This window comes from Hakea prostrata, unplaced genomic scaffold, assembly GCF_041222555.1.
Source record: "Hakea prostrata isolate BN-2017 unplaced genomic scaffold, UWA_Hpros_2 contig_52, whole genome shotgun sequence".
Classification (NCBI taxonomy): Eukaryota; Viridiplantae; Streptophyta; class Magnoliopsida; order Proteales; family Proteaceae; genus Hakea; species Hakea prostrata.
The window spans coordinates 224,103-287,607 of NW_028291171.1; the positions used below are offsets into that span (position 1 = coordinate 224,103).

Consider the following 63,505-nt stretch of genomic DNA (forward strand, 5'->3'; position numbering starts at 1 on the left):
GTAGTCCATAGCAGCCTCTTGAATCTTAGGCCAATATAACCCAAGTCTTAGAATTTTGTGGGCCGGGGCTCGCCACCCATGTGAGCTCCACAAATTCCTTCATGAACCTCAGCCAAAGCTGATTTTGCTCCTTCGGGGCCTATACATCTCATAAGGGGTCCAGCATAAGATCTTTTGTATAGTCTCCCATTTTGAATGACAAATCTAGCTGATCGAATCTTGATCAACCTTGCCTCTACCGGATCCTCGGGTAATTTGTCATCCCTTAGATATTCGATTATTGGATCCATCCAAAGCAACGTTTCGCTTCAATATAAGAAATTTCTTTCTCATGATAACTTGGAAAAGTTATCTCTTCAATGTAAACCGAAGGGTCTAGATTCTTTTCCTTGGCATTGGCTAGTCGGGATAGCTCATCTGCCACTGAATTTTCATTCCTCGAAATCTGAGATATCTTCAAATTCCGAAATTGGTTTTGAAATGCCCGCACTATCTCCCGATATTTTTGCAAGCGTGGTTCTTTAATGCCATACTCCCCCGGACTTGGTTGACTATAAGCCGAGAGTCACTATAAATAGTAACATCTGTAATAGCTAATGCTTTTGACAACCGAAGTCCTGCTATCAGGGCCTCATATTCCGCTTCGTTATTACTTGCATCAAATGCGAATCTCAAAGCATATCGAATAATAAATCCTGCTGGACTTTTTAATAGAATTCCAGCGCCTACTCCATCTTTATTACTCGAACCATCCACATATACCTCCCAAGTGGTTGGTATAATGGGATCCTCAATGGTGGGCTCCACCGGTGCAGTAGTTTCTACTACAAAGTCGGCTAATGCCCGAGCCTTGATTGCGCTTCGGGCTTAAAGCTCACTTGGAACTCACCGAGCTCAACCGACCGAGGATACCATCCTTCCGGACAAATCAGGTTTGTTAAGAACTTTACTAAGAGGAAAAGTTGTAAATACCTCAATTGGATGAGCTCGAAAATATGGCCTTAGCTTCCCGGCGGCCATCATGAGAGCCGAGCTCGCTTCTCAATCTGCGAATATCTCGTCTCCGCATCTAGCAACACGTGGCTTACCTAGTAAATCGGCCATTGTTTCTTATCTTTCTCCCGAACAAGTACTGCACCGACCGCCGAAAGGGATGTCGCTAGATATAGCTGTAATATTTCCCCCTTCTCTCGTCCGGACAGGATCGGTGGTTGTCCAAGTGCTTCTTTTAATTCCTTGAAAGCTTTCGGCACTCTTCAGTCCACTTTGCTTCCTTACTACCCTTCAGGTCTTTAAGTGCCTTGAAAAAAGGCAAACATTTTTCTTCGGTACTTGGAGATAAATCGATTTAAAGCAAGAACTCTCCCCGTCAAACATTGTACATCCCGAACGGTTTTGGGAGCCTCCATATCAATCGAGCTTGTATTTTGGCAAGATTAGCCTCAATTCCCCTCTCGTGATACCATGAAACCCAAAAATTTGCCCGAGGAGATTCCAAAGGCATATTTTTCTGGGTTTAACTTCATTTGATGCTTCCTCAGTACTGAGAAAACCTCAGTCAAATCTGCAATATGATTTGCTTTTGTAAAGCTTTTCACTAGCATATCGTCAACATACGCTTCAACATTCATTCCTATCAGCTCTTTGAAAATCTTGTTGACGCCCCCTCGATATGTTGCTCCCGCATTCTTCGGGCCAAAAGGCATGACCTTGTAATAATAGCTCTCACGATCAGTCATGAAAGCCGTATACTTCTCATCCTCCTTATTCATAAGGATCTGATTATACCTCGAGTAGGCATCCATGAAACTTAAAGTTTCATATCCTGCAGTCGCATCAATCAAGAGGTCAATCCGAGGCAACGGGTAGCAATCTTTTGGGCAAGTTTTGTTTAGATATGTGTAGTCTGTACACATCCTCCACTTCCCATTCGCCTTTTTCACCATCACCACGTTGGCCAACCAAGTTGGGCACTCGATTGGTTCTATGAAACCAGAATTCTTAAGTTTTTCAACTTCGCTCCGAACGGCTTCATACTTTTCAATAGAGAAATTTCTTCTTTTTCGTATCACTGGTTTCGCCTTAGGGTCTCTCCCGAGTTTGTGCTCGCAATGGCCCGATCGATCCCGTGCATGTCCTCAGCAGACCATGCGAATACATCCTTATTCCGTTGAAGAAATAACTTCAACTCATCTTTAAACTCTTCCACTGTTCGGACCCGATATAAGTAATCTTTTTCTCATCCTCGGTACACAGCTGGATTTGCTCCAGCTTTCTCCACCGGTTCGGGCCTTTGCATCTCTGTCTCTTCCCGATCATCTCGAACTTCTATGGGGAGGGCAGTAACCTTCCTCGGACCCTCCTTGTCTTTTAAGTAGGCAACATAACACTGCCGAGAGATCTTCTGGTCAGAGGAGACTTGACCAATTCCCATATCAGTCGGGAATTTTATCTTCAGGTGTTTTGTCGAAACAATAGCACCTATCTTAGATAAAGATGGTCGCCCGAGAATCATATTATAGGCTGGTAGTTCTCGAACCACCAAAAAATTGATTCGAACAGTTGTTTCCTTAGGAAAACTTCCAATGGAAAGATCCAACTGAACCGATCCTTCCGCTATTGCAGATGACCCTGCAAAGCCATATAGGTGTGTAGATGAAGGTTTCATCAAGTCCTGATCCACCTTCAATTTTTGATACACTTCGTAGGAAATTAGGTCAGTTGCAGACCCTGTATCAATCAAAACTCTATGCACTTCCCGCCGTGCAATCTCTACCTTGATGACTATAGCATCATCATGAGGTAAACAAACGTCTCTTTCGTCTTCTTCGCTAAAGGTGATAGAATCTTCACCATTCAGCTTCTTCCGCTTCTGTGCCTCTCCTGCTCCAACAAATTTGGATTTGGTTTTTACACTCCGGAATGATTCGAGCTCTGGTCCCTCGAAGATGGTAAGGATCGGTGACCGAGGAGCAACTTCAATCACTTCCTTACCTTTTTTAGACTTCGAGGCCTCCCTCGATCGTTCTGAACTAACCGAACGATCCCTTTTTGGAGCAGCCGCACGTGGGCCACGTGGCTCCTCCCTTCTCCTGCTAACAAAACTGGACAGATGTCCCCGAGATATCAATCTCTCAATATCTGCGCTTCGGATGACGACAGTCATTAGTATAATGACCATAGTCCTTGTGGAATCGGCAATACTTTCCCGATCCTGCTGCTCTCCGGGTTTCAAAAGAATTTTAGGCGGCCACTTCAAAATATTTTTTCTTTTGAGGATATTCAAAATATCAGCCCGAGGAGCATTCAATGGAGTGTACTCACTTCTACCGGGGGATCTTTGGCGCCAAGGCTGGGATTTTCCAACCCGATCGCGAACATTCTTCTTTGGCTTTCGCTTCGCTCAGAGCCTTTTGTTCCTTATTGGAGACTTTATTATCTCCTTGGCGCGCATCTAGAATCTCCATGACTTCAGCCTCTTCGGCATCTCTGTACCAACTCAAAGCATAAGTCGTAGGTATATCCCGTAGTAATAACTCCAGGAGTTTCCGGTTAGTGAGTCCTGTGAATAGAGCGGTTCTGGCTACTTGTTCATCCAAGTTTTCTATCTCCATCGTTACTTTGTTGAATCTTTTCGTAAACTCTCTCGATCGATTCGTTCTTTCCTTGTTTGACAATAAACAAGGTTTTTTCCGTTTTCTTGACTCGTATCCCACTGGAATCGCCCTATGAATTGGCGCGCCAATTCGTCAAAGTTTACGATCCTTCCGGAGGGGAGGTTAGAAAACCACTTTTGTGCTGCTCAGATTAGAGATGAACCAAAACCCCGCATAAAATTTCATCGGAATTACCCGAAACCGCCATGGTCTCTGTTGGTAATAGCCGATGTGAGCAGTTGGATCTCCGGAGCCATCGAATGTTGAGAAGGTAGGCAAACGGAAGTTATGGGGAAACCGATATCCCGCAATTGGCTCAGCAAAAGGAGTCTTCCGAATGACTGAGTAAATATCCTCAGTTATTCTTCCCTTAGCCAACTGCCCTAACTTCTCATTGATGTTGGCCAATTCTTGACCAATCTAGGTCGGGTGATCTTCAGCAATATGATCACGACCTCGATTAACACGATCATCTCGTGCTACTCGATCATCACGAACAACCCGTCCTTCCCGAGCATTCCTCTCGTCACGAACTGCTCGATCATCACGAACGGTTCTTCGACGGTGGGTGAGTGAGTTCTTACCCCCGTATCCAACCTTGTATTTGAATCAGTTGTACTCTCTTGCGGTTCTGTCGAACCGATCGCCTCGCCTCGGTTGATCATCGATCCTCCGAAGTCCTCGGTCTCCTTCACGGAAATTCTGATCAACATTCCGGTCTTCAGCCATTCTCTGGTCACGTGGCAATGCACGCCTCCCTGAATCACGTTGATCAGGCTCTTGTGGTAAAACCACTCGTCTGGTGAGCACAAGGAGTGCTTGGCTCACCTCCAAGAGTTGAATCTTTACCTGATCCAATTGATCTTGGATTGTATCAGGAGGAGGATTACGTCCTCCCTGGCCGTCATCCACCTCGATAGGATTTTGGCTTTCCTGGGGAATATCTGGATTATTCACTCCCGTGTATCCGAACACCGGAATTGCGTTGTGCAGCGGCTGCTGATCTAGTCACCATGGCTTTTCAAGTCTTTCCCACGAGACGGCGCCAAATGATGCGTCCAAAATCTGCTCAGCCCTTGGATCTCCACGTGATGTCCTGTAAAACGAAAGTGTCAGATGTGGCCCGACCGCTGGGGTCGGGAGTCCACCTCCGAAGGCTAAGTCGATTGATGAACTTAATCACAAACGGCTCGCTAGAAGCACGGAGCTAATGAATGAAGAAACGGGAAAGGTGATCTAGATAGCAGATCGCCGATAGCTTAGGTCTATCGCATGTATCCGAACTCGAGTCTCGTATAGTATTCTCCTTGATCGATTGATCCGTCCCTCACCTTGTATGGTAGTGAGGTTTATATAGAGTGTACCTTCGAATCTCCTTCGTTGGATGCACTTGAGCCTTCTTCGGGTAGTCGTTGGATTTCATCAGTGAGATCCGTTGAGCGATAGACTTCTACTAGTTTGGGCTAGTAGAGGACTCCTGAGATAACCGTTAGGTTATGCGATAGTTATCCCTTTGATAATGATTATCCGCAGCCGTCAGTTTGAGTCTGCCATCATCAGGGTGATTACCCTAATCCATAAGTAAGATTAGGGCACGCTTGTAGCCGAATAAGCTTTCTTCTTCAGCAAGCCATCTTCTGGATCCGGTTCGCTCGGGAGCGATTCGGTTTTTTCTCTCTCGACCTGGGTCGAGGGTCGGACCAGGTATGAACCCGGTCTGATCATAAACTCTCCATATCACTTAGCATATATCTCAATCAAGGACTCACCTTGTATCTTTCAAGTACACCTCTCCTTTAAGCAAAGCCACTCATAAAGTAAGGGGACCAAGGACTTAGGTTTTGAAGTATTTTTGACCAAACAATTTTACCAAGGCATTGATGACACTTGTATTTATTTCTCTTTTTTTTCTTTTGAGTAGTGAACTCTACATTACTCCACTACTGTTGGCTTGAATGACATGGTGGAGCAGACACCAGAAACCCAAGTTACTTTGTAGCTTTGCTTTGCATATGCCCACATAGACAGTGATGCGAGAGTTCTTTTCAATAATCTCCTTCCTAAGAGTTTCGATCAAGTCACCTCGATTCCTGAGTCGGAGTGCCCTCTCTAGTTCCAAGGAATTCAACTTTTACTTTCTACTCTTTTTTTTTTCTTCTTCTTCTTTTTTCTTCTTTTGTCATGCCCTACACAAAATTGATCTCAACTTCTAGCCAAAGAAACAAGGACCCACAAAACTCATAGATGGTTCGACGCCTTAAGTTAAGGGCCTTTTATTTTTCTAAGGAAAGTCTCATCTCAACATATATACAAGTTACCTTCCTCTCAACAGGGTTTTTATGTGTTCATGATGGGTACCAAAATCACTCTCATTTCACACATCATAGCAATTGAAAGAATATGTATAATAACCAAAAGTCAAAGTTAAAATCTACAACGCAGCTATACCCCCCCCCCCCCACACACTTAAGTAATGCAATGTCCTCAATGGATGTATGCTAAACAAAGAAGACAAATGAGGGGTATACCTTTTAGTCAAGATGTGCTTTTCATGGGAAGCTTTAGTCTTATCTTCAATATCAATGTATGATGGGGAAGGCACTCCAAATAAGAAAAACCGTGAATCGAAAAATCATCTCTAAAGATCTCAAGAAAAACATTCACAATGTTAAAAAAAATTCTCATCATACGTTGAGGTTCTCTAGAAGGTTTTGCATCTTTCATAAGATGAATATGATGTTGTTCAATGGAAGAGCTTAGACCTTTGATATGAGTGACAAACCAACCCAATGCTTCTCTATTATCATTCAACAGTGTGATCAACTCTTCTGCTTTGTCAGAAGTTAAATCAGAGACAACAATAACAGGAAGATGATTATCTTGTCTCAGGAAAGCATACTTTAAATTAGAAAGCAACTCTTTCAATTCTAGCTTGGGGGGTTCAATTATTGAGGGCTTGGGAATGGAGATGGAGATGTATAGAGGATTAATAGGCTCCAAAGGTGTGTGAAAATTTAAGACTTCAGAAAAAAAAGTTTCACTATCATCATCCAACATATCCATACATTCTTGAAATTTAGAATCAAAATCAATCTCAAAGTTGGTAATCACATCATTAGGAAAATCAAAATATTCCTCAAGCATATTGATCTGTTCTTCTATTTGTGATTGTTTCCCTATCCTGAACATATTAAACTCTACAGTTTGATTTCCAAAAGATAATCGTAAGAGGCCATTTCGACAATTGATTAATGCATTACTAGTAGCGAAAAATGGTCTTCCTAAAATTATTGGGATTTCATCCTTGATTGAAAAAGGTTTAGTATCTAGCACAATGAAATCAACTGGAAAAATAAATTCTCCCACTTTCAGTAAAACATCTTCAACCATCCCTTTAGGAATCTTAATTGACCTATCTGCCAAGTGAAGAGTAGTTCTAGTTGCTTTCAATTCTCCCAATCCTAGTTGCTTATAAACATGGTAAGGCAACAGATTTACACTTGCACCAAGATCAAGTAAAGCATGTTCAATGTGTGTATTGCCTATGACACAAGCTATGGTGGGGCTCCCTGGATCCTTATACTTGGCTGCTACAGGTTAAGTAATTATGGAACTAATGTTACCTGCCAAGAACGCCTTTTTGGGAATGCTAGTGATTCTTTTATGAATGCATAAATCTTTCAACACTTTTGCATAGGTGGGGATCTGAGATATGACATCCAAAAGAGGGATATTCACTTCTACCTTTTTGAAGACATAAAAAAATTTCTCCATAGTTGCAGTCTTCTTCTTATTCACTAGACGACTAGGATAAAGAGCCTTAGGAACATAAGAACTCTCATTTGAAATTTGCTCTTTTTTCATAGTTTCTGATAGTGGTTCTCCAAACTTAGGTACTGCTAAAGCAACTGGCTCATCCTCAACTTCTATGGGTTTCTCAGACAAACCCTTATTAGGAGATACTTGAACATTCTCCTCATCACAGTGGTCACTAATCTCGCTCTTTTCATTAATATGTGACTCACCTGTTAAATACCCTTTCCCACTTCTCAGTGCAGACACAGAATTAATTGAAGCTAAAGAAGAATGGGAGGATTCAACTTGGTTGACTTGATTTGGTGGTCTTTGATGAATCTGAATCCTAGGATTTAACTCAGGTTGGCTAGGCATTTTACTTTTTTCTAGCTTAGATAAAGCACTTGCAAGAGTGAAAATTTGTTTTTCCATATTATGCATAGAAGTCATGAAGGTGTTGGAAAGTACTTCCATATTCTTCTCTAAGGAAGAGAGACGAGAAAACTCTGGATTGTTAGCTCTGTTGAAACTAGGTGATGATTGATTTTGTGCAATGTAAGGCATACGAGGCACAATAGGTGGATTGATAGGTCTAGCTAAATTGGCATTCTAGAAATTTGGGGCTTGAGGGAATTGGATATTTGGATTATAAGAAAATTGGGCATTTTGCTTTTGAGGGACACCAAAGTGATTTTGTGTGGAATAATTGCTTAATCCATTTTGGTTTTGCCCTTGAGACCATGAAAAGTTAGGATGATTCTTCCACCCAGGATTGTACGTGTTACTGTACGGGTTTGGAAACATTGCACTGACATTTTCATGTTGGCCTCCAGAATAGCTAGGGCATTCATCAATTACATGTGTAGGAGACTGACACCATGCACACATAGCAATAGATTTGTCAATAAAATGTGCTTGACTTGGTGGTGCAGCTTTAACTACCAAAGTCTCTAACTTTTTCAAAATGTTATCTATTTGTACTTCCTTATGAACTTGGCTATCAACAAAATATCCCCTACTAGTCCTTTCAGACTCTTGGGTTGACTCCCATTCTCTAGTTCTATCTGCTAGGTCTAAAAGAAAATTCCAAGCTTCGGAATCATCAGTGAATGATGTAAATCCTGTGGGGCACATTGATTCCAAAAGTTGCTTTGTTTGGTAATCGATACCCTCATAAATTATTTGGCATAAATGCCATAATTCTATACCATGGTGAGGGCATTCTTGGAGTAGGCTTTGAAACCTCTCCATTACCTTAGCAAAGGACTCATTGGGTTTCTGACGAAATTGAAGAATATCATTTCTTATTTTGTTTGTCTTAGAGAAAGGGAAGAATTTCTTCAAGAATAGAACAGTAAATTGTTCCCATATGATAATGCTATCCCTAGGTAAGCTATAAAGCCACTTTTTGGCTTGGTCCTTTAATGCAAAGGTAATAAACCGTAGTCTTACGGCATCATCAGTAAGTTGTTGTACCTTCATAAGGACACAAACCTCCTCAAACTCCCTAAGGAACAAATATGCATCTTGATCAAGTAGCCCATGAAATTGGGGTAACATAGATAGATAATGAGATTTGAGCTCAAAATTATTACCCCTCACTTCAGGTAAATGTATACAGGAAGGTTGTGCAGATCGGGTAGGATAAAATCTATCCCTAAGACTCTTAGGTGGAGGTGGTGGAGGTAGACCTTCCATGGTCAAGGTAGACACTCGGACAATTCTATTTGTAGAATCACGAGTCCAGATACACATGCACTAACCACTTAATGCAATTAATGGCTCTTATGAAAGAATGAGAAATTTTTTTTTTAAATAAAAAAAAAAATTTTAAAAAAAAAGTACTAAAGAGTAAAAGAAAATAAAATAACAAAAACGAAGGGAAAGTAATGAATTTCCCATTACAAAGATTGAAACAATGATTACAAAGCTGTAAGGTTGCCGTATAGTTGAGCGCTTATAGGTTTGACAGCAAGGGAATCCGTATAGTCTTCGGAGCCACCTACAATCGAATCCTGGGGATTCTGCAGTAGACTGGGGACTACTATACGTTTTTGTTTCTACTCAAGTTAAGAGTAATATCTATGAATTTTTTTTTTAAATACTTTTTTTTAAAAAAAAAAAAAAAAAAAAAACTCCAAATAAACCCCACCGGCGCCCCAACCAAAAAACTTGTTTGTGAAATTTAAAAGTAACCGCAAGCGCACGGTATCGTGTAGCTAACGGGTCGATCTCAGGGAGATATGCCACATAGAATTTGAACTTCTTAATAGTAATGCGAGAGTGGAATGATTCAATTTTTTTTGTTAACTAAATAACTAAAATAAACGATCCTAATCTATATGTCTAATTCAATCGAATTGAAACGAAAAATAAATTAAACACAATCAATGCATAAATAAAAGACAGGAAAAAAATGCGAACAATAACAAAGCAATAAACAAAGAAATAAACAAAGCAATAAAAGGAAAAGGAAATAGCTAAAATGCAGATGCAACACCATCAGTCACCAGAAGCAGAGGCACGATTGTAGGCTTGCTCCGGTTATGTGGTCCGAGATAATGAATGAATAGGCAGAAAGTAAATAACAGAAAGTAAATAAACAAAGAAATAAACAAAGCAATAAAAGGAAAAGGAAATAGCTAAAATGCAGATGCAACACCACCATTCACCAGAAGCAGAGGCAAGACTGTAGGCTTGCTCCGGTTATGTGGTCCGAGATAATGAATGAATAGGCAGAAAGTAAATAACAGAAAGTAAATAAACAAAGCAATTAAAGGAAAAGGAAGCCTTAAACAAAAAAAGGCACGACTGTAGGCATCTCTGATCAAGGATCCAGGGGAAGGGAGAACAATAAATAATGCTGAAAGTAAATCCTAAATTAAGAATATGGAGGGGTAGATAGAAGCGGGAATGGAGGGAGGAGAGAAGATTAATAAAGAAGGTTACTTACTTGCGAATTGAACAAACGATTCGAATCTCAACCAACCCTAACAACCAGATCTAGATCTAGAATGATCTAAATCTGCAATTGCTTGACCCAGAGAAAAACGAATCTAAAAAAAATTGAAACTTAAACTTGAAGCTTGAACTTGAATTGCATTACATAAAAAGATTAAACTTAAACATTGAATCTAGAAATTTAAATCTCACTAATGCAAGCAAAGAAAACTAGAGAAAACCTTAATAAACTAAAGAGAGAAGAAAGAATGCTTCTACTAAGCTCTAGAACATGTTCTCCTTTGATGGAGTATGCTCTCCTTTTATAGAGTTTAAATGAGATATGAAGTACGGCTGAATTTGAATAAAACTCAGGGTTTCTATCTGACTCAACCAATTAGGGTTTTGACGTAGTAATCGCGCTAACTTAGAGTGATCAGATGCATAATTCCACCGTTGGATTTGAGGTTTAAGTAGTCCTGAAGCTCTCCTCCAAAAATCAGCATGATCGGACATCGGATGACCGTTCGATGAAGGGTTTGATCAAAACTGGACAGAGGCATTCAAAAACGGGATTTTTCCTCTTTTTCTTTCTGAATATAATTATTTTTCCTCTTTTTCTTTCTTTAATTAAATCCAAGATATGAGATAAGATATTGAGGTATGCAAGGACTCTTTTCCATTTGGACTCTCTCAATAATATCTCTGTAGATTTGATTTAAAATCTCAGCCGTAGATCAAATTTGCCTTCTTTATCTCTTCAATATTTCGGAGTTGGCCCATAGTCACACATCTCTAGCCCATCATGCTCCAGATCAGGCCCATTTTCGCATTTGAGAATTTGAAAGGACTTCTTGACGTGTAAAATAGCATGATTCAAGCCCAAAATCCAAATATTTGCTTAAATCTTAAAAAGTCCTAAAATCGGAAAAAAAAAAAAAAAACCCAAACCACCCCCCCACTAAATGAAAAAAAAGGTTCTTTTCCCCCCTAATTTTACCCACATAAATGTTCTCCCTATGTTTCCGCGGGGGGGGGGTGGGGGGTGGTCGTTCTTTTCGGAGGTTGTGGGTGGGTGGGGGGGGGGGGGGGGGGGGGGGGGGGTGTTAAAGAAGAAGAAAAAAAAAAAAAAAAAAAAAAAAAAAAATAAACTACCATCCACCACCTATTAATAATTTTTATATATAATTATTTATTAACTAAATTGGTGAGGAGGAAGGAAAGAAGGAAGGAAAATGAAAAAAACCCGAGACAAAGTGAACTTCTCCGAGCCTTTGTGAGATGACTAGGAAACCACATGTGAGAATTGGACAAAAAAAAAAAAAAGGATAGATTTTGCGGCTATTCCAACCACTGAATGAAGTGAAACATTGTACGGTTAGTCATGTGTCAAATTTCACGCTCTAATTCAATCAGATACTCTACCCCGTATATTGTGCATCTCTATGTATGCCAAATTGTCATTACATGTATTCCAACAAAAATAAAGGTATATTGGCTTAAATTCGAAAAATATTTTGCATGAGGACTAATTGTAAGTTCTCAATTATACACTGTTGGAATTTGAAACTGGTTTTTAAGGCATGAAATTATTAATATTTTATAATTTTCATAATGAAGGTTAGTGTTGATGTTATTCTTTAATAAGCACTTAAATGGCGAATAAATGTCGTTTGGAAAATGAGTTTGAGTGGATAACAAATAAGCTTGAAGGGAAAAGACATGGTTAGCTAAGCCATATCCTTTGGATATAACCCATAGTAGGTGCCCCTTCTTCTTCTATATAAACAGAAGACTTGATCCTTAATTGCTCAAGCAACAATCCTATACCAATCTTAGTGTTTTGCTTTTGGATCAAAAAAATTTTGTTTATTAAAAAATAATTTGAAAAACTTATGTTAAAGAACTACCTATATTTTGGCATCAAGGTTGAGTACCTTGTCACACGTGGACCTCGTTTAACATTAACATATTCCACGGGCTTAAGTTCTATGGTGTTTATGTTGTCCATCGTTGGGCATTAGCTGGATTGAATGTATAGGACAGTGGATTTAAGCATAGCTTTTGTAGAATTATTTATGTTAACATAGGCCGTGTCGTTCTAACGTACACATATGCTCCCACAACTTACTAGGGAGTCAGCTAATCTAGCGACTTCTCTAGAAATATTAAGAAATTCCACTCCTTCCTTAAATTGTTAACCATATATTAATGGAAAGAACTGTAAAGCCCATAATGGATCAAATTACATGGGAGAAATGGATGATAAAGGCTTCAACACAAGGCGAATTTGTGAGGCGCTTATAGTCTTACCTCAACGATTTTTTCTCAAAAGTTTTTTCGATACTTGGATCTCAAGTTACAATTTAAACTCATAACCAGCCCATGAATTCAAGCCATACAACTACGATTACATTTTTACCCCTCTTCTTGTAATTATATAGTTTCTCATCATGAAAAGTATGATTTCGAGGTCAACTTACAAAATTGGTGCTCTAAATTCAGGATTTATAATTAGATCAATAACAGAGGTTGGCATGTAAATAGATGCCTTCATGACACTGATATTTTTTTGGTCTAGAGGAAAATTATATTAAGTTCTTTAGAGTAATTCTAGAGGAGTTAAAAAGAGTCATGTACAATAAAGTTGGGTAGAGACTACCACCAAAACTAAGATAAAGAGCACTACTTTGAACCCTTTGCAAGATAATTCAGAAACCATCAGATGCAATTAGTCTCGTTAGTCATGACCAAGAATTAAAACCTATGAGCCAAGTTACTGGTTTATTTAAATCTAAATGCAATCACAATTTGATTTTTAGAGCTCTAGAGTGTATAGGACAATGCAATCACAATTTGATTTAAATCCTTCATATCAATGTATAGGACAATGAATTTAAGCATAGCTTTTGTAGAATTATTTATGTTAACATAGGCCGTGTCATTCTAACATATACATATGCTCCCATAACTTACTAGGTGATATGGAGAAATTATGATCAAACCGGGTTCATACCTGGTTCGACCCCGACCCCGGTCGAGACAGAGGGAACCGACTCGCTCCCGAGCAAACCGGATCCAGAAGATGGCTTGCTGAGGAAGAAAACTGATTCAGCTACAAGCACGCCCTAATCCTACTTATGGATTAGGGTAATTACCCTAATGATGGCAGACTCGAATTGACGGCTGCGGCTAATCATTATCGAAGGGATAATCATCGCATAACCTAAAGCGTTATCTCAGGAGTCCTCTACTAGTCCAAACTAGTAGAAGTCTATTGCTCAACGGATCTAACTGTTAAGATCCAACGACTACCCGAAGAAAGCTCAAGTGCATCCAACGAATGAGATTCGAAGGTACACTCTATATAAACCTCACTACCATACGAGGTGGAGGGATCGAAAACACACAATCTAAGACTCAGGTTCAGATACATACTGATAGACGTAAACTATTAGTGGCTTACGATCTAGGTCACCTTTCCCAGTTCTTCATTCGTTAGCTCTGTGCTTCTAGCTGAGCCATTTGTGATTAAGTTCATCAACTGACTTAGCCTTCAGAGGTGGACTCCCGACCCCTGCGGTCGGGCCACATCTGACGCTTTCGTTTTGCAGGTCATCACGTGGAGATCTAAGGGCTGAGCGGATTTTGGACGCATCATTTAGCGCCGTCTGTGGGAAAACGACTTGAAAATCCATGGTGACTAGATCAGCAGCAGCCGCAGCAGCCGCTGCACAGCGCAATTCCGGTGTTCAGATCCCTGGAGCTAATAATCCAGTTATTCCCAGGGAAGCCAAAATCCTATCGAGGTAGATGGTGGTCAGAGAGGACGTAATCCTCCTGACACATTCCAAGATGAAATGGATCAGGTAAAGATTCAACTTTTGGAGGTGAGCCAAGCACTCCGCCTGCTCACCAGACGAGTGGTTTTACCACGAGAACCTGATCAACGTGATTCAGGGAGACGTGCGTTACCATGTGATCAAAGATTGGCTGAAGACCGAAATATCGGTCAGAATTTTCGTGAAGGAGACCGAGGACCTAGGAGGAATGACGATCAACCTAGGCTAGACGATCGGTTCGACAAACCGCAAGAGAGTACATCTGATTCAAATACAAGGTCGGATACAGGGGTAAGAACTCACTCACCAACTGTCAGAAGAACCGTTCGCGATGATCAAGAAGTTCGCGACGAGCGGAATGTTCGGGAAGGACGGGCTATTCGTGATGATCGGATAGCACGGGATGATCGTGTTAATCGAGGCCGTGATCATATTGCTGAAGATCACCCGACCCAGTTGGTCCAGGAATTGGCCAACATCAATGAGAAATTAGGGCAGCTGGCTAAGGGCAGGATAGCTGAGGATATTTACTCAGTCATTCGGAAGACCCCCTTTGCCGAGCCAATTGCGGGATATCAGTTTCCCCATAACTTTCGTTTGCCTACCTTTTCTACATTGGATGGTTCCGGAGATCCAACAGCTCACATAGGCTATTACCAACAGACCATGGCAATTTCAGGTAATTCTGATGAAATTTTATGCAGGGTTTTTGGTTCATCTCTAACTGGAGCAGCACAAAAATGGTTTTCGTGCCTCCCCTCTGGAAGGATCGTAAACTTTGATGAATTGGCTCGCAAATTCATAGGGCGATTCCAGAGTGGAATACGAGGTCAAGAAAACGGAAGAAACCTTGTTCTTGTCGGACAAGGAAAGAACGAATCAATCGAGAGAGTTTACGAAAAGATTCAACAAAGTAACGATGGAGATAGAAAATTTGGATGAGCAAGTAGCCAAAAGCTGCTCTATTCACGGGACTCACTAATCGGAAACTCATGGAGTTATTACTACGGGATATGCCTGCGACTTATCGTCGAGTTGGTACGGAGGTGCCGAAAGCGAGCTGAAGTCATGGAGATTCTAGACGCGCGCCAAGGAGATAATAAAGTCTCCAATAAGGAACAAAAGGCTCCTGAGCAAAAGCAAAAGCCAGAGAAAAATGTCCGTGATCGGGTTGGAAAATCTCAGGCTTGGTGCCAAAGGTCTCCCGGTAAAAGTGAGTACACTCCATTGAATGTTCCTCGGGCTGATATTTTAAATATCATCAAAAGAAAAAATATCTTGAAGTGGCCGCCCAAAATTCTTTTGAAACCTGGAGAGCAACAGGATCGAGAAAAGTATTGCCGATTCCACAAGGACTGTGGTCATTATACAAATGACTGTCGTCATCTGAAAGTAGATATTGAGAGATTAATATCTCAGGGATATTTGTCCAGTTTTGTTAGCAGAAGGAGGGAGGAGCCACGTGAGCCACGCGCGGCTGCTCCTAAAAGGGATTGTTCGGTTAGTTCAGAACGATCAAGGGAGGCCCCGAAGTCTAAGAAGGGCAAGGAGGTGATTGAAGCTACTCGGTCACCGATCCTTACCATCTTCGGGGGACCAGAGCCCGAATCACTCCGGATTTTGAAAACAAAATCCAAATTTGTCGGAACCGGAGAGATGCAGAAGCGAAAAAAGCTAAATGGTGAAGATTCTATCACCTTTAGCGAGGAAGACGAAAGAGACGTTTGTTTACCTCATGATGATGCCATAGTCATGAAGGTAGAGATTGCACGTCGGGAAGTGCATAGAGTTTTGGTTGATACGGGTCTGCACGGTGACCTAATTTCTTACGAAGTGTATCAAAAATTGAAGGTGGACCAGGACTTGATGAAACCTTCATCCACACATCTATATGGTTTTGCAGGGTCATCTGCGGTGGCGGAAGGATCGGTCCAGTTGGACTTATCTATTGGAAGTTTTCCTAAGGAAACAACCGTCCGAATCAATTTTTTGGTGGTTCGGGAACTGCTAGCTTACAATATTATCCTCTGGAGACCATCTTTATCCAAGATAGGTGCTATTGTTTCGACAAAACACCTGAAGATAAAATTCCCGACTGATATGGGAATTGGTCAAGTCTCCTCTGACCAGAGGATCTCTCGGCAATGCTACATTGCCTATTTAAAAGACAAGGGGGCCCGAGGAAGGTAACTGCCCTACCTATAGAAGTTCGAGACAATCGGGAAAAAGCAGAGATGCAAAGACCCGAACCAGTGGAGAAGCTGGAACAAATCCAGTTGTGTACCGAGGATGAGAAAAAGATTACTTATATCGGGTCTAAACAGCTGGAGGAATTTAAAGATGAGTTGAAGTTATTTCTTCAACAGAATAAAGACGTATTTGCATGGTCTGCTGAAGACATGCCAGGAATCGATCGGGCTGTCGCAGAGCATAAACTCTGGATACATCCTAAGGTGAAACCAGTGATACAAAAAAGGAGAAATTTCTCCATTGAAAAGTATGAAGCCGTTCGTAGCGAAGTTGAAAAACTCAAGAATTCCGGCTTCATAGAACCAATTAAATGCCCAACATGGTTGGCCAACGTGGTAATGGTAAAAAAGGCGAATGGGAAGTGGAGGATGTGTACATACTACACAGATCTTAACAAGGCTTGCCCTAAAGATTGTTATCCGTTGCCTCGGATTGACCTCTTGATAGATGCGACTGCAGGATATGAAACTCTAAGTTTCATGGATGCCTACTCAGGGTATAATCAGATCCTTATGAATAAGGAGGATGAGAAGTTTACAGCTTTCATGACTGATCGTGAAAGCTATTATTATAAGGTCATGCCTTTTGGCCTGAAGAACGCAGGAGCAACATATCAGAGGGCCGTCAACAAGATTTTCAAAGAGCTGATAGGAAAGAATGTTGAAGCTTATGTTGACGACATGCTAGTGAAGAGCTTTACAAAAGCAAATCATATTGCAGATTTGACTGAGGTATTCTCAGTACTGCGAAAGTATCAAATGAAGCTGAACCCAGAAAAGTGCGCCTTTGGAGTCTCCTCGGGCAAAATTTTGGGCTTCATGGTATCACAGAGAGGAATTGAGGCTAATCCTGCCAAAATACAAGCTCTGGTTGATATGGAGGCTCCCAAAACTGTTCGTGATGTGCATTGTTTAACAGGGAGAGTTGCTGCTTTGAATCGATTCATCTCCAAGTCTGGAGAAAAATGTTTGCCTTTCTTCAAGGCACTCAAAGACTTGAGGGGCAGCAAGGAAGAAAAATGGACCGAAGAGTGTCAGAAAGCTTTCGAGGAGTTAAAAGAAGCACTCAGACAACCACCGATCTTGTCCAGACTAGAGAAGGGGGAAATATTACAGCTATATCTAGCGACGTCCCTTTCGGCGGTCAGTGCAGTACTTCTTCGTGAAAAAGATAAAAAACAGTGGCCGATTTACTATGTAAGCCATGTGTTGCTAGATGCGGAGACAAGATATTTGTAGATTGAGAAGCAGGCTCTGGCTCTCATGATTGCCGCCAGGAAGCTAAGGCCATATTTTCAGGCTCATCCAATTGAGGTATTTACAACTTTTCCTCTTAGTAAAGTTCTTAATAAACCTGATTTGTTTGGAAGGATGGTGTCCTGGTCGGTTGAACTCAGCGAGTTCCAAGTGAGCTTTAAGCCCAGAACTGCAATCAAGGCTCGGGCATTAGCCGATTTTGTAGTAGAAACTACTGCACCGGTGGAGTCCACCATCGAGGATCCCATTATACCAACCACTTGGGAGGTATATGTAGATGGTTCGAGTAATAAAGATGGAGCAGGAGCTGGAATTCTATTAAAAAGTCCAGCAGGATTTATTATTCGATATGCTTTGAGATTTGCATTTGAAGCAAGTAATAATGAAGCAAAATATGAGGCTCTGATAGCTGGACTTCGGTTGTCAAAAGCATTGTCTATTGCAGATGTTACTATTTATAGTGATTCTCAACTTATAGTCAACCAAGTCCAGGGGGAGTATGGTATTAAAGAACCACGCTTGCGAAATATCGAGAGATAGTGCAGGCATTTCAAAACCAATTTCGGAATTTGAAGATATCTTAGATTTCGAGGAATGAAAATTCAGTGGCAGATGAGCTATCCCGACTAGCCAATGCCAATGAAAAGAATCTAGACCCTTCGGTCTACATTGAAGAGATGGATGGATCCGATAATCGAGTATCTGAGAGATGACAAATTACCTGAGGATCCGAAAAAGGCAAAGTTGATCAAGATACGATCAGCTAGATTTGTCATTCAGAATGGGAGACTATACAAAAGATCTTATTCTGGACCCCTTATGAGATGTATAGGCCCCGAAGGAGCAAAATCAGCTTTGGCTGAGGTTCATGAAGGAATTTGTGGAGCTCACATGGGTGGACGAGCCCTGGCTCACAAAATTCTGAGACTTGGGTATATTGGCCTAAGGTCCAAGAGGCTGCTATGGAATATGTTTGTCGGTGTGGTAACTGTCAAATTCATGCTACAGTATCGAAGCGTCCGGCTGAAACCATGACTTCAATTTTGGATCCCATTCCCTTTGCGTTGTGGGGAATTGATATCATGGGCAAATTCACCAAGGCGTCAGGCGGACGGGAATATCTGATAGTAGCAATTGATTACTTCACGAAATGGGTTGAAGCCAGTGCACTGGAAGCAATTACTAAGAAAAAAGTGGAGAAATTCGTGCTTGAGTCAATCATATATCGCTTTGGGATTCCAAAGATTATCGTCACTGAACATGGTACTCAGTTCGACTGTCCGCAATTTGAGCAATTTTGTGGAACATATATGATCGAGCATACCCCCAAAGCAATGGACAGGTAGAGGTTACTAACCGAACGCTACTGGAAGGAATAAAGAGAAGACTCGAAGCTGACAAAGCTTCTTGGGTCAAAGAACTTCATAATGTACTGTGGGCCTATAGAACTACAGTTCGAACACCCACAGGAGAAACTCCATTCAGGTTGGCATATGGATCCGAAGCATTGGCACTAGTGGAGATAATGGCGGGGACATTACGGGATCGTGAGTTTGAGGAAAAAGAAAATGAACAAGGACTGCTTGATAGTCTTGATCTGTTGGATGAAGTTCGGGCAAAGGCAATAGCACGAACTCAACATTATCAAAGAAGGATAGCGTCTCATTATAATACTCGAGTGAAGAATCGTCGGTACTTAGCCGGAGATTTGGTGTTGAGAAACACCCTAGCTTCCGACCCGCGTCACCAAAGAAAATTGGACCCTTCCTGGGAAGGACCTTATATGGTTGTAAAACTAGTTGGTTCAGGAGCTTATAGGCTGAAGAACATCAACACCCAGAAAGAGTTGGATCGGTCATGGAATGCCAGGCATCTCAAAAAGTTTTATCCTTGATGATGATTTCAATTTTGTTCGCGATGTAAACATTTTCAACTCAATCAATGCAATTTTTGGCTTTCAACAAACTATCTTTTGATTGGGGGGCATCATACACCACATTCAAGAACAAGATCCAACTATAAGGCATCGGATGAAAATCCGTGTGGGTCCTTCAACACTTATGGAATTTTTTTCGGATCTTCTTAAGTCGAGGCATCGGATGAAAATCCGAGTGAGTTCCTTTTGCAAGGCGTCGGTTTGAAACCCGAGTAAGTTCCTTCAAGACTTATTGAATTTTCGAATAATCCTTAAGTAAAGGCATCGATTTAAAACCCGAGTGAGTTCCTTCTCAGACTTATTGTATTTCTCCGGAAATCTTTAAGTAAAAGCATCGGTTTAAAACCCGAGTGAGTTCCTTCTCAGACTTATTGTATTTCTCCGGAAATCTTTAAGTAAAGGCATCGGTTTAAAACCCGAGTGAGTTCCTTCTCAGAGTTATTGTATTTCTCCGAAAATCTTTAAGTAAAGGCATCGGTTTAAAACCTGAGTGAGTTCCTTCTCAGACTTATTGTATTTCTCCGAAAATCTTTAAGTAAAGGCATTGTTTCAAACAACTAAGACCTAATGCAACAGCGATTCAAGTGGCTAGCAAAGTTCAAGATGAAGTTAATTTCTTATTTCTTCAAAAGATCGAAAGAGGCCAGTATCAAAACAATTACAAGAGCTAGATACAATCTTCGGTCAAAAAAGAAAGTCATCATCGGTGACTGTTAAGAAGTTATACAAGATCGACACAAATTTGCTAGAACAAACATATGAGTCAACCATTGATGTGGATTCAAGGAAAAGGAGAAATGAGGATTACAAAAAATATCTCGGTATGCATAAGATCCTCCGCAATTTCATACTCTTTGTCCAGCTTGTCTAGGAGAAGCATGGTCCTCGACCAAACTTGCATTCAAGACGAGCTCGTCATAATTGACTTCTTCCAAGGGAGAATAAATAGGAGAATCTTCCAGATAATGCATAATATCTGGATCGGAAGGTGGAGGATCAATCTTATCTTTGGTCCAGTCAGGAGGAGGAATACCTAGGTCAGTAAATACTTTAGGATGGCAAACAGCACTGTAGGGAGTCGTACCAAAATGAGGATCCTTCCTTAATATTGATTCCCATACTTCGTTCTCACCATCCGGGTACGCCTGCAAGTTATAAGCATTCAGCATATCAACAAAGGGCTTACTGTGTAAATACTTGAAGACACAAGCTCAGCGAACATCAGTTGGAAGGGATTCGGGCAAAGGAACGACAGCTTGCCTTTGGGGTAACGTTTCAGATCCTTTGGCTCCCGACTTTCCAACTGCTCACTCCAGTTGCCGGATCTTCTCCCTGGCATCATCCTAGTCCGACTGAAGACGACCGATCATCGAATTCTTTTCTCCTACAACCTCCCAAGCTAGTTTCCGAAGGCGAGCAATCTCAGCATCTTTAGCTTCAGAGATTTCCCGAAGCTTGGAAACTTCATTGCTCAACCTATTGAGCCTATAGGCTGCTTCCACTTGGTGGTGGAAGTTACCAGTAAGACTCCTGCAAATAACTTCCGAGTTAAAAAGGAGCAGAAGAGTAATTTTTCAGAATCAAAAGATAATGAAGAAAGACTTACATCACCAGTGACTTCATAAAGACTTCATCTGAGAGTTTGGAAAGCACTGCGCTCTCAGAAGTCATTCGAGCAGCAGTGCACCATTCCAACGCTCTGTCAAACTCGTTTGACACTAATTCGGGCGAAGGATAAGAAGGATGAGCTACACCAAGAGAAGGATGAGCTGCATCACCTGTCACCCGACGGCGCTTCCTAGTGGCAAAATCCTCCAACTCCAAAGGAGAGGAGGAGGATGCCAAACAAGCATTGGAACTGGGACCACACCTTCATCAGACGCCAACATAGTTGCCTCAGATGCCCGAAGAGTCTCCTTCGGGGGTGCACCAACGGTCTCTGCAGTAGGGGCGTCAGCAGCGCCATCAACAACGGAGTGATCAAGATCTTCCTGGGAAAGACGAGCGATCACTTCGGGCAAAAGAGGCGTATGGGAGGCATCAATAGAAACTGTGGGAATCTGACTTGAAGATTCACCAACAGCAGTCGCCTTACGCTTGGAGGATTCACTAGCTGAAACCACCTCACTGGCCCCAACCACCACCGACGGAACGATTTTCTTGCTAGACTTCACTCTGATAAAGTTCGGGTTGATCTTGGGAGCCACTATGCAAACAGAAAAGCCGTATCAATACAGATATCCAGCGACAACAAAAAAAAGGGAAAACCCTAGTTCTCTATCACTTCAGAAAAACCCGATTAACTAAACCCCAAGTACTACTACTGTGCAGTTTACTCAAGGGGGAAGTGGGGAAAGAGATGAGTAATAAAAAAAAAACTCACTTGTTCAAAAGTTGGTAGAGCTATTGTTGGAGTACGAGGAATACGGAAGCAGGCAGAAGGACGGAATGTCGCTTTAGCACTTTAGCAAATCTAACTTGCAGATAGCAGGATAAATGGAGAGTACCCACAAAGGCTTTAAATAGCCTCAGGTATTAAGACGACGGTTGAAAGCTAAGGACAACCAACGACCCAGATCGAAATGACGCTTCGAAATCCGCAGAAAGCAAGATCAACGGTCGGAGGGATGCCACATGGAAACATGTGGAAGCGAGCACCCGATGCAAAGATACCTCCAATCGTCGCACCGCCATTATAATAATGGGTGTATTTCCGATTCATTGGAAACAATGAATGGTATACAAAAGCAAGAAAACGTTTGGACTTCGCAGAAGGGAAACGTGTGGACTTTGCAATAAATGAAGTAGTGGGGAAGATTAATGCATCTTTCCGAAACGCATCTTCACAATATTTCTACAAGATTATTATTCGTCGAAGAATGTGAAGTTGAGTGATAAGTTTTATCATTTATACTTTGATATTCAAGACAAGATTTCGGCAGGAGACAGGGAATTGGAAAGGCCAACATGAAAAAGAAAGGTCTATTCATTAACAAGGAGGTCAATCTTTACAAAAAAAAAAAAAGATGACTCCCTAAGCCTCTTCTTCATTGTTGCCCGAGGGACCCTGGTCGGGAGGACTTTTCTCAGGATCTTGAGAAGAGCCTTCCTCAAGAATGACATTGACTGAGTCCTCTATAGCAGCAACTTGAGACTCGGCTTGTGATTTTTCCTCTGGAAGCGCCAGCTCGTCAGCCAGGTATGCCTCATATTGAGGGTCAACTGGAAAAGGATCATTTTCTTCCCAAGCCCAGTCTGGGAGATCCATGCCAACTTTCCCGAAGACCTCTTTATGGCACACCTCACGAAAGGGAGCAGTATCGAAGGAAGGGATTGATGCGAGAATTCGCTCCCAAACGTCATTCTGCCCCAAGCGATAAGCTTGAATGTTGTAGGCACCTAGCAGCTCGGAGAAAGGTACGATGTTCAGGTATTTCTGAACACACTCCTTCCAAAGCTCTGGCTTGATATGCTAGGGCTTGGTAGGGACCGCCCACTTCAGATATTCTTCGTTCTTCCTACATTGAAATTCAAGCTTGTCACCGAACAACGTGGCAGCTTCCTTTTGCTTCCTGGCCTCGCGCTCGGCAGCAGCGGCCTGAGCCTTCGAAGCATCAAGGGCCTCCTTGAGGGAGATCACTTCTTCCTCATGCTTTCTCTGCAGCTCCTCAGCAGCTGCAGTCAGCCGATCTATCTCAGAATTGGCCTTGGCCAAATTCTCCTCACAGATGTGCAGCAAAGAGCTGTTGCAGCCAACCCGGCTCAATGCTTCCATGTGTTGATAGAAGCTCAACACGGCATTCCTGGGAAGGCGGAAAATATCAGAAGAAGTCATAATAAATTATGAAAAAATAAGTAAGCAAGAAGACCGGTACCTTGTGGATTGACTAACAAGGGCAACGTCATCCAGGTTTTCAAATTCCTGGCGATCAGAAGGAATAAGACTGAGGGAGCTCCACTCAGCAGCTTTCTCAGGGTCCCGAATCACCCTATCGGTCAACTTCAGGGTCCACTCGGGGGTGAAGACCTCCTCACAATCCGTTGAAGCTTTGGATTTTTTATGGGAGGAAGCATCAATTGTATCATGCCTCCTTTTGGTTCTAGCGGAGGAGGAGACATTGGACCTCTCCACCATTGGCTTCTTCCCTTTACCCGAAGCATCAGCCACGGGCCTGATATTCCTGATACCCCTATAAGAGGGGTTGGGAGAGGGAACAGAAGCCTCTTGATCTACGGTCAAGGCTCTAGGTGATCGTTGCTCGGCTGTCACAACGGCCCTAGCGGCCTTCACTCGCAGGTTCTCAGGGTTCATTCTTGGAGGCACTGCAAAGAAGAACAAGAGTCAGAATTAAAGACATATCACTTCAGTAAAATTAAAAGATGATGGTTAGAAGCTCACAATGAGCCAAGCCTCAGTACTGAAGAATGGAGTTATACTCCACCTCAAGTCCATTTATCTCTTGATACCATGGAATGGATTTGATCTTCCTGACGGCCGCCTCATCTTCTTTATATAAGGGGAGGCCTTGGTTATTCTCGGAAGAAGAAGTACACCGCCTCCAGGCGGTTGGGAAGTTAAGATCCGATGGAGGCGCTCGACAGAAAAAGTATCGTTCGCGCCATTTTTTGTGGTTAGAAGGGCAAGTTCCTTTGGCAAGGATGCTGCCCCTCCAATCAAGTTCAGCCTTGTTACATTTGGACAGAAAAACCCATCTGGGAGGATGGGAGATAGAAAGAACATGAAAATGTACAAGGAGAGAAAGAGATGGCGTAATGCCAAGTTCAAAACACAAACCCGAGAAGCCGACGATGAGATGCCAGCTATTGGGAAGGAGCATTCCGGGACAAATGTCCCAATGATTCAGAACTGCGGAGAACAAAGGATTAAAAAGGGAAAGCGAACCCCGCTTTCCAAGGTGCATCTATGTACAGAGAAAATTCACCCGAAAGGGTTGAATCAACCCTCTCATCAGAAAGGGGAGCCCTAACCTGATAAGAGGAAGGAAAATCAAAATCTTGGATGGCTGAAAGAAGGGTTTCCTCATTATAAATGGAGGGAACAGAGCCAGGTCCACCATCGGACCTGGAAGCTTGAGGCTGCCTAGAAGACTCGACAATCTTGGAAGATCCAGACTTGAGGAGGGCGGAAGGAGTTTCGGTATTTCTCTCTAAACCTTTTTGAGAAACTTCAGCAAACTCATGCCAGAGGACAGTTAGGGTTTTGTTATCACTATCCGACTGTTCGGAAGCAGGAGAAGCAAAAGCTTCACTACTATTACCAACACTGGGTACCAGAGAAGCCCTATTATCCGCCATTATTTGTTTCAGTAAACTACAAAAAGAAAAAGACCAGTAAACTTACTGATTCAGTGAGGCAAAAGCTTGAGAGCAAGAAGGCGCGAAGTAGGCAACAAAGGTTCAAATTCCAGACAGGAAGAATGAAACCTACTAAGACAACGAACCGCTTTTAAAACACCCGCACGAGTGTTCGGGAATCTGAACGATCGAGATTGATTCAAAATCGACAATTGAGATTGAAAGACGTTTTGAAAGTTTGAAATCACAAATCCGAAACAGGCGTTCGGAAACCGTCGTTAGGATTACGTGAGCCACGACAGATCGACTGCAAGGAGACACGTGGCCTTACCCTCACAACGCTCGAGGAAAAGTGACCACCGTATTAAATGTGATATGACATTTAATGGAGCACGCAGAGACTATCGCCTGACGAAGAACCCAGTTAAAAACCAAGCCCTCGGGATCGACCGAACGCTTGGTCTGGGGGGCTTGTGATACGGAGAAATTATGATCAAACCGGGTCCATACCTAGTTCGACCCTCGACCCCGGTCGAGACAAAGGGAACCGACTCGCTCCCGAGCGAACCGGATCCAGAAGATGGCTTGCTGAGGAAGAAAACTTATTTAGCTACAAGCACGCCCTAATCCTACATATGGATTAGGGTAATTACCCTAATGATGGCAGACTCGAATTGACAGCTGCGGCTAATCATTATCGAAGGGATAATCATCGCATAACCTAAAGGGTTATCTTAGGAATCCTCTACTAGTCCAAACTAGTAGAAGTCTATTGCTCAACGGATCTAACTGTTAAGATCCAACGACTACCCGAAGAAGGCTCAAGTGCATCCAACGAAGGAGATTCGAAGGTACACTCTATATAAACCTCGCTACCATACGAGGTGGGGGGATCGAAAACGCACAATCTGAGACTCAAGTTCAGATACATACTGATAGACGTAAACTATCAGAGGCTTACGATCTAGGTCACCTTTCCCAGTTCTTCATTCCTTAGCTCTGTGCTTCTAGCAGAACCGTTTGTGATTAAGTTCATCAACTGACTTAGCCTTCGGAGGTGGACTCCCGACCCCTGCGGTCGGGCCACATCTGACGCTTTCGTTTTGCTGGTCATCACGAGGAGATCTAAGGGCTGAGCAGATTTTGGACGCATCACTAGGGAGTCAGCTAATCTGGCGACTTCTCTAGAAATATTAAGAAATTCCACTCCTTCCTTAAATTGTTACCCATATATTAATGGAAAGAACTATAAAGCCCATAACCGGCCCATGAATTCAAGCCATACAACTACGATTACATTTTTACCCCTCTTCTTGTAATTATATAGTTTCTCGTCATGAAAAGTATGATTTCGAGGTCAACTTACCAAATTGGTGCTCTAAATTCAGGATTTATAATTAGATCAATAACAGAGGTTGGCATGTAAATAGATGCCTTCATGACACTGATATTTTTTTGGTCTAGAGGAAAATTATATTAAGTTCTTTAGAGTAATTCTAGAGGAGTTAAAAAGAGTCATGCACAATAAAGTTGGGTAGAGACTGCCACCAAAACTGAGATAAAGAGCACTACTTTGAACCCTTTGCAAGATAATTCAAAAACCATCAGATGCAATTAGTCTCGTTAGTCATGACCAAGAATTAAAACCTATGAGCCAAGTTACTGGTTTATTTAAATCTAAATCCAATCACAATTTGATTTTTAGAGCTCTAGAGTGTCTGGTCACTCATTCCAATTGGCAATCTTTCAAAGTATATATATATATATATATAGATATCTACACCTTCATCACATCTCAATACCAATGCACAATGTGGGTCCACAAATCATAGTCATCTTACCCAAAGCACTTTAGTTAGATAGATCAAAGATAAACCTCAAATGAACATTACTTTTTGCAATCGTTTCATAGTTTTATTCCATTCATGAGATAGTAAACATTACAAGTTTTATTCAAAAACCGTCTCTCTCTCACACACACACTTCAACTTCTTTGGGCGAATTCAAAGACAACAGCAAGTTCTTTTTCCTCCTTGTGGGATGCATGGACCACGTGTAAGGCGGTCAGCATGACAAATTCTTGCACAATCAAATGTAGTCTTGCATGACCCAAGATACCTCTTACAGTCACTATCGTCATTGAGATAAGCAGCATTTGGTTTAATGTCTGCATCATAAGTTTCACATTAAGAAAAAAAATTAATATTTTAAACCCAATTAAAGGAAGAAAGAAAAAGAAGAAAAAAAAGACAAAGAGAGAAAAACTCACCAATAGATTGAGCAAAGAAGATCACAGAAATGAGGAGAAGAAAGACTAAATGGAATTTGACTGAAGCCATTGCTCTTTGCAGTTGCTCACCTTTGCAAAGTAGTTTCATAGGTCTAGAATATAAAGACATCATAAAAAAGAGACAAAGAGAAGTTGGATGAGTTTTAGTTGAATAAGATTTGTTTCCTTCTTTTTCCGCAACTGTTTTGCAAGTAAGGAATACTAATAGTAGAGTTTGTTTTAGTTTGTTAGTGTGTATTTAGACTCTTAGGAGAGTCCATCGGAAACTTCGACACGAATCTGTTTTGTTGAACTCCTATGTATAAGATATCTTGTGGCAAGTATTCAGTTAACAAGTTGGCTGAGTGATCTGTCTTCCTCTCAAATTATGGTTTTCTAATTTTTGCTATCGTTTCATCAACAGAGTGCTATGGTGGATCTCTACCTAAGTGAGGAAAAAAGAAAAAGGAAAAAAAAAAAAAGTTAGGGAGAGGAGGTTGAGTAATCATGGCAGCCAATAGTTTTTTAATCATCACAGTTGCCGATTGCCGTTTTCAGGCTGAAGAAGTACCACTTCCGAGTGTGAAGTTGAAGACTCTTTTCAAATTACAAGATCTTTGGGAGCTTGTAGAAGAAGTTTTGGTGATCTTGATGAAGTAGCAAAACTAAACGAAAATTAAATTGAAGAAAATACGAAAGCTCTCAACCAACTTCAACAAGTTATTCATAAGGATATCTTTTTAACAATCTTGATTGCAGCAATATCCAAGGAAGCATGACTGACATTACAAAAGGAACTCCAAGAACGAGACAAAGTGAACTTCTCTGAGCCTTTGTGAGATGACTAGGAAACCACATGTGAGAATTGGACAAAAAAAAAAAAAAGGATAGATTTTGCGGCTATTCCAACCACTGAATGAAGTGAAACATTATACGGTTAGTCATGTGTCAAATTTCACGCTCTAATTCAATCAGATACTCTACCCTGTATATTGTGCATCTCTATGTATGCCAAATTGTCATTACAATATTCCAACAAAAATAAAGGTATATTGGCTTAAATTCGAAAAATATTTTGCATGAGGACTAATTGTAAGTTCTCAATTATACACTATTGGAATTTGAAACTGGTTTTTAAGGCATGAAATTATTAATATTTTATAATTTTCATAATGAAGGTTAGTGTTGATGTTATTCTTTAATAAGCACTTAAATGGCGAATAAATGTCGTTTGGAAATGAGTTTGAGTGGATAACAAATAAGCTTGAAGGGAAAAGACATGGTTAGCTAAGCCATATCCTTTGGATATAACCCTTAGTAGGTGTCCCTTCTTCTTCTATATAAACAGAAGACTTGATCCTTAATTGCTCAAGCACCAATCCTATACCAATCTTAGTGTTTTGCTTTTTGATCAAAAAATTTTTTTTGAAAAACTTATGTTAAAGAACTACCTATATTTTGGCATCAAGGTTGAGTACCTTGTCACACATGGACCTCGTTTAACATTAACATATTCCACGGGCTTAAGTTCTATGGTGTTTATGTTGTCCATCGTTGGGCATTAGCTGGATTGATTGTATAGGACAGTGTATTTAAGCATAGCTTTTGTAGAATTATTTATGTTAACATAGGTCGTGTCGTTCTAACATACACATATCCTCCCACAACTTACTAGGGAGTCAGCTAATCTGGCGACTTCTCTAGAAATATTAAGAAATTCCACTCCTTCCTAAAATTGTAACCCTTATATTAATGGAAAGAACTATAAAGCCCATAATGGATCAAATTACAAGGGAGAAATGGATGATAAAGGCTTCAACACAAGGCGAATTTGTGAGGCGCTTATAGTCTTACCTCAACGATTTTTATTCAAAAGTTTTTTCGATACTTGGATCTCAAGTTACAATTTGAACTCATAACCGGCCCATGAATTGAAGCCATACAACTACGATTACATTTTTACCACTCCTGTTGTAATTATATAGTTTCTCGTCATGAAAAGTAGATTTTGAGGTCAACTTACGAGAGTACTCAAAATTCAGGATTTATAATTACATCGATAACAAAGGTTGACATGTAAATAGATGCCTTCATGACACTAGTATTTTTTTGGTCAAGAGGGAAATTATATTAGGTTCTTTAGAGTAATTCTAGAGGAGTTAAAAAGAGTCATGTACAATAAAGTTGGGTAGAGACTGCCATCAAAACTGAGATAAAGAGCACTACTTTGAACCCTTTGCAAGATAATTCAGAAACCATCAGATGCAATTAGTCTCGTTAGTCATGACCAAGAATTAAAACCTATGAGCCAAGTTACTGGTTTATTTAAATCTAAATCCAATCACAATTTGATTTTAAGAGCTCTAGAGTGTCTGGTCACTCATTCCAATTGGCAATCTTTCAAGGTATATATGTATATATATATATATATATAGTCATCTTACCGAAAGCACTTTAGTTAGATAGATAAAAGATAAACCTAAAATGAACATTACTTTTTGCAATCGTTTCATAGTTTTATTCCATTCATGAGATAGTAAACATTACAAGTTTTATTCAGAAACCGTCTCTCTCTCACACACACACTTCCACTTCTTTGGGCGAATTCAAAGACAACAGCAAGTTCTTTTTCCTCCTTGTGGGATGCATGGACCACGTGTAAGGCGGTCAGCATGACAAATTCTTGCACAATCAAATGTAGTCTTGCATGACCCAAGATACTTCTTACAGTCACTATCGTCATTGAGATAAGCAGCATTTGGTTTGATGTCTGCATCATAAGTTTCACGTTAAGAAAAAAAGTTTAATCTTTTAAACCCAATTAAAGGAAGAAAAAAAAAGAAAAAAAAGACAAAGAGAGAAAAACTCACCAATAGATTGAGCAAAGAAGAACACAGAAATGAGGAGAAGAAAGACTAAATGGAATTTGACTGAAGCCATTGCTCTTTGCAGTTGCTCACCTTTGCAAAGTAGTTTCATAGGTCTAGAATATAAAGACATCATAAAAAAGAGACAAAGAGAAGTTGGATGAGTTTTAGTTGAATAAGATTTGTTTCCTTCTTTTTCCGCAACTGTTTTGCAAGTAAGGAATACTAATAGTAGAGTTTGTTTTAGTTTGTTAGTGTGTATTTAGACTCTTAGGAGAGTCCATCGGAAACTTCGACACGAATCTATTTAGTTGAACTCCTATGTATAAGATATCTTGTGGCAAGTATTCAGTTAACAAGTTGGCTGAGTGATCTGTCTTCCTATCAAATTCTGGTTTTCTAATTTTTGCTATCGTTTCATAAACAGAGTGCTATGGTGGGTCTCTACCTATGTGAGGAAAAAGAAAAAGGAAAAAAAAATAAAAAGTTAGGGAGAGGAGGTTGAGTAATCATGGCAGCCAATAGTTTTTTAATCATTACAGTTGCCGATTCCCTTTTTCAGCTGAAGAAGTACCAATTCTGGAGTGTGAAGTTGAAGACTCTTTTCAAATTGCAAGATCTTTGGGAGCTTGTAGAAGAAGTTTTGGTGATCTTGATGAAGTAGCAAAACTAAACGAAAATTAAATTGAAGAAAATACGAAAGCTCTCAACCAACTTCAACAAGTTATTCATAAGGATATCTTTTTAACAATCTTGATTGCAGCAATATCCAAGGAAGCATGACTGACATTACAAAAGGAACTCCAAGAACGAGACAAAGTGAACTTCTCTGAGCCTTTGTGAGATGACTAGGAAACCACATGTGAGAATTGGACAAAAAAAAAAAAGGATAGATTTTGCGGCTATTCCAACCACTGAATGAAGTGAAACATTATACGGTTAGTCATGTGTCAAATTTCACGCTCTAATTCAATCAGATACTCTACCCTGTATATTGTGCATCTCTATGTATGCCAAATTGTCATTACAGTATTCCAACAAAAATAAAGGTATATTGGCTTAAATTCGAAAAATATTTTGCATGAGGACTAATTGTAAGTTCTCAATTATACACTATTGGAATTTGAAACTGGTTTTTAAGGCATGAAATTATTAATATTTTATAATTTTCATAATGAAGGTTAGTGTTGATGTTATTCTTTAATAAGCACTTAAATGGCGAATAAATGTCGTTTGGAAATGAGTTTGAGTGTATAACAAATAAGCTTGAAGGGAAAAGACATGGTTAGCTAAGCCATATCCTTTGGATATAACCCTTAGTAGGTGTCCCTTCTTCTTCTATATAAACAGAAGACTTGATCCTTAATTTCTCAAGCAACAATCCTATACCAATCTTAGTGTTTTGCTTTTCGATCAAAAAAATTTTGTTTATTAAAAAATAATTTGAAAAACTTATGTTAAAGAACTACCTATATTTTGGCATCAAGGTTGAGTACCTTGTCACACATGAAACTCATTTAACATTAACATATTCCACGGGCTTAAGTTCTATGGTGTTTATGTTGTCCATCGTTGGGCATTAGCTGAATTGAATGTATAGGACAGTGTATCTAAGCATAGCTTTTGTAGAATTATTTATGTTAACATAGGCTGTGTCGTTCTAACATACACATATGCTCCCACAACTTACTAGGGAGTTAGCTAATCTGGCGACTTCTCTAGAAATATTAAGAAATTCCACTCCTTCCTTAAATTGTTACCCATATATTAATGGAAAGAACTGTAAAGCCCATAATGGATCAAATTACAAGGGAGAAATGGATGATAAAGGCTTCAACACAAGGCGAATTTGTGAGGCGCTTATAGTCTTACATCAAAGATTTTTGCTCAAAAGTTTTTTCGATACTTGGATCTCAAGTTACAATTTAAGCTCATAACCGGCCCATGAATTCAAGCCATACAACTACAATTACATTTTTACCCCTCTTCTTGTAATTATAGAGTTTCTCGTCATGAAAAGTATGATTTCGAGGTCAACTTACCAAATTGGTGCTCTAAATTCAGGATTTATAATTAGATCAATAACAAAGGTTGGCATGTAAATAGATGCCTTCATGACACTGATATTTTTTTGGTCTAGAGGAAAATTATATTAGGTTCTTTAGAGTAATTCTAGAGGAGTTAAAAAGAGTCATGTACAATAAAGTTGGGTAGAGATATTTTTTTGGTCTAGAGGAAAATTATATTAGGTTCTTTAGAGTAATTCTAGAGGAGTTAAAAAGAGTCATGTACAATAAAGTTGGGTAGAGACTGCCACCAAAACTGAGATAGAGAGCACAACTTTGAACCCTTTGCAAGTTAACTAAGAAACCACCAGATGCAATTAGTCTGATCAGTCTTGACCAAGAAGTAAAACCTATGAGCCGAGTTACTGGTTTATTTAAATCTAAATCCAATCACAATTTGATTTTTAGAGCTGTAGAGGGTCTGGTCAATCATTCCAATTGGCAATCTTTCAAGTTATATATATATACACCTTCTTCACATCTCAGTACAAATTTACAATGTGGGTCCACAAATCATAGTCATCTTACCGAAAGCACTTTAGTTAGATAGATCAAAGATAAAACTTGAATGAACATTACTTTTTTCAATTGTTTCCTAGTTTTATTCCATTCATGAGATAAACATTACAAGTTTTATTCAAAAACCGTCTCTCTCTCACACACACTTCAACTTCTTTGGGCGTATTCAAAGACAACAGCAAGTTCTTTTTCCTCCTTGTGGAATGCATGGACCACGTGTAAGGCCGTCAGCATGACAAATTCCTGCACAATCAATTGTAGTCTTGCATTACCCAAGATACATTTTACAGTCACTATCGTCATTGGGATTAGCAGCATTTGATTTGACATCTGCATCATGAGTTTCACGTTAAGCAAAAAATAATCTTTTAAACCCAATAAAAAAAAAAGTCAGAGAGAGAAAAACTCACCAATAGATTGAGCAAAGAAGATAACAGAAATGAGGAGAAGAAAGACTAAATGGAATTTAACTGAAGCCATTTCTCTTTGTCAGTTGCTCAAATTTGCAAAATAGTTTCATAGGTCTAGAATATATGGGCATCATAAAAAAGAGATGAGCAGAAGTTGGATGAGTTTTGGTTGAACAATATTTGTTTCCTTGTTTTTCCGCAAGTGTTTGGCAACTTAGGAAGACTAATAGTAGAGTTTGTTTTATTTTGTTAGTGTTTATTTAGAATCTTAGGAGAGTCCGTTAGAAATTTCCACATGAATCTGTTTTGTTGAAGTCCTATATATAAGATATCTTGTGGCAAGTATTCGGTTATGAAGTTGACTAAGTGATCTGTCTTTCTCTCTAATTCTGTTTTTTGCAATCATTACATCCAAAGAGTGCTATGGTGTATCTCTACCTAAGTTAGACGAAAAAGAAAAAAAATAAAGAAAAACAGAGAGAGGAGGTTGAGTAATGAAGGCAGCAAATAGTTTTTTAAACATCACAAGTTCCGATTCCATTGTTCAGCGGAAAAAGTACCAATTCTTGAGTGTGAAGATGAAGACTCTTTCCAAAGTGCAGGATCTTTGGGAGCTTCTAGAAGAAGTTTTGCTGATCTTGATGAAGTAACAAAACTGAAGGAAAAATTAATTAAAGAAAATGCAAAAGCTCTCTACCTATTACAACAAGCTATTCATGAGGATATCTTGTTAACAATCTTGATTGTCGCAACATCCAAGGAAGCACGACTGACTTTACAGCCATAGTAATGAACATTTCCATCACGGGGTTGAGTATCTCTACGACTAGCATAGCTTGATGTTACTGCTGTTACTACTATTCCACTATTTTGTGTTTGACGATTGGCTTCACGATCTTTGGTGTGAAAACGTGCACCATTCAAAATGTACCCCTTATACTTTTTTATTTCCCGATTGGGACCTTTAGCTAGCCTTTGGATAATATGAGGTACCTCTTCCCCTGATTCCCTTTGCTTGTCCACCTAATCAATTCAACATTATTTTAGAAAAAGGAAACCAAAGATAGATGCTTTGATATCTAAATACTTAATGTTGCTTACATGAATTCTGAACCATTCGATGAATTGCTCTGCATGCAGTTTTTCTCTTTGTTGTTGCCGTACTTTATAGTTCAATTCTACTTTAAGCTCTTCCAAATGGAGTCTATATTTAAAGAAGTCACATTAGGTAAGACAAATATTAGAGCTAAAGTAACATTAGTGTTGATACTTACTTCCGATATTTATCGATGGGATCATAATGCAATAGAACATATCGATGAGCCTGTTGCATCTCTTTCCAATCTAACTGTATCATCACAGCACTTCCTAAAGGTCTCCCATTAGTTGAAAAAATCCAGTGTTGCTGCTCTGACTGTAGATTTCCGTTATCAAGATTCCTTTTTGGACGGGAATAACGAGTCTCAAGTCCATCAATATGTTGAGAACAAAATGTTAGGCATTCATTTGCAATGTACCCTTCTGCAATAGATCCTTCTGGGTATCTATTATTACGCTTGTAGTCCTTCAGGGTCTTGTTGAATCTAATAACATACAAAATAACTTTAAGAAAATGAATATCCAAAAGATCCTTGAAGTATCCTGAAAGTTACAAAAGCATCAAATACTAACCTTTCAAATGGATACATCCACCTGTAATGGACTGGTCCACCAAGTAATACCTCTCGTGGTAAATGAACCAACAAATGAATCATAACGTCAAAGAATGTATGAGGAAAGATTCTTTCAAGATTGCATAAAATTTCAGCAATACTTGCTTCAAGATGGTTTAGATTTTCTTTTGTACCAACCTTAGCACAGAGACATCGAAAGAACCCAAACAGTGATAATAACACCAACTTCACATTCTTTATTGGATGTACACGTATTGCCATAGGAAGGAGTTGCTGCATTAAAACATGACAATCATGGCTCTTCAATCCAGAAATATTCATTTCATTTACTTGCACACAACGTGATATATTTCCAGAATAACCATCAGGGACCTTTAAACCATCCAAAGCTCTACAAAATTGTTCTTTTTCAGCCTTAGACATTGTATGGCTTGCTGGAGGGATTTTTAACTTGGTGCTTCCCTCTAATTTTTGTGGATGCAAGGATGGTCTAATGTTCATCTCTTGCAAATCCAGTCGAGCCTCCAATTTGTCCTTCGATTTATCTTTCAATTCCAGCAACGTACCAATCATGTTGTCACACACATTTTTTTCTACATGCATAACATCTAGATTATGGCGTAGTAGAATATCCTTCCAATAGGGTAACTCAAAGAATATACTTTTCTTTTTCCAATTAAATGGTAGTTCTTTTGTAGCAACTTTCTTCCGTTTACTACCACTATTCTTATCAAGTTCTTTCCCAAATGGCGGGAATTCCACACCTTCCATTTGAGCTAGTAAAGCTGTGCCTGAAAGGAGCTGTGGTGCTTGCCCAAACTCAACATGACCATTAAAACCTCTCTTATCCCATCGAAGTTTATGATTTTCCTTGAGGAATCGACGATGTCCCAAGTAACAATACTTGCAACTATGTTTCAGCCATGTTGAACTAGTGTCCTTGTTGCAACAAGGGCATGCCAATGCTCCTTTTGTGCTCCAACCTGAAAGATTAGCATACGTTGGAAAGTCATTGATTGTCCATAAGAGGCATGCACGCAAGTTAAATGATTCTTTCTTCAACGAATCATATGTGTCAACACCATCCCACAATAACTTCAATTCATCTATCAAAGGCTGTAATAAACATCTATATTGTTTCCAGGTTGATTTGGCCCTGGAATCAATAATGTCAATATGAATGAAGTTTGTTTCATACATTTCCATGGTGGTAGATTATAAGGCACCACAACAACCGGCCAAGTGCTATGTGAACAATTCATACCATTTGGATTAAATCCATCACTTTCAAGCCCTAACCTTATATTTCGCGGATCAACACTGAAAGATTGATGTAATCCATCAAAATTCTTCCATGCTTCCCCATCTGCAGGATGACGTAGTTTCCCATCATCTATGCGTCCATCTTTATGCCATCTCATTTCAGATGAAGTTATAGATGATCTATACAACCTTTGAAGTCTTGGTATCAAAGGAAAGTGACGTAATACTTTTGCCGGAACATTCTTCTTACCTTCATACCTAGATGTACCACACTTAAGACAGGATTGTTCAGTAGATGCATTTTTCCAATATAACATGCAATCATTTGGACATGCATCAATCTTATTGTAACTGAGTCCCAAGTCCTTAACCATCTTCTTTGCTTCATATAAAGATTTTGGCAAAGTATTGTGTTGTGGTAATGCTTTTTTCAATAAATCCAACAACATAGAGAAAAACTTGTCATTCCAACCGCATAAGCACTTTATGTGGTATAGTGCAATAGTGAATGACAATCTTGTGAACTCCTTGCAGTCTGGATACAATGCCATCTCTACTGCTTCTATCAATCTCTCCCATTTTTCTGATTCATGTCTTACTCCATCCATGTGTTCGTTTGTGGTATAAACACCATGTTCTGTAAAAGTCTGACTAGGAAAGGCATCATGAAGTATGTCATTCATGTTAACAATGCCTTGATCTTCTTCACGAATCACATTATTCTCTGTTGTTGTGGTAAATGAAGATCTAACTTCCCCATGGGAACTCCAAAACATGTAACCAGCCATAATTCCATCAACAATCAAGTGCTCAAACACTTCATCTCGTGTTCCTAGTCGGTGGTTGGTGCAGTTTACACATGGGCATGGAATCTTCTCTCCTAAGGTTACTTTAGAAAATGCAAAATCAAGGAATCCATTTACACCACCTTCATATGTATCGCCTGCACGGAATCCACGATCCTGTGATTTCGAATCCAACTTCTATCCATTAAATGGTAGATCAACTCAGCTGAATAACCTATCAAAAGATCAATTAAACTTTGTTCTAATTAATCGACAAAGTCAGAATTCCTAATGCTTGGATTTTCAAATTAACTGACAAAACTGATGTAAATACATACAAAGTGCTCAAAATGAAGTTTATTTTCATTTATTCAAGTCTGATCTCTAATCTAATCTGCTGGGTGGGGGTTGCTGTTTATAACCTTACATAAGAAGTCCTATTTTAAACTGGGCAGATAGAAACTCACTTAGACTCTTGAAACTGAAACATAAGAAAAAGATTATTCTACCCGTATAGCTTAAGTTGAGCAGAATTTACATAATAAGGCTAGTTAAACAAAGAGTACTAGCATGTAGGAAGGACTCAAAAAGGATCTTCAAAACTCAAATCAAAATCAAGAGAATATGGTGACCCAACAATTTGGCCATATTCTCAATATCACACTTCCTTCAACTCTCAAGGGCCTTGGAGTTGGGAGTTAATTACACTAACAACAATAAAATATCCTATCTTTTTGGATTTTTTAACGTACTTATTGGGAAAAAGAACTCTACGTGGTGGGTGTGGCCCTATGTCTTGATGTAGCATCCTAGCAGCATATGAAATTACCTGGTTATTGATCATAATATCTGTGGGTCATTGAGTACTTAGATAGGAGCACAACAGAGGCAAGTGATATGGTGACACAAGCCTCACCCAAAGGAATATATATATTATCGCTGAGTGCATAATCCTCAGAAACAACAGAACAATAGCATGGGATTCATATCTGCCTGAACAGCTCCACCTACTCCATTGATCACCCAGCATAGATCATTCATGATTCACTAAAAATATCATTCTTACTAGGATAGGATCTCTGGAATCTGTTCAGCTTTTATTTTATTCCCCCATTATTTTCTCTTCTAACATAAGTGAGACAACACCTTGTTGCAAATGTGGAGAGTTCCTCCCTCTTTTTGTTTGGAGTTTTGTAAATACTAGCCTAAACCACAGGCATTAGAGACTTGGGAAACATTTCTGTTCAAGAAAACTTCCACGCTTTTCTCGCTTAAAATTTTTGGTCCAAATTCCATTCAATAAAACTGGGAAGATACGCTGGAAGCCCCTATGGAGGCCTAATGCATGGTCCAATTTTTGAAATATAGCTTCTTTGATTCTTTTTGGTGCCACAAAGAAAAAAAAGGCTATTCAAGGTTTTAATTTGAGGCTCTAATGTTTGAAATAAGAATGGGCAAAGTGTTCTAGCTGACAAAAGAAGTGATTGTCTCTGCTTATTCAGAATTTCATTCAAGACAAAAATGACCCCGAAGTGTGTTTGCAATACAGATGTGGTACCTCAATAAATGCCAAGAACAAAGTATAAATACACTAGAAAAATGAAGTTGGATTCTCCAAATGCTAGCTGATTAAACTCTAGCCCCTTGACATGGTAGAAGTGTTAATCTATTATTCATCCGGACAGACATAAATTGTTTAGCAAAAACCCCAAGCGAAGTGATTTATTAAAGCTTGGAATCTAGTCTGATTATTGTGGGACGCCTTTAACATATGTTTCACCTCATTTGAAAAGTGGGAAATCTTCATTAAGCTCTTCCATTAAAAATAAACTTAATGCAGCAGTCAGTCGTTTGATCATCCAGTGCTTGGTATTGGAACAATCATCATCAAAACAAAAAAAAATAGCAGAATTGGGAAGAAAAACTAACGTATAAAATACAAGTAACATCAATTGAAGAGTAAAATACTAAAACATTATAATCACCTTGATGATTTCAACAAACTGGTCTACTCCACTCTCACCTGGAAAGAGAGGCTGATAAACACAGAGAGCATACATTTTAGTACAATAATAAGGTTAAGAAAGAAAGAGAAGTAAAAAAGGGGACTTTGTAAGGATAAAAGAAATGCCAACCTGTCCGAGCAAGAACTCAGCCAAAACACAACCAGCAGAGACCAAATATCAATGGCTGTTGTATACTCAGTTGCCCTAAAAATAAGCTCAGGGGCTCTGTAGTATCTAGAGCAGATGTAAGAAATGTTTGGCTCCCCTTTCACCTGTCAAAGGTCAAAGAAAAACACATTAGGGTACAGAGACAGGAAGAAAGTTAAGTATGATCCATGGTGCAAAAACATACCAAGACTTTAGTGCTTCCAGGGTTTCAACTGAAAATAGTAAACCCAAAACAGAACTGCAGGCCCAGAATAGGAGGCTATTGATAACCAAAAATAGGTGAGACTAACCCAACAGGAAAATCAAAAAGCATCAAACAGGGTCGATGAAATACAAGAAACTCAGAACAAATGACTAGTTATATGCCCAAAAATAGTTTCTTACTGCTGGTTGGATCTCTAGAATCAAAACCAAACTCTAATAAAACCTTAGATTAGATAGTGTTCAAAGGAATAACAAACAAACAACATCCCAATGATTAGAAGGTAGAGCACAGACCTACCAAAAAACCCAAAGCTTAGAAAGGAGAAATTTACCGGCAAATGAGAGCAGTGCTTGAAGTCTGACTTCAGCGCTGCAAAGTAGATTATCTACTGCAGATACGGCGACGGCAAAGGGGGCTGGAGAGATAGCGCGACCGAGAGAGACCTGCGAGCGTGAGCAACCAGAGGCAGCAAGAGAAATCGTGAGCGAGAGACAGACAGAGCTGGAGGCAGTGAATGGGAGAGAGCTAGAGAGCTGAGGCAAAAAGCGAGAGCGAGAGAGCTGGAGGCAGAGAGAGAGATGGAGGCAGCGAACCAGAGGAATAGAGTGAGAGAGCGTGAGTGAGGCAGAGATAGAGAGCGATCGAGAGAAAATGTATGGGTTTATTCGACTCCCCGTCTTCCAAAAGTGAAAATAAGGCGGGTGAGTGAAAAATAGGCGCGGAGTGAATTAGGGCAACCACGACGTTTTGGTAAAACGCCGTGATAAACGGAAAGAGAAGTGGAGTGAGATGGCCCTACAACGGCGTTTTTTACAAACGCCGTTAAGAAGATTAGAGAATTGGCCTGGGATGGCCATACGAAGTGCAGTGGGTATACGACGGCGTTTATGAGAAACACCGTTATAAAGACACATACAACGGCGTTTCTTATAAACGCCGCTGTAAAGACACATACAAATCTAACTTGAAGTGAGGCGGTCATGCGAAGTGAGTGGACTTACGATGGCGTTTTTAAAAAACACCGTTATAAACACACATACGACGGCGTTTTTGGTAAACGCCGTTAAAAATATACATACAATGGCGTTTTTTGTCAAACGCCGCTATAAGTTAACATACAACGGCGTTTTTCAAAAACGCCGCTATAGTCTTACTCGAAGTGCCGCCGTAAGTCCGTTTTCTTGTAGTGCAAGATCAAGACAAAGTGAATTCTTTGCATCTAATTTGTGAGATAACCAAGAAACCAAATGAGAGAATTTGACAAAAAAACAAAAATAAGGATAGATTTTTTGCCTATTTCAGCCACTGAAATAGTGAAACATTATAGGGTTAGTCATGTATCAAATTTCACGCTCTATTTGAATCAAATATTCTACCATATATATTGTGCAACTCTATCTGTCAAATTTTCATTACAGTATTCCAAAAAAATAAAGGTATATTGACTAAAATTTGGGAGATATTTTGCATGAGAATAATTCTAAGTTCTCAATTACATTATGTTAAAATTTGAAACTGGTTTTTAAGGCGTGTGATTAAAAATATTTTATAATTTTCATATTGAAGGTTATAATTGATGTTATTCCTTAATAAGCCCCTAAATAGCCAATAAATGTCGTTTCGAAAACAAGTTTGAATGGATAACAAAATAAGCTTGAAGGGAAAATACATGGTTAATTAGCTAGCCCATATCCATTGAAGATAACCCTTAGTAGATGTCTTCTTTTCTTCTATATAAATAGAAGACTTGATCCCTAATTGCTCTAGCAAGAATCCTATACCAATCTTATTCTTTTGATTTTCGATCAAAAAATTTTGTTTATTAAAAAAAAAATTCAAAAACTTATGATAAAGAACTACCTAATATTCGACATCAATGTTGAGTACCTTTCACACATGGACCTCATTTAACATTAACATATTCCACGGCCTAAAGTTCAGTGGTGTTTACGTTGTCCATCATTGGGCATTAGCTGGATTGAATGTATAGGACAGTGGATTTATACATATCTTTGGTAGATTTATTTATGTAAACATAGGCCCTGTGGTTCTAAGATACACATATGCTTCCCCATCTGACTAGCGAGTCAGCTAATCTAGCGACTACCCTAGAAAAATTAACAAATTCGACTCCATGCTAATGTTGTAACCCATACATTAATGGAAAGAACTGTAAAGGCCCATAATCGATCAAATTACTAGGGAGAAAAGGATGTTAAAGGCTTCAACACAAGGGGAATTTGGGAGGCGCTTATAGTCTTACCTCAACCATTTTCGCACATAAGTTCTTTCGATACATTGATCTCAGTTTAAAATTTATACTAACCAGCCCATGAATTCAGGCCGTACAAGTAAGATTACCTTTTTACCACTTTTTTTGTAATTATATAGTTTCCCGTCACAAAAAGTATGATTTTAAGGTCAACTTACAAGAGTAGTACTCCAAATTCAGGATTTATAATTAGATCAATAACAGAGGTTGACATGTAAATAGATGCCCTCATAACACTGATATTTTTTGGGTCAAGAGAAAAATTATATTAGGTTCTCTAGAGTAATTCTAGAGGAGTTAAAAAGAGTCATGTACAATAAAGTGGTTTAGAGACTCCCACCTAGATGAGATAAAGAGAACTACTTTGAACCATTTGCAAGTTAACTAAGAAACCACCAGATGCAATTAGTCTCATCAATCATGACCAAGAATTAAAACCTATGAGCCGAGTTACTGGTTTATTTAAATCTAAATTCAACGAAGATTTGATTTTTAGAGCTCTAGAGTGTCTGGTCACACATTCCAATTGGCAATGCTTCAATGTATATATATACAAAAACCTTCTTCACATCACAATACCAATGCATAACGTGGGCCCACAAATCATAGTCATCTTTCCAAAAGCAAGAAGTGGTCTTCAGGGATTATACCCATATTCATAACCCATATGATGAGACAAAACTCTCAGCGGCCAATTCCACGATTGAAGCCTGATATGGAGAGTTTATGATCTGACCGGGTTCATACCTGGTCCGACCCTCGACCCCGGTCGAGACGGAGAAAACCGACTCGCTCCCGAGCGAACCGGATCCAGAAGATGGCTTGCTGAAGAAGAAAGATTACTCGGCTGCAAGCATGCCCTAGTCTTACTTATGGATTAGGGTAATCACTTTGATGACAGCAGACTCAAACTGACGGCTGCGGATAATCATCATCAAAGGGATAACTATCGCATAACCTAACGGTTATCTCAGGAGTCCTCTACTAGCCCAAACTAGTAGAAGTCTATCGCTCAACAGATCTTATTGATAAGATCCAACGACTACCCGAAGAAGGCTCGAGTGCATCCAACGAAGGAGATTCATAGGTACACTCTATATAAACCTCACTACCACACAAGGTGAGGGACGGATCAATCGATCAAAAAGAATACTATCTCGAGACTCGAGTTCAGATACATGACCGATAGACCTAAACTATCGGGCGTCCCGCTATCTAGATCACCTTTCCCGTTTCTTCATTCATTAGCTCGTGCTTCTAGCAAAGCCGTTTGTGATTAAGTTCATCAACCGACTTAGCCTTTGGAGGTGGACTCCCGACCCCAGCGGTCGGGCCACATCTGACGCTTTCGTTTTGCAGGACATCACGTGGAGATCCGAGGGCTGAGCAGATTTTGGACGCATCAATTGGCGCCGTCTGTGGGAAGGACTTGAAAAAGCCATGGTGACTAGATCAGCAGCCGCAGCAGCCGCTGCACAACGCAATTCCGGTGTTCGAGATACCGGGGTGAATAATCCAGATATTCCCAGGAAAGCCAAAATCCTATCGAGGTGGATAAAGGCCGGGGAGGACGTAATCTTCCTCCCGATACAATCCAAGATCAATTGGATCAGGTAAAGATTCAACTCTTGGAGGTGAGCCAAGCACTCCGCTTGCTCACCGGACGAGTGGTTTTACCACAAGAACCCGATCAACACGATTCAGGGAGACGTGCATTGCCACGTGACCAAAGAATGGCTGAAGACCGGAATGTTGATCAGAATTTCCGTGAAGGAGACCGAGGATTTCGGAGGATTGATGATCAACCAAGGCGAGGCGATCGGTTCGACAGGACCGCAAAAGAGTACAACCGATTCAAATACAAGGTTGGATCTTGGGGTAAGAACTCACTCACCCACTGTCGGAAGAACCGTTCGTGATGATCGAGCGATTCGTGACGAGAGAAACGTTCGTGAAGGACGGGCTGTTCGTGATGATCGAGTAGCACGTGATGATCGTGTTAATCGAGGTCGTGATCGTATTCGTTGAAGATCACCCGACCGCAGTTGGTCGGGAATTGGCCAACATCAATGAGAAGTTAGGGCAATTGGCTAAGGGAAGAATAACCGAGGATATTTACTCGGTCATTCGGAAGACTCCTTTTGTTGAGCCAATTGCGGGATATCGGTTTCCCCATAACTTCCGTTTTCCTACCTTCTCAACATTCGATGGCTCCGGAGATCCAACAGCTCACATCGGCTATTACCAACGGGACCATGGCGGTTTCGAGGGAATTCGATGAAATTTTATGCGGGGTTTTCGGTTCATCTCTAACTGGAGCGGCACAAAAGTGGTTTTCTAACCTCCCCTCGAGAAGGATCGTAAACTTTGACGAATTGGCACGCCAATTCATAGGGCGATTCCGGAGTGGGATACGAGGTCAAGAAAACGGAAGAAACCTTGTTTCTTGTCAAACAAGGAAAGAACGAATCGATCGAGAGAGTTTCTGAAAAGATTCAACAAAGTGACGATGGAGATAGAAAACTTGGATGAACAGGTAGCCGAACCGCTCTATTCACGGGACTCACAAATCGGAAACTCCTGGAGTTATTACTACTGGATATACCCACGACTTATCTTGAGTTGGTACGAGAGATGCCGAAGCGAGGCTGAAGTCATGGAGATTCTAGATGCGCGCCAAGGAGATAATAAAGTCTCCAATAAGGGAACAAAAGGCTCCTGAGCGAAGCGAAAGCCCAAAGAAGAATGTTCGTGATCGGGTTGGAAGATCCCAACCTTGGCGCCAAAGATCCCCCGGTAGAAGTGAGTACACTCCTTTGAATGCTCCTCGGGCCGATATTTTGAATATCCTCAAAAGAAAAAATATGTTGAAGTGGCCACCTAAAATTCTTTTGAAACCCGGAGAGCAGCAGGATCGGGAAAAGTATTGCCGATTCCACAAGGACTATGGTCATTAAACTAATGATCTGTCGTCATCGAAGGCAGATATTGAGAGATTGATATCTCGGGGACATCTGTCCAGTTTTGTTAGCGGGGAGAAGGGAGGAGCCACGTGGGCCACGTGCGGCTGCCCCAAAAAGGGATCGTTCGGTTAGTTCGAGAACGATCAAGGGAGGCCCCGAAGTCCAAAAAAGGCAAGGAGGTGATTGAAGCTGCTACTCGGTCACCGATCCTTACCATCTTCGGGGGTCCAGAGCCCGAATCATTCCGGAGTTTAAAAACCAAATCCAAATTTGTTGGAGCCGGAGAGGCGCAGAAGCGGAAGAAGCTGAATGGTGAAGATTCTATCACCTTTAGCGAAGAAGACGAAAGAGACGTTTGTTTACCTCATGATGATGCTATAGTCATCAAGGTAGAGATTGCACGGCGGGAAGTGCATAGAGTTTTGATTGATACGAGCTGCAGCTGACCTAATTTCTTACAAAGTGTATCAAAAATTGAAGGTGGATCGGGACTTGATGAAACCTTCATCTACACACCTATATGGCTTTGCGGGGTCACTGCGGTAGCGGAAGGATCGGTTCGATTGGATCTTTCCATTGGAAGTTTTCCCAAAGAAACAACTGTCCGAATCAATTTTTTGGTGGTTCGAGAACTACCAGCCTATAATATGATTCTCGGGCGACCATCTTTATCCAAGATAGGTGCTATTGTTTCGACAAAGCACTGAAGATAAAATTCCCGACTGATATGGGAATTGGTCAAGTCTCCTCGACCGGAAGATCTCTCGGCAGGTGTTATGTTGCCTATTTAAAAGACAAGGAGGGTCCAAGGAAGGTTACTGCCCTCCCCATAGAAGTTCGAGATGATCGGGAAGAGACGAGAGATGCAAAGGCCCGAACCCGTGGAGAAAGCTGGAGCAAATCCAGCTATGTACCGAGGATGCGAAAAAGATTACTTATGTCGGGTCTGAACAGTGGAAGAGTTTAAAGATGAGTTGAAGTTATTTCTTCAACGAGAATAAGGATGTATTCGTATGGTCTGCGAGGACATGCCGGGGATCGATCGGGCCATTGCAGAGCACAAACTCCGGATAGACCCTAAGGCGAAACCAGGTGATACGAGAAAAGAAGAAATTTCTCTATTGAAAAGTATGAAGCCGTTCGGAACGAAGTTGAAAAACTTAAGAATTCTGGTTTCATAGAACCAATCGAGTGCCCAACTTGGTTGGCCAACGTGGTGATGGTGAAAAAGGCGAATGGGAAGTGGAGGATGTGTACGGACTACACGGATCTAAACAAAGCTTGCCCAAAAGATTGCTACCCGTTGCCTCGGATTGACCTCTTGATAGATGCTCTCTGCTGGATATGAAACTTTAAGTTTCATGGATGCCTACTCGGGTATAATCAGATCCTTATGAATAAGGAGGATGAGAAGTATACGGCTTTCATGATTGATCGTGAAAGCTATTATTACAAGGTCATGCCTTTTGGCCTGAAGAATGCGGGAGCAACGTATCGGAGGGCCGTCAACAAGATTTTCAAAGAGATGACAGGAAAGAATGTTGAAGCATATGTTGACGACATGCTTGGTGAAAAGCTTTACAAAAGCAAATCACATTGTAGATTTGGTCGAGGTTTTCTCGATGCGAGGAAACATCAAATGAAGTTGAACCCCGAAAAATGTGCCTTTGGAGTCTCCTTGGGCAAATTCTTGGGTTTCATGGTATCAGAGAGGGGAATTGAGGCAAATCCTGCCAAAATACAAGCTTTGATTGATATGGAGGCTCCCAAAACCGTTCGGGATGTACAATGTTTGACCGACGGGAGAGTTGCTTTGCCTTAAATCGATTTATCTCCAAGTCCGGAGAAAAATGTTTGCCTTTCTTCAAGGCACTTAAAGACCTGAAGGGCGGTAAGGAAGCAAAGTGGACTGAAGAGTGCGGGAAAGCTTTCGAGGAATTAAAAGAAGCACTTGGACAACCACCGATCCTGTCCGAGCCGAGAGAAGGGGGAAATATTACAGCTATATCTAGCGACATCCCTTTCGGTGGTCGGTGCAGTACTTGTTCGGGAGAAAGATAAGAAACAGTGGCCGATTTACTATGTAAGCCACGTATTGCTAGATGCGGAGACGAGATATTCGCAGATTGAGAGGCGAGCTCGGCTCTCATGATGGCCGCCGGGAAGCTAAGGCCATATTTTCGAGCTCATCCAATTGAGGTATTTACAACTTTTCCTCTTAGTAAAGTTCTTAACAAACCTGATTTGTCTAGAAGGATGGTATCCTGGTTGGTTGAGCTAAGTGAGTTCCAAGTGAGCTTTAAGCCCAGGACTGCAATCAAGGCTCAGGCATTAGCCGACTTTGTAGTAGAAACTAGTGCACCAGTGGAACCCACCATTGAAGATCCTATTATACCAACCACTTGGGAGGTATATGTGGATGGTTCGAGTAATAAAGATGGAGCAAGCGCTGGAATTCTATTAAAAAGTCCAACGAGATTTATTATTCGATATGCTTTGAGATTCGCATTTGATGCAAGTAATAACGAAGCGGAATATGAGGCCACGATAGCGGGACTTCGGTTGTCAAAGGCATTAGCTATTGCAGATGTTACTATTTATAGTGACTCTCAGCTTATAGTCAACCAAGTCCAGGGGGAGTATGGCATTAAGGAACCACGCTTGCAAAAATATCGGGAGATAGTGCAGGCATTTCAGAACCAATTCCGGAATTTGAAGATATCTCGGATTTCGAGGAATGAAAATTCAGTGGCGAGATGAGCTATCCCGACTAGCCAATGCCAAGGAAAAGAATCTAGACCCTTCGGTCTACATTGAAGAGGTAACTTTTCCAAGTTATCATGAGAAAGAAATTTCTTAAATTGAAGCGAACGTTCTTTGGATGGATCCAATAATTGAATATCTAAGAGATGACAAGTTACCCGAGGATCCGGTAGAGGCAAGGTTGATCAAGATTCGATCAACTAGATTTGTCATTCAGAATGGGAGACTATACAAAAGATCTTATCTTGGACCCCTTATGAGATGTATAGGCCCCGAAGGAGCAAAATCAGCTTTAGGTGAGGTTCATGAAGGAATTTGTGGCGCTCACATGGGTGGCGAGCCCCTGGCCCACAAAATTCTAAGACTTGGGTTATATTGGCCTAAGATCCAAGAGGCTGCTATGGACTACATTCGTCGATGTAGTAGCTGTCAAATTCATGCTACGATATCGAAGCGCCCGGCGGAAATTATGACTTCAATTCTAAATCCTATTCCCTTTGCAATGTGGGGAATTGATATCATGGGCAAATTCACCAAGGCATCAGAGCGGACGGGAATATCTGATAGTAGCAATTGATTACTTCACAAAATGGGTAGAAGCCGGTGCTTTGGCGACAATTGCTGAGAAAAAGTGGAGAAATTTGTGCTTGAATCAATCATATATCGCTTTGGGATTCCAAAGATAATTGTCACCGACCATGGTACTCGGTTGATTGTCCACAATTTGAGCAATTCCGTGGAACATATATGATCGAGTATCGTATGTCCTCAGTAGCATACCCCCAAAGCAATGGCCGGGCAGAGGTTACTAACCGAACGCTACTGGAAGGAATAAAGAGAAGACTCGAAGGCTGACAAAGCTTCTTGGGTCGAAGAACTACATAATGTATTGTGGGCTTATAGAACTACGGTTCGAACACCTACGGGAGAAACTCCATTCAAGTTGGCATATGGATCCGAAGCATTGGCACCTGTGGAGATAATGACGGGGACGTTACGGGATCGTGAGTTCGAGGAAAAAGCAAATGAACAAGGACTGCTTGATAGTCTTGATTTGTTGGACGAAGTTCGGGCAAAGGCAATAGCACGAACTCAACATTATCAAAGAAGGATAGCGTCTCATTATAATACTCGAGTGAAGAATCGTCGGTACTTAGCCGGAGATTTGGTGTTGAGAAACACCCTAGCTTCCGACCGCGTCACCAAAGAAAGTTGGACCCTTCCTGGGAAGGACCTTATATGGTTGTGAAACCGGTCGGTTCGGGAGCTTACAGGCTGAAGAACATTGATTCCCGGTAAAGAGTTGGATCGTTCGTGGAATGCTAGGCATCTCAAAAAGTTTTATCCTTGAGGATGATTTCGATTTTGTTCGTGATGTAATCATTTTCAACTCAATCAATGCAATTTTTGGTTTTCAACAAACTATCTTTTGATTGGGGGGCATCATACACCACATTCAAGAACAAGATCCAACTATAAGGCATCGGATGAAAATTCGTGTGGGTCCTTCAACACTTCAACGCTTATGGAAAATTTTTCAAACTTTCTTAAGTCGGGGCATCGGATTAAAATCCGAGTGAGTTCCTTTTGCAAGGCGTCGGTTTGATACCCGAGTGAGTTCCTTCGAGACTTATTGAATTTTTGAATTATCCTTAAGTATAAGGCATCGGTTTAAAACCCGAGTGAGTTCCTTCTCAGACTTATTGTATTTCTCCGGAAATCCTTAAGTATAAGGCATCGGTTTAAAACCCGAGTGAGTTCCTTCTCAGACTTATTGTATTTCTCCGGAAATCCTTAAGTATTGGCATTGTTTCAGACAACTAAGACCTAATGCAACGGCGATTCAAGTGGCTAGCAAAGTTCAACGATAAAGTAATTTCTTATTTCTCCAGAAGATACAAAGAGGCCAGTATCAAAATAATTACAAGAGCTGAATACAATCTTTGATCAAAGAAGAAAGTCATTACAGTGTTGTTAACAAGTTATACAAGATCGACGCGACTTTGCTAGAACAAACATATGAGTCAACCATTGGTGAGGAGTCAAGGAAAAGAAGAGAAGAAATGAAGATTACAAAAATATTTCGATATTCAGAAAATCCTCCGCAATTTCATACTCTTTGTTCAGCTTGTCCAGGAGAAGAATGGTCCTCGACCAAACTCGCATTTGGCACAAGCTCGTCATAATTGACTTCTTCCAGCGGAGAATAAACAGGAGAATCTTCCAGATATTGCATAATATCCGGATCGGAAGGTGGAGGATCAATCTTATCCTTGGTCCAATCGGGAGGAGGAATACCAGGCCGGTAAATACTACAGGATGGCAAATAGCACTGTAGGGAGTCGTATCAAAATGAGGATCTTTCCTTAATATTGATTCCCATACTTCGTTCTCACCATCCCGCCGGTACACGCAAGTTATAAGCATTCAGCATATCAACAAAAGGCTTATTGTGTAAATACTTGAAGACGCAGCTCTGCGAACATCGGTTGGAAGGGATTCGGGCAAAGGAACGACAGCTTGCCTTTCGGGTAATGTTTCAGATCCATTAGCTCCGACTTTCCAACTATCCGCTCTCGATCGCCGGATCTTCTCCCCGGCATCATCCAAATCCGACCGAAGACGACCAATCATCGAATTCTTTTCTCCTGCCACCTCCCAAGCTAGATTCCGAAGGCGAGCAATCTCAACATCTTTAGCTTCAGAGATTTCCCGAAGCCTAGAAACTTCATTGCTCAACCTATCGAGTCTAGTAACCGCTTCCACTTGGTTGTGGAAGTTACAAAGAAGACTCCCGCAAACAACTTTCGAGTTAGCGAGGAGCGAGAAAAGTAATTTTTCAAAATCAGAGGATAATGAAGAAAGACTTACATCACCAGTGACTTCGTAAAGACTTCATCGGAAGTTTGGAAAGAATTGCGCTCTCGGAAGTCATTCGAGCAGCAAGACACCATTCCAATGCTCTGTCAAACTCGTTTGACACTAATTCAGGCGAAGGATGAGAAGGATGAACTACACCAAGCAAAGGCTGAGCTTCATCACTTGTCACCCGACGGCGCTTCCTGGTGGCAAAATCCTCCAACTCAGAAGGAGAGGAGGAGGATGCCAAACAAGCACTAGAGTTAGAAATAGGGAGCAGCACTGCTTGGGACCACACCTTCATCGACGCCAACATAGTTGCCTCGGATGCCCGAAGAGTCTCCTTCGGGGGTGCACCAACAAAGCTCACCAACGAGCTCACCCGCCAGGATTGCCGGCAACACCATCGGCAACGGAGTGATCAAGATCTTCCCGGGAAAGACGAGCGGTCACTTCGGGCAAAGGAGGCGCAGGGACGGCATCAACAGAAGCTGCAGGAATCTGATTGGAAGATTCACCGCCAGCAGTCGCTTTACGCTTGGAGGATTCACTAGCTGAAACCACCGCACTGGCCCCAATCACCACCGACGGAACGCTATTCTTACGAGATTTTGCTCTGATAAAGTCCGCGTTGATCTTGGGAGCCACTATGCAAAACAACAAAAAAAAAACAGCCGTATCGATGAGAAATAAACGACAACAACAATGGGGAAACCCTAGTTTCCCAAAGCTTCTGACAGACCACAAACTAAACCCCAAGTATAACTACTGTGCAGTTTACTTCGGGGGGAAGAGGGGAAAGAGATGAGAAATCAAAAAACTCACTTGTTCAGAAATGGATAGAGCTGTCATTGGAGTACGAGGAATACGGAAGCAGGCTGAAGGACGAAAGGTTGCTTTGGCACTTTAGCAAATCTATCTTGCAGAAGTCAGGATAGATGGAGAGTACCCACGAAGGCTTTAAATAGCCTCAGGTATAAGACGACGGTTGAAGGCTAAGGACAACCGACGACCCAGATCGAAACGACGCTTTGAAATCCGCAAAAAGCAAGATCGACGGTCGAAGGGATGCCACATGGAAACATGTGGAAGCGAGCACCTGATGCAGAGAAACCTCCAATCGTCGCACTGCCATTAAAATAATAGATGTATTTCCGATTCATTGGAAACAGTGAATGGTACACAAAAGCAGGAAAACGTTTGAACTTCGCAGAAGGGAAACGTGTGGACTTTGCAATAAATGAAGTAGTGGGGAAGATTAACGCATCTTCCCGAAACGCATCTTCACAATATTTCTACAAGATCATTATTCGGCGAGGAACGAAAAGTTAAGTGATAAGTTTTATCATTAATACTTTGATATTCAAGGCAATACTTCGGCAGGAGACGGGGAAATTTTGAGGCCAACATGAATAAAGAAATGTCTATTCATTATATTAAGGGTACATCTTTACAAAAGAACAACTCCCTAAGCCTTTTCTTCATTGTTGCCCGAGGGACCCTGGTCGGGATGACTTTTCTCAGGACCATGAGAAGAGCCTTCCTCAAGAGTGGCATCGGCTGAATCCTCTACAGCAACAACTTGAGACTCGGCTTGTGATTTCTCCTCTGGAAGTGCCGGCTCGTCATCTAGATATGCCTCATATTGAGGGTCAGCTGGAAAAGGATCATCTACTCCCTGAGCCCAGTCTGGGAGATCCATACCAACTTTCCCGAAGACCTCTGGGTGGCATACCTCACGAAAAGGAGCAAGTGTCGAAGTCGGGGATCGTTCCAAGGATCTGCTCCCAAACGTCGTTCTCGCCTCATGCGATAAGCCCGAATGTTGTAGAAACCTAGCAATTCGGAGAAAGGTACGCTGTTCGGGATATTTCCGAATGCACTCCTTCCGAAGGTCCGCTTTATATGCTCGGGCTTGCTAGGGATTGCCAACTTCAGATGTTCTTCGAGATCCCTACTTTTGATTTCAAGGCTGTCACCAAACAACGTGGCAGCTGCCTTTTGCTTCCTGGCCTCGCGCTCGGCAGCAGAGACACGAATTCTTGAAGCTTCAAGAGTTTCCTTGAGGGAGATCACTTCTTCCTCATGCTTTTTCTGTAGCTCCACGGTAGCTGCAGTCAGCTGGTCTATTTCAGAATTGGCCTTGGCCAATTTCTCTTCACAAGTTTGCAGCAAGGAGCTGGTGCGACCAACACGGCTCAATGCTTCCATGTGTTGATAAAAGCTCAACACAGCATTCCTGGGAAGACGGAAAATATCAGAAGAAGTCATAAGAAATTATGAAAACATAAGTAAGCAAGAAGACCGGTACCTTGTAGATTGACTAACAAGGGAGGTGTCATCCAGGGCTTCAAACTCCTGGCGATCGAAGGAGCAAGACCGAGGGAGCTCCACTGCAGCTTTCTCGGGATCCCGAGTGACCCCGTCGGTCATCTTCGGGGTCCACTGGGGGATGAAGATCTCCTCACCATCCGTCGAAGCTTTGGATTTTTTGTTGGAGGGAGCAGCAATTGTGTCATGCCTCCTCTTGGTTTGAACGGAGGAGGAGACATTAGCCCTTTCCACCATTGGTTTCTTCCCTTTGCCTGAAGCATCAGCTACAGGCCTGATATTCCTGATACCCCTATAAGAGGGGTCGGGAGAGGGAAGAGAAGCCTCTTGATCTGCAGTCAAGACCCGGGCGATCGTTGCTCGGCTGTCACAACGGCCCTAGCGGCCTTCACCCGCAGGCTTTCAGGGTTCGTTCTGGGAGGCACTGCAAAGAAGAAGGACAAGAATCAGAATTCAAGACATATCACTTCAGTCAAATCAAAGGATGATGGTTAGAAGCTCACAATGAGCCAAGCCCCAGTACTGAAGGATGGAGTTATACTCCATTTCATATCCATGTATCTCTTGATACCACGGAATGGATTTGATCTTCTTGATGGCCGCCTCGTCTTCTTTGGATAAGGGAAGGCCCCGGTTACTTTCGGACGAAGAAGTAAACCTCCTCCAGGTGGTCGGGAAGTTAAGATCTGATGGAGGCACTCGACAGAAAAAGTATCGTTCACGCCATCTTTTGTGGTTAGAAGGGCAAGTTCCTTTGACAAGGATGCTGCCCCTCCAATCAAGTTCAGCCTTATTGCGTTTGGAAAGAAAGACCCATCCAGGAGGATGGGAGATAGAAAGAGCATGAAAATGTACAAAAAGAGAAAGAGATGGCGTGATGCCAAGCTCAAAACACAAACCCAAGAAGCCGACGATGAGACGCCAGCTATTGGGGAGCAGCATTCCGGGACAAATGTTCCAGTGATTCAAAACTGCGGAGAATAAAGGATTAAAAAAGGGAAAGCGAACCCCGCTTTCCAGTGCATCTATGTACAGAGAAAATTCACCCGAAAGGGATGAATCAACCCTCTCATCAGGGTGGGGAGCCCTAACCTGATATGAGGAAGGAAGGTCAAAATCTTGGACAGCTGAAAGAAGGGTTTCTCCATTATAAATGGAAGGAACAGAGCCAGGCCCACCATTGGACCCGGAGGTTTGAGGTTGCCTAGAAGAATCAACGATCTTGGAAGATCCAGACTAGACAAGGACTGGGGAAGTTTCGGTTTTTCTTTCAAAACCTTTTTGAGAAACTTCAGCGAACTCCCGCCGAGAGGACGGTTAGGGTTTTGTTATCACTATCCGATCGTTCGGGAGCAAGAGAAGCAAAAGCATCATCGCTATCACCAGCATGGGGTACTAAAGAAGCCCTATCGTCCGCCATTACTCGTTTCAAGTAAACTACAAAAAGAAAAGACCAAGAAACTTACCGATCGTCAAGGGAGACGGAAGCTTGAGAGCGAGGAAGGCACGAAGCGGACAACAAAGGTTCAAATTCCAGACAGAAGAATGAAACCTACGAAGACAACGAACCGCTTTTAAAACTCCCGCACGAGTGTTCGGGAATCGAACGATCGAGATTGATTCAAAATCAACGATCAAGATTCAAAGACGTTTTGAAAGTTTGAACTCACGAATCCGAAATAGGCGTTCGGAAACCGTCGCTTGGATGACGTGAGCCACGACAGATCAACTGCAACGAAGACATGTGGCCTTACACTCACAACGCTCGAGGAAAAGTGACCACCTCATTAAATGTGATATGACATTTAACGAAGCACGCAGAGATCATCACCTGACGACGAACCCAGTTAAAAACCAAGCCCTCGGGATCGACCGAACGCTTGGTCTGGGGGGCTCATGATATGGAGAGTTTATGATCTGACCGGGTTCATACCTGGTCCGACCCTCGACCCCGGTCGAGACGGAGAAAACCGAATCGCTCCCGAGCAAACCGGATCCAGAAGACGGCTTGCTGAAGAAGAAAGATTATTCGGCTGCAAGCGTGCCCTAGTCTTACTTATGGATTAGGGTAATCACCCTGATGACAGCAGACTCAAACTGACGGCTGCGGATAATCATCATCAAAGGGATAACTATCGCATAACCTAACGGTTATCTCAGGAGTCCTCTACTAGCCCAAACTAGTAGAAGTCTATCACTCAACGGATCTTATTGATAAGATCCAATGACTACCCGAAGAAGGCTCGAGTGCATCCAACGAAGGAGATTCGAAGGTACACTCTATATAAACCTCACTACCATACAAGGTGAGGGACGGATCAATCGATCAAAAAGAATACTATCTGAGACTCAGGTTTAGATACAGACTGATAGACCTAAACTATCAGCGTCCTGCTATCTAGATCACCTTTCCCGTTTCTTCATTCATTAGCTCTGTGCTTCTAGTAGAGCCGTTTGTGATTAAGTTCATCAACTGACTTAGCCTTTGGAGTTGGACTCCCGACCCCAGCGGTCGGGCCACATCTGACGCTTTCGTTTTACAGGACATCACATGGAGATCCAAGGGCTAAGCAGATTTTGGACACATCAAAGCCGTTGATCCATCTAGTGTGCATTCGATATCTATACCCACCACATACTTCGAACCAGATCAAACATCGATGAAGATTCATATTTGATGCTAATATTTATATATATATTTCACCTACAGATACGGGGCAACAATTGATCATCAATGGCAAAATTGACTCATCCACACTCTCCATTTTCCACTTCAAAAGACCAACTCATGTTGCATCACCTGCTTGAAATAGACCCTTATGACAGACGATAGTGACACATGAATGTCCAAAAAGAATCTCTTTCTAATGATTAACTAAGTTGCCACCTCCTTTTTCCAACAAAACTGAGAGACGTCTCAAGTTTTTTTTTTTTGGGTCGAAGAGACGTCTCAAGTTTCTTCCTATGCATTTAGAAAATTTGGTGGAAACTTATTCACTATTTTCATTACTCTTTTTGCTTCCTTCACTTTTGAATTCTTAACTAGCACTTCAACCAAATGCCTCATTGTTCTAAAGTTTGGAATCTTATCTTTAGTTATACTCTCCTTGTAAACCTCAAAGGCCTTGTTAATTTCCCCTTTTCTACATAGATGATACATAAATGTCCTAAGAGTTGCAGCATTAGGAGTACAAAAATTTTCCTCTGAGGCTATCATGTACATTTTTAACTTCGTCAATCAAACCACGCTTAGAGTAACAGGGGGCCAAAGGTAGTTGTAATCGATGGTGTCTCTCGGCTTCAATCCCGCAAAACTAATCTCTTCAATCAAAGCCAAGACATCCTATAGTTTCCCATGATGGGCCAAAATCTTCACATTATCAAGACAAACATTTGAGGAACCCTTCTCAATCATTACCTTCCAGGTTTTCCCAACTTCATCGATCTTAACATTCTTATACAAGGAATCCAAGATTGCCATATAATTACTGTAACCTCTACATCCTCTCTTCCATTTCTTTCAAAACTGAAATATACCCCTCACACAACAACTTGGTTAAAATACCATAAGAAACCTTATGAGGAGAAATGCCATATATCTGAGAGAATAGGTAATGATCAAATTTCTTGCATTGATTAAATGCAGAAAAAGGAGCATTAAAGGGTGTTATGGATATTTTATAATAGACCTGTCTGGGTCGACCAAAGAAGAACTGGACCGATCAAACCTTGGCCGGACCATGAATAAAACGAAGGCACTAAACAAGGTATACAATTTGAATCATATCCAACCTCCTTAAAGATAGGGATAAGGATTGCGATCAAGTCAGGTTAGTCTTAGAATCCAGATTGGACTCTACAACTACAATCCAAGTAATATTGTCTTGACGGATAAGATTCCTCTCCTCAGGAAGCTAGCAACAATGACAGAGTTCTATTCGAACTCCATTACTGCATAGTTAAGGTAACCTCTCCTAAGATCTATAAATACCCACATACTCATCATTATTAGGTATGCACTCTTGAGTTATTGAATACTTTGAGAGATTGAGCTGGCTTCCTTTGTTCGTTTGAACTAACTTGTTCGTCGAAGACGAAACTCGGCCACACGGGTCGAGCACATATTTGCAGGTTCGAGCGTTCGATCAGGAGGGACCAAATTCTGCATCAACATTGGCGCCATCTGTGGGAATCTTGATCAAAAAGCCATCGTATAAATCAGATCAAGAATGTCAAACCAACCCTACGGTATGTTTTCTATTGAAGGGTTCGTCTGCAATTCAAGGTTGCGTTTAATATCTTCTTATGGGTAATCCGTACGGTATGCGTATCTTTCCTTTTCATTGCTACGAATAATTATTAATTTACTCTGCATTGAGGTATTGCCATCGATATGAAAATCACCGAGAATCGGTTTCCTTTTAATCATGCAATTAAGAATCAATATGCGTGAAACGGATGAAATTGCATTTAGCGACAATTTGTTTGTTTTTATATGATTTTTTGAGATTGGCATTGTCATCATTATAATCAGTTTAATATTTATATATTCTGATATGGACAAAACCATAGACAATGTCTACTTTGTTTTCTTTAGTTTTCTGAACGGGAGATCATGATTATCTTAGCAATGATCGAATGAAAACAAAAGAGAATGGAGAGCTGAAGGTTCTTTACTATTTTTTACGTTCTTTATGAATTTTATTTTGACCGTACCAAACTCGTTCGGGCATCAACAAATGTATTCCATGCCAATTGAAGCAAAAAGGGGATGCACCTAGAGAAGAGAGAGAAACTGCTGCAATCTAACTCCAATTCAGGCGATTCTAAGCAGTCTTTCACCATCATGCTCCAATATATGACGTTAAAGGGTGTTCGCGATCAGAATTATTTTTCTTTGAAGGAAGCAGATTTTACATGAGCAGATTTACCAAAGTTCTCCAGGTTGCACGAGGAACCAAGCTGAAAGGGGAGGTTGATTTTCTAGGCTTGAAGCCAGTCACAAGCTGCTGCAGCACAAGAAACAGGTTTTACTAATCGTAAATCGGATTGAAAAGCCAGAGATGATTTGAACAGAAGGATTTTATCGCTCCTGCAAATAGACCAAACATTGCTCGATTGCCATTCCAAGAAGAACTTCACGTTGAACCCAAGTGTTGTCCGAGGCTTTAATGACATAGTACCAGTTTGGATCCAAGAAATCATCAAAATCAAGAACAAAAGCAGCTTGTCCTTGCGTACGAAGAAGCATCTCGGCTTATTCTAGTTGAGAATTGCAATATATCGCACCAAAAGAGACAAGTTCATCCTGGGAGTACAATGATTCATATTATCTATATGACCGTTACTATTCTTCTAATGGTGCATGATCGGAATTATTCGTCATATACAACTTAGAGTTGAATGTGGAATATCAAACAATATTACTCTTAAGTCAGCTAGCACTGGAATTCAGTAGCACCAATGTGTTTAGCTTCTACAACAAAAGTCTTATATACAATATTTTCAAAGCCTTTGAGCTCGTGGATAGCAAAATATCATCAAAATTACAAGTATGGAAGCTCGAGAGATAATCGACCATACATGATCGAGATAAAGGAGTTTTACATACAAGAAAAAGTTCTTGGCTGGATGAAGCATAACAGCTCAGAAAAGACTTGACCTATCATGTTTGGGGGAGTAAAGAGAGATAAACATCTCACATCTCAACCTATAGAGAAAGATTTCTTCAGTTCTCAACATTCAACTCCCTAGCTCATTACCAGGGGCAGTTCCCAAATTGAACTCCCCGGCTCATTACCACGGGCAGTTCCCAAATTGAACTCCCCGGCTCATTACCACGGGCAGTTCCCAAATTGAACTCCCCGGCTCATTACCACGGGCAGTTCCCAAATTGAACTCCCCGGCTCATTACCACGGGCAGTTCCCAAATTGAACTCCCTGGCTTATTACCACGGACAGTTCCCAAATTGAACTCCCTGGCTCATTACCACGGGCAGTTCCAAAATTGAACGTCCTGGCTCATTACCACGGGCAGTTCCCAAATTGAACTCCCTGGCTCATTACCATGGGCAGTTCCCAAAATTGAACTCCCTTGCTCTTCAGCTCGGCCAGTTCCCAGAACTGAACTCCCTTGCTCTTCAGCTCGGCCAGTTCCCAAAATTGAACTCCCTTGCTCTTCAGCTCGGCCAGTTCCCAGAACTGAACTCCCTTGCTCTTTAGCTCGGCCAGTTCCCAGAACTGAACTCCCTTGCTCTTTAGCTCGGCCAGTTCCCAAAATTGAACTCCTTGGCTCATTACCATGGGCTATTCCCAAATTGAACTCCCTGGCTCATTACCACGGGCAGTTCCCAAATTGAACTGCCTGGCTCATTACCATGGGCAGTTCCCAAATTGAACTCCCTGGCTCATTACCATGGGCAGTTCTCAGAAGTGAACTCCCTTGCTCTTCAGCTCGGCCAGTTCCCAAAATTGAACTCCCTTGCTCGAACTCATGAAGCAAGGCAGTTCCAAAAGTGAACACGAAACATGGAGGCAATGGAGAAGACTAAAGGAACTATGAAAGGATTAACATAATGCTTGACCAATACATGGTCAACTAAACAACTTCAAATGAAAGCTCAAGAGCTCGACCAGTTTGATGATCCACCCAACCAACAAGCAATTCGGCTAGATCAATTGTTTAAGCACTATGAAAATTCAGATGCATTCGACCAAAACAATGGTTTAAATAGAGATGATACAAAAGGCATGGTTAGTCAAGGTTAATCAAGGAATTTTACAACAGAACAAAGTATAAGATGACCGAGGGCAAGATTTCGTCTTGCAATTTAGCATATGACTTCTCATGGTTGAAAGAAACTTAGTCCCTTGGCCTCGAACATGGAATTAACGTGACCAAGTGACTGGGGGGCTTATGTTATGGATATTTTATAATAGACCTGTCTGGGTCGACTAAAGAAGAACTGGACCGATCAAACCTTGGCCGGACCATGAATAAAACGAAGGCACTAAACAAGGTATACAATTTGAATCATATCCAACCTCCTTAAAGATAGGGATAAGGATTGCAATCAAGTCGGGTTAGTCTTAGAATCCAGATCAGACTCTACAACTACAATCCAAGTAATACTGTCTTGGCGGATAAGATTCCTCTCCTCAGGAAGCTAGCAACAATGACAGAGTTCTATTCGAACTCCATTACTGCATAGTTAAGGTAACCTCTCCTAAGATCTATAAATACCCACATACTCATCATTATCAGGTATGCACTCTTGAGTTATTGAATACTTTGAGAGATTGAGCTGGCTTCCTTTGTTCGTTTGAACTAACTTGTTCGTCGGAGACGAAACTCAACCACACGGGTCGAGCACGTATTTGTAGGTTCAAGCGTTCGATCAGGAGGGACCAAATTCTGCATCAAAAGTCTTCTGATCCGGCCAAGCTCATCCATCTGATCAAAAGTCTTCTGATCAGTAATTCCTGCAAGACCATAAGATCAAATTAATGTGGCAAGGAAAGATTTTTCCAGTGATCTTGGGATCCTTCTTGTGGGATTCAATTAGAGCTTCGATCTCACTAAAGTGATGAGATTTCACTAGGAGCCTGACAGCGAGGTCTTGAGCAAGCTATCGTAAGGGTTATCGAAGAAAGGCGCTTCACAAGGTTGAACAGAAAAATGAGGAAAAAAAGAAAGAAGTTTTGATAAAAGAATGCAAATTACCCATATTAGTAAATTTAATGAAGGAGATAAATTACTAGTAGATCATGATAATATCATAAAACAAAACCTAAAAGATAATACATATTTAAATACTCAAAGACAAGATAATAATAAATCAAGATAGGTTTAATCTAAAATGTATTCTTACTCAAGAACAAATTATTAAATAAAAAGAATAAATCATTTACTAATAAATTATGTAAATCAAACATCATCTAAAATGCATTCATAATCAAGATCAAATTATAAATTAAAAAAAAATAATCAATCACTAAGAAATCATGTAAAACCATAAACTTGATCGTAGAAAAATAAAACAATAACATATTGAAAATATGAAGATTGTACTTATCATGGCAAAATCACAAAAAGAATAATCACCCTTAGATAGAGGTCCTTCAACACTCTATATTATCTTCTTCTTTTCCTACATCCTTGTATTTCGTCTCTATTCTTACTTAACCAATACGGATTTTCAATTCTGTTGTTCAATATACTCACCATTAACTCCACGTTCTCACCATCTTTCTTCTCTCCCCTAAATATTCCCTCGATTTTCTCTCCTCTTAAATCCTCTAAAACTCCACATTTTTCACCATTCATTTCTCTCTCCTCTCAATATACTTCAATATTCCCTCAATATTCTCTCCTCCTAAATCCTACTAAACTCCACGTTTTTTTCCACCATTCATTTTTCACCATGCATCTTCTCTCTCCCTTCAATATTACCAAAACATGTAATATAATTTATGCAGCTATGAGACATTAAACCTTGGACCTCGTCCTTTATTCAAAGTGATTGTTAACCGTTTATTTAATCCTCAACCTATGATTGAATTTAGCAAATAAATTATAGTAAGTTTTTCAATCCCATATCAGTTCGACCTTTAACCATAATTATTTGAATATCAATACAAAAAGCCAAGACTACCCGCTATGCTTTAGTTACAGGTATTACAAATAATGAGTAATGATGATGGTGATGCTGAAAAGAGAAAAGGAATGAGAAACCTATTGAACTCCCAAGGATGTAAGCATGTCTTGGGAAAACAGTTTGCCTTCCTTGGAATTCTCCTCTTTAATCAGGGTTGAGTTCATTTTCTCAACAGCTGCTTGCAGATCCTACAAGAATTTAAGAGCTTGGAACTGACCCAAAAAACATAGCCCAAATATTACAACACAAATACACATCTCATGCATCCAGGAAATAATAAGCTGTTGCACCTGTACAAGAGAACTAATTGGTATGGCATCCCAACAGTAATATACCAATAAGAAAAGCTTCCAGCCATCAAACGGAAGTTCTGGAATAAATGGAAGTCTGAAATTTCATCCCTAAACCAAATAGAAGCTTTCAAAAGTTATAAATTTAGCTCTAGAATCTAAACAAATTCAATGTCTCATCCTTTTTAAGAAATAAAATAAAATAGAACTTAGTTTTTCTTTTTCTTTTTTGTTTTTGAGATTTTGAATCCAAAGTTCTCTTCTTTCTTAATTTGGCCAAAGAAAAGAGAATACGAAAAAATTGTGAAACTTCAATTTTTGAACCATGCACCTAACCAACAGAATTTGGAACATTGATGCTTGAAAATCTGAAAGGAGTAGTTTCTGATCTTAGAGCTAGTAGTCTAATACGTTGGATATGCCCCATCAGCTGCAACAGCCACTGGCTTCTATCAAATGCATGCGAAAGAGCAGGGTGAGCTTGTACACAACCCCTTGCAACCGGATCCGATCAATTAGACTACAACGATAGTTACCCTACCATCACAAAGGAGATGCTTGTGATAATGTTTACAAACCTTCAGATGTTAAGAGTTGTGAGACAGACATTGGAAAGGCCAAGTTTTGTGAGCTTAAGAATTCCTCAAATCTTGCAATTGTCAAGAAAGACCTAAGATCTATTTGTTTTACAAAATATTGATGTGAGATCAGACTTGGGGAATTTAACCAGACATTTCTTGAGAGCTCGTTAAAAAATTGAGAAAATGAACGGGTTGGCCTTAATACCTATATGATGATTATGGATCATGCTAAGCACATGGAGAAGTGGAAAAAGATTAGCAGGAAAAAAGATACAGAGGGCCTTCATCAAGCCTCTTCATAATTGAGCCCGCAGCAGAAAATCTCCACAAGAGACAAAAGATAGTTCCAATCCATTCTACAAATTGTTTAGTTCAGAGTCTATGCGGTAGGTGTCTCTAAATCTTCTTCACCGTCTTCATGATCATAAACCTCGACGGCTACAAATAATTGGAGGCTTTTCAGGGATAGAATTTAAAAATTAAACATAAATATAATTAAAGAACTGATCTAGTTAATATATGATATGGAGAGTTTATGATCAGACCGGGTTCATACCTGGTCCGACCCCCGACCCCAGTCGGGATGGAGAAAACCGAATCGCTCCCGAGCGAACCGGATCCAGAAGATGGCTTGCTGAAGAAGAAAGATTATTCTGCAGCAAGCGTGCCCTAATCTTACCTATGGATTAGGGTAATCACCCTGATGACAGCAGACTCAAACTGACGGCTGCGGATAATCATCATCAAAGGGATAACTATCGCATAACCTAACGGTTATCTCAGGAGTCCTCTACTAGGTCAAACTAGTAGAAGTCTATCGCTCAACGGGTCTTATTGATAAGATCCAACGACTACCCGAAGAAGGCTCGAGTGCATCCAACGAAGGAGATTCGAAGGTACACTCTATATAAACCTCACTACTATACATGGTGAGGGACGGATCAATTGATCAAGGAGAATACCATCTGAGACTCAGGTTCAGATACATACTGATAGACCTCAACTATCAGCGTCCTGCAATCTAGATCACCTTTCCCGTTTCTTCATTCATTAGCTCAGACTTCTAGCAGAGCCGTTTGTGATTAAGTTCATCAACCGACTTAGCCTTCGGTGGTGGACTCCCGACCCCCGCCGGTCGGGCCACATCCGACGCTTTTGTTTTGCGGGACATTACGTGGAGATCCAAGGGCTGAGCAGATTTTGGACGCATCAATATATATATATATATATATATATATATATATATATATATATATATAATCATCAGAAATAGTTGCTCGCCCGGTCCCTAGCGTTGCTGATCTCCGAAAAATTGTTTTAGAAGAAAAGAAATCCGACCCCAAAGTTATCAAATCCTCCAACAAAAGGAAACACACGCCCTTCACCCTTCAAAGAGAAAAATTGCCGAGAAGGAAGTCTCCCATGATCGGGAAAAAATTGACCAAGTGCCGAAGATTCCACCAAAGAAAACATTGATGTTCAAATTGTGAAGACTATTGCAAGCAAGACACCCGATCCCAAGGCGAGGACCACCAAAACTTCCAATACACCGAGATGTAGACTTAGG

General features: G+C 40.8%; 1 protein-coding gene, 1 non-coding gene and 1 pseudogene across 2 annotated transcripts; 1 reads left to right on the top strand and 2 right to left on the bottom strand.

The window, feature by feature from the left end:
- The first annotated feature begins 8,655 nt into the window (after window positions 1-8,655).
- Window positions 8,656-8,762, top strand: LOC148999061 (small nucleolar RNA R71). Its single transcript, XR_016171038.1, has one exon. It is a non-coding gene; the product is annotated as a small nucleolar RNA R71 (small nucleolar RNA).
- A 26,211-nt stretch (window positions 8,763-34,973) lies between these two features.
- LOC148999062 (uncharacterized) lies at window positions 34,974-41,494 on the bottom strand. The gene is made up of 6 exons (XM_089141495.1): window positions 41,486-41,494; window positions 39,011-39,121; window positions 38,829-38,879; window positions 36,095-37,041; window positions 35,158-35,951; window positions 34,974-35,068 (listed from the first exon to the last, which is right to left on the bottom strand). Exons 1-6 carry the CDS (start codon window positions 41,492-41,494, stop codon window positions 34,974-34,976), a joined length of 2,007 nt encoding a protein of 668 aa, XP_088997621.1.
- Window positions 41,495-55,372: 13,878 nt separating this feature from the next.
- On the bottom strand, window positions 55,373-60,736 carry LOC148999063 (small ribosomal subunit protein mL103 (rPPR7) pseudogene; annotated as a pseudogene).
- Between the last annotated feature and the right edge of the window lie 2,769 nt (window positions 60,737-63,505).

Bases quoted from the DNA above. Each gene is read 5' to 3' on its own strand.
- LOC148999062 (XM_089141495.1), bottom strand. The intron at 38,880-39,010 runs GTTGTGTTTTGG...TGTGTTTATCAG, and splicing joins TTGATATTTGGTCTCTGCTG to CCTCTCTTTCCAGGTGAGAG. The intron at 37,042-38,828 runs GTGATTATAATG...TTTAATGGATAG, and splicing joins AGTTTGTTGAAATCATCAAG to AAGTTGGATTCGAAATCACA.